This window comes from Quercus robur, chromosome 5, assembly GCF_932294415.1.
Source record: "Quercus robur chromosome 5, dhQueRobu3.1, whole genome shotgun sequence".
NCBI lineage: Eukaryota > Viridiplantae > Streptophyta > Magnoliopsida > Fagales > Fagaceae > Quercus > Quercus robur.
In genome coordinates, this window is record NC_065538.1 from 35,705,106 (window position 1) to 35,777,194 (window position 72,089).

The 72,089-nt window shown below is 35.3% G+C and overlaps 1 protein-coding gene across 4 annotated transcripts; it reads right to left on the reverse strand.

The window, feature by feature from the left end:
• Nucleotides 1-27,173: 27,173 nt before the first annotated feature.
• Nucleotides 27,174-43,331, reverse strand: LOC126725861 (metal transporter Nramp6-like). Of its 4 annotated transcripts, XM_050430850.1 has the most exons (15): nt 43,052-43,330; nt 42,726-42,763; nt 42,432-42,574; nt 40,983-41,061; nt 40,834-40,874; nt 40,289-40,367; nt 40,079-40,183; nt 38,190-38,299; nt 37,782-37,963; nt 37,633-37,702; nt 37,248-37,421; nt 36,984-37,088; nt 30,646-30,777; nt 28,258-28,353; nt 27,174-27,643 (listed from the first exon to the last, which is right to left on the reverse strand). In XM_050430850.1, exons 3-15 carry the CDS (start codon nt 42,549-42,551, stop codon nt 27,317-27,319), a joined length of 1,620 nt encoding a protein of 539 aa, XP_050286807.1. In that variant the 5' UTR covers nt 42,552-42,574; nt 42,726-42,763; nt 43,052-43,330; the 3' UTR covers nt 27,174-27,316. The 4 variants fall into 4 exon arrangements, with proteins under 4 accessions (XP_050286807.1, XP_050286808.1, XP_050286806.1 ...); XM_050430851.1 differs by lacking the exon at nt 42,726-42,763 and having other exon boundaries at nt 37,248-37,418; nt 43,052-43,331; XM_050430849.1 differs by lacking the exon at nt 42,726-42,763.
• Nucleotides 43,332-72,089: the final 28,758 nt, after the last annotated feature.

Below are 72,089 nucleotides of genomic sequence, written 5' to 3' on the forward strand. Positions count from 1 at the left end.
CAAGTATACATTTTAAGGCGTTATCAAGACCACATCTTTAAATAAAAAGTTTTTATTTTATTTTTTTAAAATGACATGAAGATCAAAAGAAATTTCAATGTTGTGTGAATATAGTTATTAAATCCATACCAAACCACTAGTTGAACTGTGAAATCCGTGAAACAAAGTATTATCCAAAATGGTTTGGAGTAAAATACTGGATATGCAATGAACCATTCTTAAACCCTGTAAACTGACAAATTGTACAGGTTAATCTTTTTAACCCGCGAATGAATGAAAAAAAAAAAAAAACCATGTGTATCTATGAAAAAAGATTAAACTGAACTACTAAAGTCACTGAATAGTTTGAACTTTGAAGTTTGAAGATTGAAAAGATAAACTGATAAAGATTAAAGACTAAAGAGATGAATTAAGACTTGCTCCATGAGATAAGTGTTGAGAGTTGAGATTAAAGAGATAGTGATGAGACAGAAAGAGATAAAGAGATGGCGGTTTGCATGGAAGACAAGCGACCAATATCACAACGATAACACCTGATTGATTTTAATCATCAATTGTATTTGGAGATTTAAATAATTTTGTTATGGTCTAGGGTATGATTAAGCAAACAAATTATTTTGAATTTCTATGAGATATGTTGTTTCAAGACTTTTAGACTATATAACTTGGTTATTGGATGATTTACATCAATGATGTGTTTATTTATTTATTTATTTATTTTTTTATATTCTCCAACTTTATGTCATATGATATAGTTTTTATTATTATCATTACTAGATGCTAACCCGTGCAATGCACGAAAAAGCTATTGACACTGGGGAAAAAAAAAAAAAAAATCCAACAATGAGTAAATAGAAATTTTGCTAGTTAGTATTTTTTTTTTTTTTAAATGAAGAAATATTTAACTTCTATACTTTTCCATAGTTTAGAAATATTCTCTAATATTGAACGTTATTGAGTTGCAAGTGAATAGTTATTGAAATCTACAAAGCATTTTACAATTCTTATATTAATAAAGAAAAACTCCCAATAGTTATATATACATACACACTCAAAAATAATATAAATTGCAAATATATAAACAAAAACCATGATATGAGGAAGACACACCAAGTTTCAAATTTGAGTAGCAATATGACTTTCTCGTAGTAATAACATTATAGACAATTCAAAACATGGAATAATATCAAAATTATAATACTTAATTCCGGCACACAAACATGGCATGGAGCACACAAGCACATGGAAGATAGTAGAAAGCATGTAGAGAACATAGATCCAAGCGCATAGGCATGTGAAAACATAGATCAAGACAAGTAGGCATAGAAACATACACATCAACATGTACAAGCCTAGCACATAAACATGGAAGAACATGAATCCAAGCATATATGCATGTGAAAACAAGGATCTAACCATATAGCATGGAAATACATACATCAACACAGATCCGAGCAAGGCATAGCTAACAACATCATGCAAGCATGTGAGCATGTAACTCTAACATCAACATAGAACAAAAAAAGGAACAAAGAATAGGAAAACATGGCATAAAGCATAAAGCATGTAGATCAAGACAAATAACATGTAAACAAGCATGGAAGAACATGGATCTAAACTGAGAACACACTAGGAGCAAGATAAAGCAAGAAACATGCTAAGGAAAGCAATAAATCATGTTATTAAGGCATAAAAGAGCAAGATAAATGTTAAAAATAGATTTAGAAAGTTAGGTGTGTGGATAGTAGCTAAAAAGCTACATCCACACCCTTAAACCCCAAATCCAAGGTGTAGAACCAAGGAGAAGAAGATTGGGTATAAGAACAATTTTTGGTGAAGAAGGAAGAACCAAGAGGTTTTGATGTGTTTTTTGTGTGCTTTTTGAGAGAGGGGAAAAATTTGTAGAAAACATTCAGGCAGAAAGCAAGACCCAGAAAAGTCCTTTTTTTTTTTTTGGTTTAGGGGTGCCCTTCAAGGGCCGCCACTTGTGAAGCTTCACGAATGGGGGTTGATCTTGACACCCCTAGAAAGATCTTGACTTCCAATTTCTAAAAAGGTAAATTGAAAATCCAATGGTCGGATCAAAAGTTATGGCTCCCGGAAGTTAGCGATGCATCGACCAATGCATTAACTCAATTTTCATGATATCTTGGTCATTCTAACTCCGATTTTGACCCATGAATAGTCATTGGACTGAGAATTTAATAATCTTCGCAATGGCGTTGGTTTCAACCTGTTCTGACAGTCGGATCAAAATTAGGGTTTTTAGGCCCACCGAGTGTCAACTCTAGGTCAAATTTGGTCAAAGTTGCCAAAAATCTCCGAGAAGCTCAGGTTTGATATAAAACCATGAAAAATGTTGTTTTGTGAGGATTTTGACCTTGTTTGACCTTTGGTCATTTTGATTGAAAAAAGCACTTTGGGTGCTCTGGTGTTTGAACAGGCTACGCCACATCATTCTGGATGTTCTAGCAGCCCCATGGAGAGGAAATGATCTTTTTGGATTTTTTGGGGTCCGGCACGCAAATCGAAGGTAGACAAAATACAGTATCAACACATGGTCACTAGCGTTTCGAATTCCTTTTCCTTTTCAGAGTTTGTTTTCTACACCAAGATCCTTCTCATGATTCCTATTACCTAAGGGATTGCTCAAGACAGATTTGAACTTAGAATTTCATTCAAAAAAAAAAAAAAAGAAAAAAAAGAAGAAGAAAAGCAAGATAATATAAAATGCATACATATCTAAATCTCCCATAAGTTGTAAATAAGTACATATCCTAAAATAAAAGTAGAAATATAAAGATGTTCTTAATACAACCCAATGTCTCAAATAAAGTAAAAAGGTAGCAGATATATGCTAAAAAAAGAAGAGAAAGAAAGAAACTAGAAATTGTATGACTATCTGTCTGTCTGTCTGTCTGTGTATGTCTATTTTTCTGCAGGGATCACCTCCGGTAGTGCCTCTTCCTTGCTTGAAGTTCCTAGCAATCCAGACTAGCTCCTCATGCTCCGCTACAGTGGGCTAGATTTGAAAATGGACAATAATTATGACAAGCCTAAGGAATGCAAAGAAGAAAGTGCAAAGAATAAGGACAAGAAGAACTCACCATTCGTGTGCCCTAAGAAAAAAGGCAACCCATGACATTAGGGTTACGCCCCACAGGATGCTCCCGAGCAAACCCATCAGGACCATAGGTGTAGACCGACCAAGGTAAACGAGGAGGGTTAACAGGACCACTAGCAGCTAGACCAGTTACAGCCTAAAATGTTCACCACATTTGAGTATCACCACGTATATGATATGCAAGATAAAGAGAAAAAAGAGATGGAAAAGAGAAGATACATACCCCGATGGGAAAATGAGACATAAGGTGACCCTCATTGAACTCATCATAGTCCAGATCACCTAGGAGGCGTTGGGCATAGGCAATGCCACCCTTCCCCAACTGGTACTCAGTATCAAACATCAAAAGTGGGGCAAGCATGAATGCAGGAGGATCCATGGGTACCTAAGGCGTGTCATCACCCACCAACTTGCAAGAAGCTCGTTTAGCTAAGTATAGGACTCTCAAGCCAGCACTCTCCTAGAGCTAAAAGGTCTCAGAAGAGATGATGGCAGCTGCCTTTAGATTTGAGTCAACAATAGAAGGAACACTCGCCCAAGGTCCCCAAACAATCTATAAAGACACCGTGATTAGAAAGAGACTTTGAAACATGCAATGATGACTAAACAAGAGGATTTCTTTTTGCTCATTGAGTAGGAGGAAAGGTCGTTGAGATGAGCCTAGACTGAAAGGAAGACCTTTAGGTCCACATCCGCACCATAGGAGATAAGGCCATAGGACAAGGGCCAATGTTACAAGAAAAGAACATATATACAGTTTGCAAGATAGAGCACATAGATACAATTTGCAGGATGGTATTTTGCAAGAAAAGAGTATAGGTATAGTTTACAAGATGATAGTTTGCAAGAAAAAGACATGGGTACAGTTTGCAAGATGACAGTTTGCAAGACAAAGCATACAAATACAGTTTGCAAGATGATAGTTTGCAAGATAGAGGACACAAGTACAGTTTGTAAGAGAAATAGATACAGTTTGCAAACCTAGATGACATATGAAACAGATATAATTTGTAGGAGTACAAAGTATAATTTGTGGAACTATATGAGAAAAAGAAAGAGTCTAACCTCAAGGAGCTTCCAAGGCCCTGCTAGTTCGCATAGAGTCCCCCGACTCAATGTGTCCATGACTAAGTAGAGGTAAGCAAGGCAAGCATGGCCCCAATTCACATCCTAAGCCTGCTCAAAGTCACGAAAGAGATCTAGCCCACCTTAGAGATACCGTCTGACCACCATTGGCAAAGAGATATGCCCTTAGCAAATATAGTAGAAATGCCCTAGCCATCTGGGCGTGATCATCTAGAATCTCTTAAGAAAGAGAACTATAGTCCCTTTCCAAATCAAAGTAACGAATGCACTCACTGGTGTAGGTACGCCCTAGCAGGTCAACACCCAGTTAAATGCCGACTCACTCTCCAAGTTGATGATGGGCCCATCAGATCTCAAGCCGATCATCTAGTGGAAGTCGTGAAGAGTCACGGTTATCTCCCTCCCAGCAATATGGAAAGTGTGGGTAGTGTCCCACTACCTCTTAGCAAGTGCCTACACCAGTATGCTACTGGCTGCACCCTGAGGAAGTAAACTCATGAGTGGCTCGAAGCCTGCCACGTTCACTAAGGCCCTTGGTCTTGATCATCAAAGTCTAATACCATGCAAATAGGTGACTGGCACTATCCTTACTCGAATAAGGCTGTAAAGCCTGTAGAAGACAAAAACATGAGCATAAGAATCATTTTGGACAAAAAATAAGTGAAAAAAAAAAATCAAAGTAGAGAAAAATTTGTGATTCTAAGCCTCAACATGCATATGCACGACCTACTTATGCGTACCCAAGGCTGGTGTATGCATACACATGTTGAGGCATGCATCCATGTGAACTTATAAACATGAACACGTATGCATATAGCTTGGCTACATACACATACAGCCTGGCCACGCACGCATACACAACGCATGCATATGCATGGGTGCAGACAGAACGGGTTCTTCGACAGTTTAGGCCTACCATGGATCAAAACTCATCCTAAACATTTTCTTACTCCTCCTAGGACATCAAGTTTTCATCTAAACCATGCCACAACAAAACCCAAGAATTTTCAAGTCTAAAAACAGATTAAAATGAAAGATCAAAGCAAAACTTGAAAATGAGAAAAGTTTGAAAAACTTACCAATTCGGTCTATGCATTGTCTGAAAGATGATTTTGTGGCCTGTAGAGTAGTGAAGGGGACTTGGTTAGCCTTATGGCTCCAACCCAGCGGTTGAGGTTGAGCACTTTGTCGAAGATCAAGTCTTCTTGGTCTTGGGTGCCATTAAAGAAGATGAGAAAGTTTGAGAGAGAAGGAGATTTTCAAATTGTGAAAAGACAAAAAATAAGGGAGAGGAAGAGGTTTTTATAGGGAAGGAGAGGAAGTTGGAGAGTTGTAGGGAAAATGAAAAGATGAAAAGAATAAAGAGAAAAAAAAATGGTTGGTAACCGTTGAGGAAAAATGAAGAGGCGGGAAAGACACCCAATGGCTAAACTACATGTAGTTTAGGCCACCCACTAAACTATGTGTAGTTTAATAAATAAAATAAAATTTTAATGTATCCTCAGTGGACTCTCAGAAGGTCGAAAGTGCAAGAAAAAAAAATTCAAAATCATCCCAATGAGTCATGAAACACTAGAAGTTACAAAGATGCACCGAAATGACAGAAATACCCCTTAGATCGTTGAAAGGTATAAAAATCACCAAGGAAACTCCCTCGTGAGTTAGAAATACCAAGATTTTTCCCTAGTAGATTAGAAATCACCAAGAAAGATCCCTCGTGAGTTAGAACCACCAACAAGCTCCCCAATGAGTCACCCAAAAAAAAAAAAAAAAAAATCTTTCCCCAGCAGATTGTACATCATCAAGGGCTTCCTCGTAAGTCAAAAGTTACCAAGATTTTTCCCTAATGGGTCAGCATCATCAAGGACATCCCCATAAGTCAAAAGTTACCAAGATAACTCCCTCATGAGTCATGAAAAAAAGATTTTCCCCAACAGATCATACATCATTAGAGACTTCCTCATAAGTTGAAAGCTACCCAGAAAAACTCCTTTGTGAGTCAAACTCACCAACCCATGCATGTTAGGAACCCCCATGAAGGCATAAACCCCTATGATAAGTCAGAAGAGAAGAATACGGAATTTGAGTACATATCCTTCTTGGAATTGAACATGTACACTAGAACTGAGGCGTAAGCCACCTGGAATGGAAGAGTTTGAGGCAGACAAAAGAGCCATCCATAATTGAAAAGATTGAGATAGAGACAGAAATCACCCAGAGGCAAGAGCTACCCGGAGAAGTTTAAGGTAAGAGCCCCAAATGGACACCACAAATATGTATCCTTTTAGCTCGTAAGAGAACCTTGTTTGTTTGGTTGATGGTTGAGGCTATTGGCCATGTTTGTTTTTCTTTTTAGTGACTCTAGGATAGTGAGTCACTGATGAGAATGCAAATTGTCATATTTTTCTCCCTTAATGTATAGTCTTTTATACTTATTTGGTGCCTAAATATACTCATTATTCTTATATTTTGATTTAGGATGCAAATGGAGGCATTAAGTGCAAAACGTAGCTAATTGAACAATTTTGGATAGTTTTGACATCGCTTTGTAATCTTGGCATAACTCTCTCATTAGAGCTTCAATTGAGATGATTCAAGATGCTATGGAACGCCAAGAAAAATATCTACAACTTTCAAGTTTTGAGAGATACTAGATGCATCAAGGTAGAAATTGGGCTTGAATTTACTACACCTGCACTGCTGACGTTTTGGAATGTTCCTTTGCCTGAAATTCTAATACCTTATGCGGTTTATTTTTATAAGCTTCCAAATCTGGTGCATGAAAATTCCAACTGAAAAAACACCACTTTCCTAGTTATATTAGGACTTTGTTTTACTTTTTATTTTTTCCTTAATTAGTCAGATTTGGATATTATTATTTAGAATATTTTTAGGAGATTTTGTAGGCTTGGGAAAGGGGAAATTAACGTGTAAAAGAGAGGAGGAGAAATCAGATTGGACACACACGTCTCTCTCTCCCCTCTGCTCTAACTTCTCGTTTGAGTTTTCATCATGGCCCTACTTGGCTAAACTTTTATACTTGGTCGAAGGAAACTAAAGCCTTGGAATCAATAAAACTGTGAAAACTAATTTGTTTTTATTGTTCAATTTATGCTTTGAATATCGGATGTTCTTCTATGCCTATTTTCATGATTGTCTAGTTTAATTACTAGGAGGCCTACTAGTTTATTATTCGTTGCAATCTACTGCTAGGTTAGATATCAAATCCGTAATTGTTTGATATTTCTAATTTGTGAAGCAACCAAGAGTTAAAGATTTGCTACGTCAGAAATTATTAGATCTTGGGAAGAACGCTCGACTAAATTAAATGCAACCGCTTGTGCTTGTATTGTTTAGCTTCATCGATCTCTCTAATTCTTAAGGTTGCTGCTAGATTAAACCTTTAGTGCTTGTCTTAGGTTGTTTAGTAGTTAGGGTTAATTAGATCACTTGTTTTCTAATTAACTGCGACTAAGGAGAAATAGGAAAATAGTTCCAACAGTGAATATTCAAAGTGTGAATTGATATATGCTTGCATCGGTGATCAATTATAATATTCTAATGGTGGATGTTGACTTAGACCAATGTTTGTTCTTTTGATTGATTTCGATATTTTAATTTGAATTGTTCCTTAGTTATTTTTTTTAAAATTGTTTTTATTATACTCAACCCCTCCCCCCCCCCCCCCCCAAAATCCTTGTTCACATAGCACAAAACTAGGCTAGATACTCTTTGTGGGAACGATCCTTACTCACACCACTATATGTATTTTTAGGAGTACAGATTTTATTTTTGGTTGCTTGTGACAGCACACTAGTCATTCGCCTTTTTCTTGCAATTGGCAAACCAGGTTCTTGGATAGTGAACCTGTCAGTACTCATGTCCCTAGTAACACCCGTGGAACTTCAGATATACGAATCCCATGTAACTCTATGGAGTTGCACACACCCATGTATGCGAGTTGTTTGTCATGTGCTTAGGTTGGGCCCAAGCTGTACATCGAAACAAAATGTTTTGTCTCTTATTCTTTTCATTTCATTAGTGGAGCTCACGAATCAAAGGAGGGGCATTTGTAGATGAAAGCTCGAAATGTGTGAAAACACAAGAGCTTGTTTAGACCCCCAATTCAAATTACGGCTTGGTTGATTTTACATTAACTTAATACTAAGTGCGGAATAGTGTAAACACAAGCAAGTAAACACGAGAGCTACTCTAATCCATATTTAAATCAACACAGCAGTAAAATAAAATGAACAAGAGTAGGGAAAAGAGATGCAAAAACAGATAACACCGAGATGTGTTATCGAAGAGGAAACCAAAGACCTCGGCAAAAAACCTCTCCGCCGCCCTCCAAGCGGTAATCGATCCACTAGACAATCAGTTAGGATACATGGGTAAGTAAGAGACCCTCCAAGCCTAATCTACCCTTTGTACCTAAGCCCTCCAAGCTCTTACTCCAACAAGGCTTCTTGGAACCGTGTCTTGTCTAGCTCTTCGGATCCCGCAACAAGCTCCATGTTGCATTTGCCATCCTTGGCTTCTTCCAATGTTTCCCAGTAGCACCAAAACCTCACTAGAAACTCTCAAAAGGTGTGGTAAGTGTTTGGGCTATTGACTTCTCAATGGTATGGAAATGGAGAGGTAGGAGATGAGGAAATCCCACAAACAAAGGTGTAGAGAATTGTTGGTATAACAATTTCTAACTCTCAAGTGTTTTAGCTAGGGTTTTCTCTCGGAAGCTCTCTCTCACATTTGTGGGTAATATAGGTATATATAATGAGGGTACAGAAAGTGTGTATCAGGCAGTACAGACTGGCAGAATAGAATGTCTCGCGGGTGTCTCGTGGGAAGGCCTTACCCGCGAGATACTCGCGAGACACTTTGCATTCCAGTCATATGCAAGGCATATGCTTCACTTTGTGGGAAGCTTAGTCGCGAGACACCCGTGAGAATTCTTCTGGCTTCACTTGCTTGAGTTTTCACACTCTCTTTCTCTAACACAAAACCCTTACAATCACATCCCACAATAAATACAGGGTACACAAAATTGAATAAAATTACAATCAAATTTGGTACGGAATAAAAGCCAACAAAATACATATTTGTAAATCACAACTTTACAGTAGACACCATATTTTGTAACCCTTACAACTCAGGCCCCCATAATAGTAGTACTTTAAAGCCCAAAATTGGTTTAGGGCCCAATCTCATGAAAATTGACTTAAGGAAAGTGTGTGTAGAAAATATAACTTATTTTTGGAAGAATAAAACTATTTTTGGAAAAGAAAGGCTGCTGGAAACCCTAAAGTGTGCACATGCATACATACACTAAAGCCATGCGTACGCAACTAGGGCTCAAGAAACTATGTGAGGAAAACTTTTTGCACTTAATTATGGTTTGGAATGAATCCCACATCGTCTGGGAGCCGCCCCAAACCCCTATTTTTCGACTATATAAAGCCATAAAAGGTACTTTTTCAAAGGAAGACTGTTGACTCTCAATTTTGCACCCATAATTTAACCTTGGAAGACGACCAAAATAATCATTCTAAGTACCCAAAAATCATGATTGCATTTTATGCATTAAATCATTCATCACATATCCTAAAAATGATCTTGAGATTCTAATGATCACAACAATACACATCTGGTTTCCAAATCGGACCATTAAATTGAAAAATATCACAAGATCAAGTTTTAATGGTATGCATGCGTTTAGTTGGGTAAAATTGATCACTTGTGATTAATTGAAATTAATTTTTATTGGATAATAATTAAAATTAATTAAATGAATTTTTGTGATTGTTTTTTTTTTTTTTTTTTTTTTAAGTGAGATTTGTTGCATGGGATTAAAACAATAAAGTTGATAATATTTAAAGACTGTAGATAATTAGGCTTTTGAGATAATTATATTCAAAATAGTTATTTTAAAAATCCTAATTATCACTTTGGGATGAAGTTTATCATGAAAATAACTCTGAAATTCGTCCAAATACAGTTTTATACTTGAAAAACACTTCAAAAACGTGCTAATTAAGTAGCAGGTTTCAAATTCACATTATAGGGCACTTTTGGCATTGTAGAACTTGAAATTCGGACTAGGCTATTTCTGGAAAAGTTGTAGAGAATCGAATTTCCCTTCATCTATCCAAATTTCAGATTAATCAAAATTTATAGTAAAATGATATGATCAAAATACTGAAACATGTTCAAATCTGAAAAATCAGCCTACTCTTATCCAAATCACCTTTTTTAGGATTTTCTCCATGCATTTTTTTGCTCATTTTTTAAGCTGATCTGACTTAATTTTTAAGCAACCCTAACTTATTTTCTAAGCAACTAAGAGCATCTCCAGTAACTTCTCCAAATTTTTGTACTAATTGGAGTGTGAACAGTTGTTTTTATCTTTTACCTACCTACTTTTTAAAATATATTTTCCAACAAATTCTCTATTCTTTATCTATCTCATTTAAATATTATTTTTTCATTAATTCTTTATTATTTTTTTTAATATTTCTTTATTCTTTCTATATTCATTCCCAGTGACTATATTTTTCAAATTCCCAACAGCTATATTTTTAAATCTCACAACAATAATATTTTCTAAATTTCTAATAGTCATATTTTCCAACAGGCTATTTTTTTTTATAGTCACACACACACACACACACACACACATATATTAGGAAACCATTTTTCCCTATATATGGGAAGCATGGAATCTGAACAAAAGAACAAAAGCTTTAATGCAATCAGATCAACCTTTTTAGCAAGGCCACCGCCTGTTTCATTGTACTAATACAAAAGAAATTTGACATTTTAAAAACTAATGTGAATCAGCAGTATAGCAATAATGGAAATTAGTACAAAGCTTAAGAACTAGTACAAAGCTAATGAGAATTAGTAGTATAGGAGTAATGACATTTTAAAAGCTTAAAAAGTAGTACAAAGCTAATGGGAATTAGCAATAAGGTTGATCACCTTGCATATACATATATACTGCAATAGGATCACATTGTAGCAAAACAAAATAAATAGTGCAATAGGATCATATTGCAGCAAAACAAAAATGAGTGACCCAACATACATTTTTAGTTAGTAGGATCACATTGCAACAAAAAAAGTTTAAAGCGCTCTCTTAATTATATACAAAATAATTGCATTGATGATGATAATAGTCTAAGAACGAGACCTTCGTTTTTCAAGGATTTTCATTTGGCATTGACGAATATATTCTTGCTACACTGAAGACAACGTACTTACATCCATCATTATAATCTTTTTTTCTTCCTTCATTTGATTCATTCTCAATTTCTCTATTTCATTGTCCTCCTCCAGCTTTTCCATTTCATATTCCTCTTTCAATCTTTTCATATCCAGTTCCATTTTCATTCTTGCCATTTCAAGTTTTTTATCCTTAAGTTGAATTCACGCCATCTCATGCCCATGGTTTGCAAGACATCCTTTCTCAATACAAGCCATTTTCATCTCACTCATTTTTCTTCTTTCTTCCATCATGACATTCAATATGACTTCCATATGTGAAGTCGTACCTTCTTTACACTTTTGTTTCTTCAATCTTTCTTTTTCAGTCTTCACCCCTGGTGGTCTCTCCAAGTTTACTATTGGAACTTGTGGAATATCATCATCCTCTAAACTTATTGAATCTAGATTAGAAGGTGAAGATGCCTCAAATCTCCGTCTTTTTTTTGGTTGCTGATTGTTAACAATAACCAACCATTTTGGTGAGTGCTTTAACAAATTCCAGCAATGTTCATATTGAAATTTGGTACCCTGCAATACTTGATAGAGCTATTTTTCCGCATTAAGCTAAAAAATTAACAAATAGTTTATAGTTACTATCTTGAAAACAATTGGAACAAATTAGCAAATTAACACAAATTTCTTTATAAGATGTACGTTGTCTTCATTCTTACCACTTTCATTCTTTGATTCAATTTGTGCCAAAAACCCACAAAACTTACTGGTGCAAAGTTGAATCATTGACCATCGGTTCGTTAAAGAACCCACTGTATGCTTAAAAGTGAAGGTCTTCCCTTGGTGGTAATACTCCCAAGTTCTTGACTAGTATGTTATGCGTTTTTGGTTAGTACTTTGCACTACATCTTGGTTGACATTGAGAAATGCGGATACAAGAAGCATGTCTTCTTGTATGGAGAAGTTGTTGCCACGTTGTAATTTCTTAGCTGTGGATTCAACTTGGGGTGGAGACATTTGGCTGAATGCTTGAGATTGTGGAACACTATCTTCACCACTTATATGTGAAGATCCTGACATATATTCATTATAACTATCTTCTATAAGATTAGTGAAAGATGTGTCTCTTGGAAAGGTGGCGCTGGTTGCGACAATTGCATGGGCAACGTGGGGAAATAGAAATGAAGTGCGGAATGGAGGAAAAAAGAAATCGGGGTGTGAACTAGTGCAATGGACTTCACGGTATCTTAAGGAGTATTATGCAGCTCTGTTTCGACCAGCCACGGACACAGAGGTGAAGGTAGCGAGGTGGGCACCCCCAACGCCGGATGGATATAAAATTAATGTGGACGGAGCGGTCTTCAAAGCACAGAAAGCAGCAGGGATTGGAGTTTTAATTCGAGACTGCCATGGTCAGGTAATAGCAGCGTTGAGCAAGAAGATTAAGGCACCATTGGGGCCTTTGGAAATTGAGGCAAAGGCTGTAGAAGCATGACTTCAATTTGCCAGAGATATAGGTATATAGGATTGTATCTTTGAAGGAGATTCCTTGACTGTGTTTAATGCCATTTGTGGCAACAGCTCACCTCCTTCTTCAGTGGCAGCAGTGGTATCCGGTATTAAGACGTTGAGTAGTCAGTTAAGAAGAGTGGATTTTTCACATGTCCGTAGACAATGTAATACACCAGCGCATTTGCTAGCAAAACATGCGAAGGGTATTGTCGATTTTATAGCTTGGTTGGAGGAGAATCCTTGCTTTATTGAGCAATCTCTTCACCATGACGTATTGTGTTTGAACTGATTTGTTAAATGAAAGTGCAAAGTTCCTATCAAAAAAAAATAATAATAATAATAAATTATCACCATTTCAATCATATAATTCATTACACAAGCTACATTAACACACCCCCTGCCTTTTATTTTCATACCAACAAGACAATTGTAATTAAGAACAAGAAGGAATATATAATTATTAATGAAAGAATATCTATTGATGATAGTGCAGATTCTGTAGGTATGACAATAATGACAGCAAACTCTCTTCTATATATACACCCAACAACTACAGGAGAAAGCAAGTCAACTAGGACCTCTAGTATGGAAATTCTAAATTAGCACCTCTAAATATGGAAAGATTAAATGATAGCAACTCCTTTCTATGTGTAAACCCAATAGCTACTGCAGAAAGAAGTCAACTAGCACCTCTAATATGGAAGCATTAAATTAGCACCTCTAATATGGAAAGATTAAATTAGCATCTCTAATATGGAAAAATTAAATGACAGCAAATAATAAAAAAATAAAAAATAAATAAATGACAACAACTCATTTCTATGTTTGGACCCAACGGCTACTGTAGAAACCAAGTCAACCAACACCTCTACTATGGAAAGATTAAATAGAGCAAATCACTCAAAGAAGCATACCCCACATGTAAGCAGATATCTCAAGATATCATAATTCAAAGCTACAACCACTTTGAATTAAAACCATCAACAAATGCCAAAGTTAAACATAGGATGTCCAGATTATCAACCTAATCTATCAATGCATCCAATAGTCCAATACTAAAACATAAACATTTCAAAGACAATTCTATATCTCAAATTTTATGACCAGTATTCAATAAAAAATAAAAAGGTCCTCTGATAAGCAATGCAAATGTACAAATATAAGCCTCTATATAAGTAATGCAAATATACAAATACAATTGAAATGAAAAGCAATGAAATTTAATAAAAATAGAGCATTAGAAAAATACTTAACTGCCCATGCTCCACTTATTAAGTACATCAGAAAAAAAAAAAAAAAAAAAAGCCTTCCATATCAGTTCTTAAACATACCCATGTCTTCTCTATCAAACAGTTGGTGTGCAGTAGAGATGAGACCAAAATTTTTATTAGAAAATAAGAAACTCTAAGGGAATCAAATTAGTTTATTGACTCTAATAAGATTAATTAAATAGAAAAAATAGAGATAAGATCGAGAAATAGAGTGAAAGAGAGACAGAGAGAAAAGAAGCAAAAACCCAAAACCTAAACCCAAATAGTGATGAAGAACAATAGAAAATCATTCAAAACCACTAAATCATTAACTCGTATAATAAACTAATAAATTCAAACATGACAAAAACCCTATGAAATCAAAATTTTGGGTACCAATATTCAAGGTTGAGCCAATGTTTTCAAAACTCCATTCTTCATCACAATAGCAATAGCAAATCATGTAAAACCACCAAATTTAGTATAAGCCAATAAATTCAAACATTACGCAAAAAAACCATGAAATCAAATTTTGGGTACCATTTTCCATTGTTGACCGATATTCTCAAATTTCCATTGTTGATCGATGTTCTCAGATTTCTATTCTTCCTCACAGGTGGTTGAGCCATGGTTTGGGGTTCAAAAAACCTGGGTAGATCGTTTTGTGAGAGAGAGACTTGCTTCCCCTTTTTTTCTAGTGAGAAGCAAAGAAAGAGTTTTTTTTTTTTTTTTTCTAAAGAGAAACAAGAGAGAGAGAGAGAGAGAGAGAGAGAGAGAGAGAGAGAGAGAGAGAGAGAGAGAGAGAGAGAGTGCAGAAGAAAGAGAAATATAAGAAAGAGAAAAAATTATTTTTTATTCAAGCAGCTGATTATTTAAATAGATAAAAATATTTGAAGGAGCTACAGTAACGCTACAGTATTATCTACTTTCAGATAAATGCTTAAGCAATTCTAAAAAAAATATATAGAGATAAAGAAGCTGTTGGAGTGAGTTTTTGGTATGTTTGCTCTCCAAAATTGGGTTTTAGATAACCTATTGGAGATGCTCTAACACCTCTATAAATAGAGAAGACCACCCATCATTCAGCACCCGCTTCCCCTTATGTTAAAGAAATTCTGGAAGCTTTGCTTTAGGAATTTCTTTTTTGTTAAGCAACCATACTTTAGAACTCAAAGAGATTCACTTTCTCTGATTCTAAAGAAATTCTAAAGCAATCCCCTCCTGTAGAATTTATTCGTGCATTGATGAAAGCATCGAGTTTATGTCTTTAATAGCAAGTAGGTTTGAATGTTTATTTCTTTATTAGCATGTATGATTAATTGTGCATTCCACCACCGTGCACCCTTGGCACAATGGCCATTCCATAAGTATAAGTGCTTATGGGGTGTGGGGGGTAAGGGCCGGGGTTCAAGTCTCTAAGAGGGAGCTTCACACACATATACACTTAGATTAGACTAGTATAGAATTTCTAACTTGTATATAATTAAAAAAAAATTGTGCATTCCATATTAACATGTACATATCAATCTCTAGCGTGATTTTTCTTTTAAATCTTGATTCCATGATTAGAATATAATGATTGTTTGATTCACATGCTTGAACATATAGATTTAGGGTTGTCATGACATAATCTTAGGTCTATAATAATTTGTTATTATTTTTTTGCTGAATTATAATAATTCAGCAAAAAATCATTCCTAAAAAATGTTATTAAGGAATAATTTTTTATTCCTTAATAATTTGTTATTAAATGCTTTAGATTTGAAATTCATTCCTTAAAAATCATTTTTTTTCATATATAAAAATCAGATCTGAAATTTTCTTCAAACTCATTCTTTTTCATATGCAAGAATTAGATCTAAAATTCTTTCTTTAAAAAACATTCTTTTTTCTATACAAAAATAAGATCTGAAATTCTTTCTTTAAAAATAGTTCGTTTTCATATACAAAAATCATATCTGAAATTCTTTCTTTAAAACTTATTCTTTTTCATATATAAAAATCAGATCTGAAATTTTCTCAATAAAAATCATTCTTTTTCATATATAAAAATCAGATCTAAAATTTTCTCATTAAAACTCATTCTTTTTACATATAAAAATCAGATCTGAAATTTTCTCTTTAAAAATAATTTTCTATCATATCCAAAATTAGATTTGAAGTTTTCTCATTAAAAATCTACTCTTTCACATAACTAAATTAGATCTAAATTTTTCTCACCAAAATTCATTAGAATCCAAATCTTCATTTTGTCAATAAAACTCTTTTTTTTTTTTTAATTAACATCTGGTTTGCATATTATTCTACTCAAAACCTTGTTTTCACATTAAAAAATCAGATTTGATTCTTTACATAGAAAATTGTATAGATCTGAGGTCTTTGAATAACATTTAGCCATAGATCTAGATAAACCAACATAACATGTTGTATTTCATAATTTGTTGCATATCATTGGTTTTGGGTACTTGAATGATCATTAGAGTCTAGAAGACCAGATTTTATCTGGGAAGAATGGGTGCCTAACACCTTCCCATTCAGTAACCTAGCCCTCAAACCATAGTTTTTGGTTCGTAGAATAGTGTTTTATCTTTGTTTTGGTAGATTGTATTTAGGACCAAAGGTTTATATTTTTTTACATAGATTGCGTTTAGTGTTTGGGACATAAGGTTTATATTTTTTTACATAGATTGCATTTAGTGTTAGGGATATATTTAATGTAATTGACTAATCCTTTGACAAAAAGCACTTTACTTCAAGAAACAGGTGTTCAAGTTTAGTATTGAAGCCATGCAAATCTAACCAAGAAACAAGTGAAGAATGTGCTGCCCATTAAATCTCAACAAAAGTCTCGATAGAATCCTTTTTATTGAGAATTATTTGCTGAAGTTCGACAGAAGCTCAACACAAGCTGTATCTGTTGAGAATTACGAAATCAGGTTTTCTAGATCTGATTACACACATATCCTTGAGTATTTGTGTAGGGTTTCTTTTCTCACAACCCTAGACATATGTAAGGATTTATTTTAAGAGCTGTCATAAGGTGATGCAAAAGAATAATCCATGCATATTGTGACCAGAAGCAGAAATTTCTCTAGTTCATCATATTCTCTATAGAAGCTACTACGTCTTTACGCCAAGGGTTTTGTGACCAAGGAGCTTCCTGATCTTCACTATTGATGAACTGAAGAAATTTGTAGCCAACAATCTTCCTCAAGTTGGTGTGTTAGTTATGTATTGGAATCTGTGCATCATTGGTTAGTCACATACAAGGATTCGTGCATTGAATGGAGAGATTGCCACTACAATACAAGTCCAATTGGACATTGGGGTAAGGGTTCAACTGTAGGTTAGTATTGGGTACTGAGATTCCTTTTACTTGTAACTGCTTGTGATTGATAATAGTGGATTCTTGGGAGTGGTGACCTTAAATTCACCCAATGGGGTTTTTGCCTTGGTGGTTTTCCCAATTCATAAATAAATAACCGTATCAAATTTAATTTTTGCTGCATTTAGTTATTTGGTGATTTGTTTGTACTACCATGCTATTGCATGTAATTTGACTAATTAATTAACTTAAGTAATTGATTAATTTACCAAAGGGGTCAGTCCATTTTTGCCCTATCATTTAGGACCAAAGCCTTGTAATGTTCTTCTACCAAATTGTCTTTACATATTCAATCAATGAAAATTGAGGTATTTTAGATATGTATTTTGTATCTTATAGTTTTTCTTATTTTTTATAATATAAAAAATAAGTGGCGACTCCACAAAACCCCAAATAAATGCTGGTCTCTCACATGGACGAAAACGATGGCAAAACACACAAGATTCTCTAGAAAATAGTGAATCAAAGGGGGAGTTTTTCACAAAACATCCTCAAGTTACATTTTACTTGATTGAGACCTTTTCTAGTCTTGATCTTTGAGTTCTGAAGTTTACTAACCTATTTTGATTTGGTTGTGAATAGACTGACTGAGGGGAACGGTCGAAATCAAGCTCTAAAGAGTTCTAGTGTTTAGGTAAAGGTTCTAACTTTGGCTCTTCACTTTTCATTGTTTTTTTTTTTATTTTTTTTTATATACATGTTTTAATGTCTTAACATGTTTGTTTAGTCTAGGTTTACTTCGTGTTTATGTTTGAAGCATACTAGGTTGTTAGATTTATTGTTTTTCTTATTTATTTATTATTTATTATTTATTATTTTTTTGTTCTGAGTTTTTGGGTTAGGGTTTTGGGTGTGTATGTGTGCGCATGCTTCATGCATGCGTATGCATACTCGAAGTGTGCGTATGCATACAATTCGGATACGCGTGTATACCCTATGTATGCATATGCACACTCATGCCCAAAAACCCTAATTCATTTCTTTTTGTTTTTCCTTGCTTTCTTTCATTTGTTTAGCCTTAGTTTAAGTCAGTTCTTCATATCTCTAAGTATCTGTCTATCTGTTTTGTCTTGTTTTATCTTTTTGATGTTTATTAGGGTTTTAGTTTGTTTGAATACCATGAACATGAACATGCATTGATGCATAGGTGCTATAATGTAGTGAGGTAAGTCATTCATGATTAGATGGAAATGCATTTAATTTGGATGATGAGCATGATATGTTTGTTGAACATGAATATGCTTGGTTGAATACCATGGTTTTGATGCTTGAATGTTTAGATGTCTTGTCCAGATCTGCCTTGAAATATCTCTGCCTTCGATAATATATGCTTAATGCCATGATAGATGAATGCTAGGTTTGGGGATGATTATGCCATGTTGTTTTCCTTTAGATGTATGTTAGAGTATGTGTGAGTTAGAATATCATGTTAAATGTGTTTTTAACAAGATTAAGACTTGGAACACAATGAGTGAAAGCCGACCCATGGGTCGTGTGGGGTTGGGTGCCTAACACCTTCCCGTCCCTATACCTAAACTCCGGACATGTGCTCTAGTAAGATCAACCCTTCCACAAGGGTACTATATTTATGGTTCCTAAACCTAATTTAGGTAGCGACTCCATTTACACCCTCTGTCATGGTCCACCTTAGGCCAAGGCATACTTCCCACGACGATCATTGTGGGTGCTTACACCCACAAAGCTATTTTTGGTGATGTGTATAAAGGAAGTTTTAGGATTGATTTTCTAGGTTTTCAAGGCTGTTTTCTAGTTTTTTTTTTTTTTTTTTTTTTTTTTTTTTTTTTTTAAATTAAATTTTCTAGGTATTTTCAATGAGGTTTTGGGTATTTTTCTAGGCTGATTTTCTGGTTTTTTTGTTTGGGTTTCTGTGTGATTGCAGTGGGGTTCTTTCTAGGTTTTGGGTATGATTTACACAGGGTAATGTGAGCGTCTCTGCAAGGTTTTTGCCTATAGAGTTTTTGGGTAATTTGTTTGGATGTTTGGATGTTTGGGTGTTTCTTGTGAGCTTTTAGGGAAGAAGATGGTGGAAGAGTAGGGAAAATGAGAAGTAAGGAAAGGGGGGAATTCGATTGTGCTTAGGAACCAATTTGGCTATAAGCTTGTAGAGCAACAAGGGCATCCATTTGTTGCATGAGAAGACTCTAGAATTAGGACACTTGTATCAAATGTGAGTTCCCATTTGGCTATGATAAAACAAACAATACCAAATTTTTAAATGTGTATTCTTTAATGTAATTAGTTTGGAGCCTAGCACAATAAAATTGTAATAGGCCTCAGTTTAATTGAACTCAGAGTTTAGACATGCTCATTAACATGGAAAACTAATTGAATTTTCAAAGAACACGCATTTCTCCACAAATTATAAATTTTCAAAGTACACGCATTTCTCCAATTAAATTTGTGGGACAATTCAATTAAATGTGTCTATTTAATTATAAATAATTGGACCCAAGAAATTCTATGAAAAATCAAGTAATTTGGAAATTAAAATTTGACTTTAGAGCATATATCCAAATCAACTAAAAGGCAAATTATGACCATTCAAGGGAAAATAACTTCTCATGACTAATGAGTGCTCTCTCTCGCATTTTGGTGAGGTTTTCTTCTTCTCACTATAGGTGATATTGGCTTCTTCTACTACCTTAAATCTTAATTAATTATTTTCTCTCTTTCTTCTGTTTTTCTGGACAACCAAAACTCTTCCTTAGTAGTATGGATTCAAACTTTATTGAGAGGGTGTAGAATATAACCTTGACCGAGGAAGAGGGAGGTGGTTAAGGTTGGAAGTACACAGGGAAAAAAAAATACTTGAAGCCTATTCACTTAGCTTGCTTTGATGTTTCCTTACAACCCAGGCATACAATCTAAGTGCTGCCAAATCACTAATTCACTTGGTGTGGAAGTTGGGGGCCGATCTAAAGATTGTGGAAGTGGGTGATAGCTTGTTGCAATTCAAGTTTGCACTAGAAAGTCAGCTGAAGTGGGTCATCCACAATGGTTCGTGGAGCTTCGAAAATCAGCCTCTAGTATTATGGAGATGGGAGAGGGGGATGACGGCTAGGACGGTTGCCTTCAATTCTATCCCAATGTGGGTTCAAGTCTGGGGTTTACCCTTTGACTTAATATCTAAGGAAGCGAGTAAGGATATTGAGAGTGGACTAGGGAAGGTAATAGAGATTGACAACAAGGCCTTTTCATCGGAACAAGCCCATTTTATTTGGGTGAGGGTTGAAATACCTCTTGACAAACCTTTACGGTAGTGTGGAGTGGTAGCTAATCTCGAAGGTGATAAGGTCCGCATAGGTTTCAAATATGAAAGATTGGTTGGACTGTGCTATCAGTGTGGGATTTTGGGCCATGAAGCTAGGGAATGCTCACGCCTAAGAGACAAAAGCCAACGTGAGCTCCCATATAGGGAGTGGCTGAAGGCGGGCTTCAGGGGACTTGCGAACAATTTGAAGGGATAAAGTAGATGACCACCACATAGAGACAATGGAGAAGAAGGGTTTAACGGCGGTAGGGTTCCATCTAGCATCACACGAACGCCATGCTCTGACGCCATTACTAATCTAGCTGGCACCGAATCTGTTAATGGACACGTTACAAATCTCTCATATCTGCATGGGGCGAATTTAATGTGTAAGAATAATCATGAGGCCACTAATGTAGGAATGAATACTTCAATCTCGAGATTTACTACTACCCAAAAGGAAACCGACGCCCCAAATCATGGAGGAGACGTGAGCATGACCATATTTACTCCAAAAACGGATGTGGTGTTGATGGTACATCCATGTGAAATGGAAAATTTGATTAGTGTCCCTGTTGATTACGTTGCCGTGGAAGTGGAACAGCACCCGATTCTTGAGCAAGCACGTGGGGCAGCATGTGAAACACTAAACGCACAGATGGTAAAATGTGGAAAAGATTGGCACGTGACCCACATATCTCTACACATGCTGCCAACATGAGTTCAGATGTCATGGGTCCAAAGAGGTCTTTCTAGGAGACAATAACAGAAAAGGATGAAGTTTTGGTGGATGGTTTCAACAAGAATAGAAAACAGGGCAAGCTTGTGGAAGACAAACATGACAATGAATTTACAACGGTGGAGGCTGATGACCAGCCCCGCCGAGCCCAATGAATCTTTTAAGCTGGAACTGTCATGGGCTTGGGAACCAAATGGCAGTTGAAGTACTCTCTCATTTAGTGAGGGAGAAAGTTCCCAATGTTTTGTTTCTGATGGAGACAAAGCAATCCGTGGAAGAGATGAAAAGGATACAAGCAGACTTACCCTACCGCTGCATGGTAGTTATTCCTAGTGTTCGTAGAAGAGGCAGTTTGGCTCTCTTATGGATGGCTGATGTTGATTTGCATGTACAAACATATTCACCTAATCATATTGATGCTTTGATTAAAAAAGGCAATTCTTTTTGGAGGTTTACAGGTTTCTACGGGTGGCCTGAGGAGCAACAGAAACGTGAATCATGGCAATTGCTTAAGCACCTTCACTCTAGGAGTTCGTATCCGTGGCTATGTTGCGGGGATTTTAACAAAATATTGTGTATGGAAGAAAAACAAGGCCGAATTCCTAGGCCTTTGAGGCTGATGCAGGGCTTCAGGGAGGCGCTCTTATTTTGTGGACTAGCTGACTTGGGTTTTAAAAGGAATATCTTCACTTGGGACAGTGGTAGGTTGGGCGAGGATTTAGTGCAAGAGAGGTTAGACAGGGCCTGTGGCAATTGTGAGTGGAGAGCCATTTTTCCTTCTGCAAAAGTCAGTCACCTCCAGGTATCATATTCGGATCATGTGCCTCTTCTAATATCTACAACAGAACCGATCAACATTAGGAGGAGAAAGAGGTTGCCAAGGCATTTTGAAGAAAAATGGGCTACTCATCCAGATTGTGAAAGAGTGATCTGTGAGGCTTGGGAAGGGCAGATCCGAAATGGGAGTCCAATGTTTGTATTATTTGAAAAAATCAAGCAATGCCAACATGCCTTGGTGGACTGGAGCAGAAATAATTTTGGGAACTTCAAAACAAAGCTACATAAGAAACAAAAGGCACTTAAAGAGTTATCAAGGGAGATTAAGGCTGAGCACTTTCAAAGAATTAGAACACTAAAAGCCAAAATTAACACTATTCTACACCAGGATGAACTCTTTTGGCAACAAAGGTCTCACTCCATTTGGCTACCTACAGGTGATAAAAACACAAAATTTTTCCACCAACGGGCTAGCCAACGACATCGCAAAAATAATATATTTGGTATTCAAGATGTGGATGGTAGCTAGAAAACATCTGAGGACCAGATTTCACAGGTTGCAGAAAACTATTTCCACGATCTCTTCACTTTAGAAAATCCCACAGATATGGAGAGTGTTCTAGATGTGGTGGAGAAGTGGTTTACAACGGAGATGAACAATTCTTTACTACAATCGTACACAACTGAAGAAGTCAGATAGGCTCTTTTCCAAATGCACCCATCAAAATCTCCAAGCCTCGATGGTATGTCTTCTTTTTTCTTTCAGAAATTTTGGAATATTGTGGGAGTTGATGTAACTGAGGCTATCCTTTCAGTCTTAAATTCTGGACATATGTTGCGTAAAATGAATTATTCTCATATAGTGCTTATTCCAAAAAAGAATGATCCATCACTGATGTTTGATTATAGACCTATAAACTTGGCTAATGTTGTTTCAAGAATTTTATCAAAGGTGACTGCAAATAGATTAAAGCTTGTGTTGCCAAATGTGATATCTGACACCCAAAGTGGTTTTGTGCCAAATCGGTTGATCACTGACAATACCACTATAGCATATGAACTACTACACAAGATGAGGAATAAAAGAAAAGGCAAGGTGGGACAGATGGCGGTGAAGTTGGACATTAGCAAGGCATATGATCAGGTTGAGTGCGGATTCTTACGGAATATAATGCTAAAGCTTGGCTTAGATTGCAGATGGATAGATATGACCATGGAGACAATTACTCCCACAAGAGGCATAAAACAAGGAGATCCGCTTTCACCATACTTGTATCTATTATGTGCTGAAGGTTTGTCTGCGTTATTGAGGAAAGCTGAAGAGCCTCGATCACTTAAGGGTGTTTTGTCCAGCCAACAGGGGGTATGTATTTCCCATCTTTTGTTTGCTAGTGATAGTATGTTATTTTGTCAAGCCACAGTTGAGGAGTGCCAAAGAGTGCTAGATATTTTGGGCAAATATGAAGCTGCATCGGGTCAGGTAATAAATAGACAAAAAACAACATTATTGTTCAGCAAGAATACAAGGCAGGAAGTGAGGAATGCTATTCAGCAACTTTTGGGAGCTCAGGTCATGTCAGAATGTGAGAAGTATTTGGGTCTCCCAATGCCAAATGGGAAGTCAAAGGTGGGAACATTTAAAGAGCTCCAAGAAAAGATATCCAAAAGAGTGATGAAGGAGAAATATATTTCTAAGGTGGGGTGAGAAGTTCTTATCAAAACTGTGGCACAGGCCATCCCTACATATTCTATGAGCTTATTTAAGCTCCCAAGGTCAATATGTGATAATATCAATTTCTTGGTAGCTAGATATTGGTGGGGCCAAAACCAAGAGGGTAGGAAAATCTCTTGGATAAAGTGGAGCAAAATGTGTAATTCAAAGAAAAAGGAGGGATTGGGTTTTAGAGACCTTCATGCTTTTAACCTTGCAATGCTCGCTAAGCAAGCATGGTGTCTAATTCATAACAATGGGTCGCTTTTCTATAAAGTTTATAAAGCAAGGTACTTCCCGAATACTTCCTTTTTGGATGCTGAGTTGGGCAATAATCCCTCATTTGTGTGGCGTTCATTACTAGCAGCTAGGGATATTATCCATGCAGGGTCAAGATGGACAATTGGAGATGGCAGAAATTTATCCATGGCATCCCACTCTTGGCTACCTCACTCATCCGTTTTCTTGAATACAACCTCACAAAGATATGAAGGTTATTGATCTGATCGACAAGGACACTTGGCAATGGGATAGGGGGAAGCTGTTTGCTACGTTTGATAGGCGAACATGTGAGTCCATTCTAGCGCTGCCCCTAACTCATCAGAATTCCCAAAATAAGCTGATTTGGAAGGAAAATAGATCACGATGGTTTACGGTCCGCTCGGCGTATCAAGTAGCTCTCCGCTTAAAATATCCGAACCAGGCTGAACACTCATCGGTGCAAGCTGATGGGTCCACTTGGAGGAAGATATGGAAGTTAAAAGTACCTCCAAAGGTCCGTACCTTCCTATGGAGGGCATGCTCAGGATGTCTACCCACAAGGGAGAATCTCCACAAAAAACGGATCAGAATTGAAGAAAGATGCGAGCTGTGCCATCACCATAGCGAGACAGTTGGTCATGTGTTGTAGGAATGCCCCCTTGCGAGAAACGTCTGGGCTCTGTTTAGAGGTACAATCCAGAAGTGCAGCAATGAAACGGACGACTTTTTTCTCGTTCAAAATGTTGCAGCAGAAGCTGGGTTCATCTGACTTGGAGAAATGGGCAATCACGGCTTGGTCGATATGGAACGCCAGAAATCGGTTCTACTTAGAGAGAAGGTACAGGCACTCCCGAAGTACATTTTTGACAGCGCAATGGGTCTACTGGAGGAATATCAACGCCTAAATGCAGCGCAAGTTGTGTTGGCTTGACTCCTACCTAACGTGTTTTTTTTTGTCAGTTTTGCTTTTCTTGGGACATCTTAGTGTTTGTCTAGCTTGTTGTACTGTTGTCCCCCAACACTACGGTAATCTAGTTATACCTGTACACGTTTACTTTTCTTTTAATAAAACTTTCTACCGCTTTTCGCTCAAAAAAAAGGGAAAATAACACAGATTTTATGCAACAATGTACGTCTTCCATGAAAAAAATGTCAACGGGACAATTTTCATATTCCCATCATAAGTTGCCTTATTCAAGTATGATTTTTATTCAATGACGGTCATATAAAAGGAATTTTACAGTCTTTGATTTAAAACTTGGTTAATCCCGTAAAATTGATTGGAATCAATCAAGCAAGATTTAACCATTGAATATACAAAGTTCCTTGATTTATGAGCTCAAATCACGTAAGGTAATTTAACATGGTATCAAGATAGGAGGTTCTGAATTCGATCCATATCTCCTCTTCTTTACCTCTCATTTAAATTCTTCATTTTGGGTCTCTCACTTATTAAAAGGGAGTTTGAGTTCACATATGAGGGAGAATGTTAGATGTATGTGGTTAAATGATTATACTTAGAAAAATACTATGTTTACAACACTTTCACAACAAATAATAAGTGACAAGCTGTTATAGGTCGTTATTGGTGGATAAAAAAATAATTTTAGTGGTAAGTTTAAATTAGAATCAACAACTACCTAGCACCTATTATTTGTTATTAAAGTATTGTGAAAATATTATGAACATAGTACTTCTCTTAAATTTATCATATCCCAAAACTTAAAACTTTTTGAAAAATTGGTAATTTAACATCTCAGATTTTATACACTCTCATTCTGTCCCTTTTAAGATATGTATATATACACTCTCATTCCGTCCCTTTTAAGATATGTATACACATGATTCTCATATCTGCAGAGCTTAAGAAGCTGTATCGATGTCCCTAAAACACGAAAAGCAACCAACAGTTATTAATGATGTTTTAAAGAGAACTTATTGTTGAAAACACTGTAGCAAAATAATTTTTAAATATGTGAATAGTATCGTGGGACCCAAATTTACCTAAAAATTTACATTTTGTTGAGCTTGACTGTGTCATGAATAATGCCATGGGACCTAACCAAAAACACAAGCGCACACTTGCTGCTACGCGAACGCACACGAAGTGTTAACATTAATTGGGTTGGCAGGGAATTTTTTTTTTTTTTTTTTAAATTTATTTAAAGCCATACAACCTCTTTTCTTTCTTTGTGTGTGTGTGTGTGTGTCAGGTGTGCAATGTGATTTGGTACCAATCAACCATCTGCTTGCTTGGTTTCACGATCCTTAAAAACTTGGTTATTTTCAAGTGGTTCTTTCTACTTTCAGTCTCGACTTAATTGGATCGTAACCAATCTCAAGTAGTTGCGATCAAGTACGTTCCACCATGTTGATCTTTTTCGACTCGTCGGTGGAGAAGGGAGTTGTTTTGGAAGTCCATCCACCTATCAGTATTCAGTAGCCTCTCTCAGCGCTCGCCTTCACTTGCTGTGTCACCATCTCTACTTGGATCAAGTAGATGTTCTGTTTGTTCTTTTACTTGGATTACAATCTCTACATGCATGCTTTTCCTTGAGATTGTAGTATAGATCTATGGGTATTTTTACTCATCAAATGGATCATGAGCATCACTTTCCAAATCACATCCAACTAGCATGCTCTTTCAACTTTTTTTTTTTTTTGGGCTTTCAACAATTTTTTTAAGCTTTAACCCTACTCAGTTTATACTCGTGTGTACCTAGGAGTGATTTCATTTTTTGTATATGGGTGATTCAACTTGGTGAGAATAACAAGCAGTCTATGTAACCAATTTAAGCCCTAAAAAGCCGAAAATCCCATTTTTAAACATGAAAAAAAATGAAGAAAAGTCAAATTTATTACAAACTTTATTTGAACATATATAGCTTCCATCTCTAGATGTTAGTAACATTGTATACCTTGAACTATAAACTACGTGTCCTAGACTTTCTGCCTTCTTAATTGAGCTTACCCAACTAATCATCAGTCAAGATCGACTGTATCTCTTCTCGGAGGTAACTGCATGCTCACTATATCTTCTCTTGGTAGACTTTCCGATTCGTTAGTCATTTGCCTACTTCCAGGTGTTGTTAATGCCAAAAAGTGTGTAGCCTCCTTGTTTTTGCGGAAAACCAAATATAGGATTCCAGACAAATATACTGCCATACTGGAAAACCCAAATATTCCAAGAAACACAGCCGCCACAAGTTTCAAGTGGCTATGAAGAATCAACTTGATGAAACCAGTTATCAGATAGTATATATTTATTGTCATAATCAGGGAACCAATGATCCATGTGGCAACTGAAATCTGTAATAGAAGATAGAACAAATTAATGAACAATTACAGATAAGGTGCAAAAACATCAGCACTGCCCTTGTGATTATATTCTAGTATTGGAGCAGTGTCACACTTTCTCATTATTGAACATATTTTATGGCTAAAAAATGAGTGGAAAAATTTAATTAGTAGAATTTTTTTTCCATGTTGGCTAAAAGAAGACTTTTTTTCCTTGTAAAGACACTTTGGTCAGAAATCAATGCATGCATTATCTATGGTAAAGGATATACTACACCCAGTTTCTAATACTGGCCAGCAAGAGAACTACTTGAAAGATTCTCAAAAGGGTTGAGTTTCCACTAGCAATTGCAGATTATTAGTTGCAGACCGGCTAACATACTATTTTATTTGATAAGTAAATATAAGAAAAATCTTAGAATTAAAAATAAACAAAATTATGTGCAGATTTATTGTCTAACATGTGAATTCATTTGCTTGTATACCTTCAGGATCAGAAAATCCAATGCAAGGATACACTTAATAGTCTTGCCAGTTTAAGAAACAAATCAAATATCTACAACCTTATGTTTGATCAAATGTGTAAGGGTTTTGCAACATACGTTGCCACTCATACAAAATCTTACCAGGGTAGAGTTTGCATGTTCCCCCATCTTGATCTTACTGCTGGTGAACTTGAGAAGTGGAATAAGAGCAAAAGGGAGCTCAAATGACAAAATCATCTGACAACATAACATCAGAGTAAGCTTGCAGCAGAAACTAGATATGGAAACAAAAACATAAATCAACTTGTGAATGACTAAGCATGATGAATTGCAAAATCACAATCTCATTTTTAACCAGAAATGTAGGACTATCAGTGAAATATGTGAAAGAAGAAAAACTTGAAAGCATAAAGTTGAGAGTAAGGAATTCCACTGTGTAAATAAAGGTTCAAATAAATGTAATGTTGGGGTGCCGAACTTGATGCAGGGAGCACCAAATTCATTTAAGAATTTGATTCTAAATTTGAATTTTGAATTTAGTTTTTAATGTTGAGGGTTTTAAAGGGATTTGATTAGGCAATTTCCATATTAGTGTTGTTACTAAAGCCTATTAAACTAGTGTTCTTGTAATTGTGAAAGCAGGTAATTTTGAATAAGAATTATTATGACAAGTTCAGAATATGTCTCCTCTTTTGTTCTCTTTGTTTGGTGGTGATGCCAAATGCCCTTAGGTTGTGATGCCTAGGGCTTGCAGGCAGATTCTAGGTGATGAAACCTAGGGTTTGTTCTGTTGTTCCCTTTTGTTTCTCTTTTATCACTATTCTCCTATCGTGTCCTTTATCAGAACTGCCCTGGGTATACCCAAGGGACCATAAGATAAAACTAAAACACAGTAAAATAAACAAGTAATTCAAAATTTTAGAGATGTGAAAGTACAACTTGGAAATAGACTAAATCAATTATGGCACAAGAATCAACAATAGTATAACCATCATTAACTAGAAATATATAGAAATATGCAGTACCAGTTAGAAGCACAACTTTTGCATTTAAAACTAACAAGAAAGAAATCTAAGCAAATCAACTCTAGTAATTTAGAAATCTATTTTATTACAAACACACATTTTAGTCTTTCTAATACTCAATATACTATATGAACAAAAAGGTCAATAATTTCTATGTGAAAATACAGGAAAATTGCACTAACCTCTCTTGAGGTTTGCTCAAATTACACTGACCTTCCTCCTAATATTTGATTGAAGATAAACCTCTCTTATCTTTCAAAAAAACTACAGTCACCTCCCCTACATCTTAACTCCATTAAATCCACTAATGGAAATTGATATATTTATGCTTTTACCCTCACTTTCCAATTGAAATTCTCATTTTATATTCACTTAAAAATTGAAAATTTTCCATTTTACCCTCCACTCAAACCCTTTTTTCTCTATTCCGGATTTTTTTTTTTAATTTTTTTTTATAAGTATTCTATTTTGCTTTTTTGGTCTCTTTGGTTTTTATTTTTACTTTTCTTCTCTCTTTTATTTATTTTTTTTTGGTTGCTGTTTGTTTCTACTATTCACCTCTCTCTCTCTTTTTGCTGTTCCTTCTATTCTGTATGGATTTTTCTATTTCTATTTTACTCTCTAGAATGCAAACTCTACTTCTATCTAGCAAGAAGACACTAATGATACAACACAATTAAAATTTTAGCTATTGCTATCCAACAGTTCAAGCAGCCCTCTGCTGCATCAGCAACAGGAATGCTATCAGTAGCCCAGTTTGATCATGAAGAATGAAATCAAATCCAGCAACTATTGAAACTGCAATGATCTCAGCACAATCACCCAGTTGATGTCTTCATCCAACTGAGTCTCCAGAATTTTTATTTACAAATGATTTATAAATAAATTAAAAAAAAAAAAAAATTCTTTTTCTTTTCATCAAGTGAGAAATGGACCTAGCTAGAGAGAGAGAGAGCCACACTAGTAGTGGAGGCTTGTGGTGGCGACAGTGTGTTTGGGTGGAAGAGGGTTTTGGTGTGTTACAGATAGAGATTTAGGGTTTGGAATTTTGTTATAGTGCATTTGGTTTAGGTTTAATCCAAGGACGCTGAAATGGGAATTTAACTTGGTTCACAATTATTTGTTTAGGTATCAATGCAATTTTTTAGTGAAAATAATTCATCAACGCACTACGACATAGAGGGTTGCAACACTCTTCATATGGTCATTTGATTAAGGTCATTTTGTCTAATGCTAGTTCTTTACAGCATTTTTCTCTCTCATACACATAGGCAAAGTAATGCTTTGGCACATGCTTTAGCCAAGAGAACAAGACATTCTTTTCCATTGTTGGTCTAGATGGAGTATGTTCCCCCAGATCTTTATAATTGTTGTTCTTCATACTTTAAAGATTTTGAATAATACAGCCTTACCAGCCTTCTTCTCAAAAACAAAAATTCAGTTTAGAATGATTGATCCCAGAACTTTGGAAGTAAAAGAGAAATGATGGGAAAAAGTATCTTACCGAAGCAATGATGATTAATTTTCCAGCCCCAGCAGAGCCACCAATAAGAGCAACAATTAAACTAGGGACTATAGCCAAGGAACGTGTCAAAAGGTTCCGAATCCATGGCTGAAGCCTTAAATCAAGAAATCCCTACAAGAATAAAAACATGAACCAGGCATAATAATCAGTATAACGATAATGTAACTCAACCAAGGTAGGGAAGGGAAAAGTGTATACTGTATACATGCGCTCTATAAAGACATGAAATAATTGCTAGCATCACACTAGTAGATTCCTTAGTAAAAGAAAGTATCGCGTTTCTAGGGTTTGAGAGGAACACAAAAGCCAACCATCAAAAATTTTTACTGAACGCCAATGATAATAAGACTCCCAATACAAAGCTTATATAAGCTTGTCAAAAGTCCCAGCAACACGTAATCTTGACAAATAAACTAAACTAAAAATTAAACTGAATAAAAACCACAAGTCCCTACTAATTGGACCCACAGATTATTAAAATTCTAAATTTCAGCACTGTGGTACTGAGGCAGCAGAGTGTGTGAATACGTCGGATATCTCTAACTGGGTGAAGTACAGACTTCCTGGTTTCAGTAAACTGGTAGGGCTTCCTCTAAGTTGACATGAGAAGTTATGTATTGCTTTGTTACGAAAGATCAAGAGGGAGACGGAGGCTGCCAAAGTGTCGAACAGGAAAGTTACAGTTCCTAGAAAAGCTGTTATCTATAAGGATAAAGGGAAGAGAAAGCTGAGGAATTTGCAATCTTCAGTTAATTATGATGGTAGGTAGAGTGTTGGCTGTTGAGCAAAGATAGTAGTTGGGAGATACAGGTCTTTATGAATTTAAAAATTCTTTCTTGGAATGTTAGGGGTTTGAATGATTTTCGGAAACGTTTGATAGTGAAAAATTTATTACGTGAGTGGAAGTGTGATGTTGTCTGTCTTCAAGAAACTAAGCTTTCTACCTTGGACAAACAGATGGTTTGCAGCTTGTGGAGTTGTCCTTATGTGGATTGGGTGGCTTTAGATGTTGTCCAAACGGCCGGTGGGGTTTTGATGATGTGGGATAGGAGGGTTTTAGAAAGGTTGGAGTTTATGGTGGGTTCCTTTTTTGTGTTAGTTCGGTGGCATGGGGTGGGAGATGGTTTTAGCTGGGCGTGTTCAGGGGTTTATGGCCCAAATGATAATAATTCGAGGGGGCAAATGTGGGACGAGTTGGTAGGTATTTAGCAATACTAGAACATTCCTTGGTGTTGCATTGGGGATTTTAATATTGTTCGTTTTCCGAGTGAACGGTTGGGTAATTCTTGCCTTACTCCGGCTATGGAACAATTTTCGAAGTTCATTGAGGATCTTAATTTGATTGATTTGCCTTTGGAGGGAGGGAGCTATACTTGGTCTAGCGGTTCAGATCAGCCTTTGATGTCTAGGATAGATAGAGCTTTGGTGTCTCATGATTGGGAGGAGCACTATCCGGATGTGATCCAGCGGATTTTACCTCGCCTTGTTTCAGACCATTTCCCAATTCTAGTGGAGGTAGGGGGAATGGCAAGGGGGAAAAGTCCATTTAGGTTTGAGAATATGTGATTAAAGACGGACGGGTTCACAAATAGAGTTCATTCTTGGTGGAATTGACATTCTTTCTCTGGTACATCTAGTTTTGTGTTTGCCAAAAAATTGAAGGCTTTGAAAGAAGATATCATTCAGTGGAACCGTATTGAGTTTGGTCATGTCAGATACAAAAAGACTCAATTATTGGAGGCTTTGAATTTTTTAGATGCTAAGGAAGGGGAGTTTGGCCTCTCTGATACAGAGACATGTGAGAGAGTTGTGGTGAGATCTAAAGTAGAGAATCTTCTCTCATTGGAAGAAATCTCATGGAGACAGAAATCGAGGATGTTATGGATTAAGGAAGGAGATAATAATACTAAATTCTTCCATAAGGTGACTAATTCCCGTAGAAGGTATAATCATCTAAGTATTTTGGAGGTGGATGGGGTGATCTATGAGGAGAAATCCGAGGTGGTTGCTCAGGTAGTTCAATTTTATAAAAATTTGTATCGGAGACAGAGGAGTGGAGGCCTTTTGTGGAAGGTTTGGAGTTTGATCAGATAGATGGGTTGGAGAGGGACTGGCTTGAAAGAAGGTTTGAAAAGGAGGAGATTCTTCTAGCTGTTAAAGAGTTGGAAGGAGATAAGGCTCCAGGTCCAGATGGTTTCTCTATGGCCTTTTTTTACCATTGTTGGAGAGTGGTGGAAAGAGATGTTCTAGATGTTTTTGAGGAGTTCTATCAACATAGTAAGTTTGAGAGATCTTTGAATGCTACTTTCATAGCAATAATTCCAAAGAAGAATGGTGCTTCCAATATTCGAGACTTTAGGCCTATTAGACTGGTGGGGAGCTTGTACAAGATCTTGTCTAAGGTTTTGGCAGATCGATTGAAAGTGGTTTTAGATCAATTGATATTTGAATCTCAGAATAGTTTTGTGGGTGGTAGATAGATTCTTGACTTAAGTCTTATTGCCAATGAGTGTGCTGATAGTCGAGTAAAGAGCAAGATTCCGGGGGTTATTTGTAAGCTAGACATTGAGAAAGCTTATGATCACGTGAATTGGGGGCTTTACTGGATCTATTGAAGAGAATGGGCGTTGGGGAGAAGTGGTGTAGATGGATTCGCACTTGTATTTCTACTGTCCAGTTCTTTATTTTGGTTAATGGGGCTCCAGTTGACTTTTTTGGGAGCACAAGGGGATTGAGACAAGGGGACCCACTATCCCCTTTGTTGTTTTTGGTTATGATGGAGGTTTTAAGCAGGATGTTGAAAAGAGTTGAAGGTGCTGGCTTGATCAGTGGTTTTAAGGCTAATGGTAGACGGGGTGAAGGGGAATGTGTCTCGCATCTTTTGTTTGCAGATGACACTATTCTATTTTGTGATGCGGATGTGGAGCAGATCCGTCATGTTTGGATGCTACTTCTTTGTTTTCAGGCTGTGACAAGTCTGAAGGTTAATGTCTTGAAGAGTGAGATGGTTGCAATAGGGGAGGTTAATAATGTGCATGCCTTGGCAGAGATTCTGGATTGTAGGATTGGGACTTTGCCTATGACCTATCTTGGTATGCCGTTGGGGGCTTCCCATAAGTCCCCTACTAGTTGGAATCCTATCTTGGAGAAAATTGAGCGGAAATTGGCTGGGTGGAAGAAGTTGTATTTGTCAAAAGGTAGAAGGTTGACGTTGCTTAAGAGTACGCTATCTAGCCTTCCTACTTACTATTTATCTCTTTTTACCATCCCTTCGCATGTGGCTAATAAGATTGAGAAGTTGCGAAGGGATTTCTTGTGGGGGGGACTCGAAGGCACATTAGGTGGGGTGGGATAAGGTGTGTCCTCCTAAGGTGAATGGTGGTTTGGGAGTAAGGAAATTAACTACTTTTAATAAAGCCTTACTAGGAAAATGGTTATTGCGGTTTGGAGTTGAGGAGACTCAACTTTGGAGAAGGATTGTAGCTTTGAAGTTTGGAGAAGAGTGGGGGGGGATGGTCTTCCAAGCTGGGTAGGGGTGTTCACGGGTGTGGTTTATGGAGAAGTATCTGGAAAGGTTGGGAGGTTTTCAGCAAATATATTCGGTTTGAGGTAGGGGTGGGGGATAGAGTGAAGTTTTGGACAGATTAGTGGTGTGGGGATTTACCACTCCAACTGTCCTTCCCGGTAGTGTATGGGATTGCTACTAATAGAGAGGCATCTATGGCCTCGTCGCTCGAATGACTAGGGATTGAGGCACAGAGAAGCTGGAATGTCTGTTTTTTTAGGGGTCCAAATGATTGGGAGTTGGGTGAGGTGGAGGATCTCCTTCGTACCCTGGGTTCTAATTTACCTCAATCTGAGAACGGAGACCGTTTGAGATGGAATTTGTCGAAGAATGGGGATTTTGACATCCACTCGTTGTATAATAGGCTTCGAGATCCCTTGCCTATTATCTTTCCTTGGAAAGGTATTTGGAAGGTTAAGGCTCCTTAGCGCATCTCTTTCTTTGTTTGGACTGCAACTTGGGATAAGATTCTTACAAGCGACAATTTGCGGGGAAGAGGCTTTGATTTTATTGATTGGTACATTATGTGTCGTTGTAATGGGGAGACGGTGGATCATTTGCTACTCCATTGTGAAAAAACTTATCATTTATAGAGTTTGGTCTTTAGATCTTTTGGGATTTCATGGGTCTTGCCAAGATTGGTTGCAGATACTCTTTTTGGTTGGTGGAATTCGTTTGGAAAGCACTCTTCTAGCATTTGGAATGTAGCTCCGTTGTGCCTAATGTGGTGTATTTGGAGAGAGCGAAATTGGTGAACTTTTGAGGATATGGACAAATCCGATGACCAGTTGCTTGCTTCTTTTAGCGGTTCTCTTTTTGATTGGTCTAGGGCTTGAGGACTCACCTCTAGTGATTCTCTCCTTTTGTTCCTTAGTTCTCTCCTTTGTAATTAGCTTTTTCTATCTATTTGTTTCTGTTTGTTTCTTTTTCTGTACTCTTTGTTCTGCCTTGTGTTTTTTCATGAGGTAGCTTTTTGAATATACATCTTTCTTACTTATAAAAAAAAAGGCTAATGGTGGCTTGGGAATAAGGAAGCTAACTACATTCAATAAAGTCTTATTAGGGAAATGACTATGGAGTTTTGGGTTTGAGGAGACGAGACTTTGGAGGAGGGTTGTGAAGTTTGGAGAAGCATGGGGGGATGGACCTCTAAATTGGGTAGGGGTGTACATGGTTGCGGTTTGTGGAGAGATAGTTGTATGGGTTGGGAGGCATTTTGCCAAAATACTTGGCTTGAGATTGGGGTGGAGAATACAGTGAGATTTTGGCAAGATAGTTGGTGTGGGGATCAACCTCTTCAAGTGACTTCACCGGTTTCATATGAAATTTCCATTAATAAAGAGGCTTATGTAGAGGCTTCATTGACAAGACAAAGGGTGGGGGAGAAGACGACTTGGAATGTTTGTTTCATTCAAGATCTAAATGACTGGGAATTGGATTAGTGGTGGATTTCCTTCATATTTTGGAATCCAATATATACTTTCAACTTAAATTGGGGATCACATGAGATGGAAATTGAAAAAGAATGGAGAATTTGATATCCATTTGCATTTTAATAAGTTGCAAGGCTCCCTCTCCAATGTCTTCCCTTGGAAAGGTATTTGGAGAGTTAAGGCCCCTCAACAAGTTTTTCCTTGTTTAGACCGCCAGTTGGGATAAAATTCTCACAAGTGACAATTTATGAGGTAAGGGTCTTGCTTTCGTTGACTAGTGTGTCATGTGTCGCTATTGTAGGGAGATTGCAGATCATTTAGCGCTTCATTGTGAGAAGGCTCATTAGTTGTGGGGTTTTGTCCTTTACATCTTTTGCGGTTTCCTGGGTCTTTCCAAGAATGGTACTAGATATTCTTTTTGGCTAGTGGAATTGGTTTGGGAAACATTCGTTTGACATTTGAAATTTAGTTCTGTTGTGCTTGATGTGGTGTATATGGAGGAAGCGTAATAGGCAGGCATTTGAAGATGTGGATAATTCGGGAGACCATATGCTTGCTTGTTCTAGTGGTTCTCTGTTTGATCACATCTAGTGAATCCCTCCCTTTGTTTATTAGTTCTCTTTTCCTTTGTATTTAACTTTCTTTTCTGTTTCTTCTTTTTTTTTTCTTTGTACTTTGTGTCCCCTTGAGTTTTTTTGCACAGTGGCTTCATCTATACAGACTTTTCTTACTTATCAAAAAAAAAAAAAAACAATTCAAGCATTAATTCTTAATTTATAACTTGATAAGTTTATCGTATAAGAATATAAATTATCAATTACAAATCAGGATGTCATCTACAAAGAATAAATCCATAGCCTAAAGTAACTAAATCATGCAAGAGGATCATTAGCTATAGAACTAACTTGTCAACTTGTTCAATCTAATGACAGGAAACCAATGGCACTTATTAAGAATTGATTTAGGGAAAGATTTTGCTGCATATTTGTATTCAGCAATTGCTGCATAATGGGTTATGTGGCAACAAAAAGAAAGCAACATGTGTCCAATGGTCATGTGCAATGCACATGATCAAGTGGACCATTAGACACTTGTTACTTTCTTACCTTTCCCATTAATTTATATCCTTAACGCTAAGAAATAAGGCTAGATAAGACAATAACATTATATTTTAACTTCAAATTTTCAACTATGAGAAAGTAAGTGTTTTATTTTTTTATTTTTTTAATGGTAGAAAATTGATAATGTTCTTTGGAAAAAAGAAATACTAAAAAAATGCTCAGACCTGCAGAAACACATAAAATCAGTTAGCAGGATACCTGCATAACATATTGCCCTGCATATGTCCCTGTTATAGTAGAACTCTGACCCGATGCCAGCAAAGCAATTGCAAAAAGTTTCGAACTCCAACTACCTAAGACATTCTGTAAAAAATAATAAAACCACAACCAGAAAGCATTTGGATGATTAGCACATTCAGTATACAATGTGAAATAAACTATGAACTGCATAAAATATTAGCATTTGTTTTGCCAGAACAGAAAACAACGATTGGAACATTTGTAAATTTGGCAACCACGTACTTCTAATAAAAAAGAGGCCTTGTTCAAGTCCAAGTTCAAGCAGTTGTTTTGATCTTCAGCACTCAAATGTGAGGAATTACAAACTGCGCCACTTACAGAAATAACGGATATATTAATGAGGAAAGCCACCATTAGTGCAAAGGCACTTTCTATTAGATAGAATCTGCAAGCCTGCTGTGAAATATTATGCCATCAGTTTCTGCTTGACCGTATTTCCAGAATACTCTTTTCTGGAAACAAATGATGCATACACTGAAGAGTTTGGGGGAAAACAAGATTAAATACCAAAATCTTCAAGATTTGTCGTCTAGTTTTGATGGGAATAGACACAAAGAGAGAAGAAGAATAAAGTTCAAAACTGGTCTGCTAAAGAGAGAATTTTTACTTTGATGCCTTGAACAGATTGTGGTATCTTCCTAGAAAGCACCAATGCTGAATGGAGGAAGAGATTGTGCCTGCAGCAAAGTAAACAAAATCAAAAAGGGGTGGGGAGCAAGAAATAATGTATAACTTTGGATGGCATAAGAAACCTACGGCATAACCATCGCACCAAGGAGTGAAATTGCAAGGCCAGTAGCACCATTTCCTTTGAGATTAGGAACAAAGAGACCATTTACAACTTCAGTAGCATCAGGCTTTGCATATCCGAGCTCCACAAAAAAGCATGCAGCAATTGTTAATACAAGAAATGCAATCAAGAATTCAAGTTTCCTAACCTGTAAACAATGAAAAAAATGAAAAATATTATCACAGGGCATGAGTTTTTTATATTTAAAAGTTATTTGTATCAACGTATTGTTGTTAACATATATCTCTTTGGGTCATAAGCATAAGAGATATAGTTATTACTCTTCTTAAATATGATCCAAAAAAAAAATAAAAAAAAAATCCCTTTATAGATAGCAGGAAGCATATAGACTATTGAAAAGCATGTCAAGATACCCCGTACTGCTGTAACGCTAGAAGAACCAATGTACTAAGCCCCGTCAGAAGAACACCACACCATACAGGAATACTGAAGAGCATATTCAATGCAAAAGCTGTTCCAATCACTGCAACATAAAGGAGAGAGTATGAATCAAATAAATTTGAACAGTGAAAATGAAGTATTAATTAGATTAAAGCAGAAACTTTCACACAAAAATTAGATTAGTAGTCCGTTTGGAATCCGCTTATTTTGCTGAAGCTGAAAACTTTTTGTTGAAAATACTGTAAATAAAAGTAAAAGTTAACTGAAATAGTACAGTGGGACCCATGAATAGTACCAAAAAGTGCAATGTAACCCATGAATAGTAGCACAAATAAATTGAATAGTAAAATAAGTTGGCAAAAATAATTCATGCTAGATGCACAATAGGAATAAAGAATAAATCATCATGACATAAATAAGCAAATCAAGTGAGAGCTTGTATACAAATGGAAAAGACTCCATATCAGACTTACTTGAGTTGTGTTTCAATGGTCAACAAGGCAAAAGGACTATCCCAAGAGCCATACATGAAAGTATGCTTTAGTGTGTGTTTGGCAAAAGTTATTTTTGTCAACTTATTTTACTATTCAACTTATTTTTGTTATTATTCATGAATCCCAATGTACTATTTCAGTTAGTTTTTACCTTTATTTAAAGTACTTTCAACAAAAAGTTTTCAGTTTCAGCAAAATAAGCAGAACTCAAGCAGACCCTTAAGGGAAATTTGCATGAACTTCAACCAACTCTTTAGGGTCAATGTCATATATCTTATTTCTCTATTCTACGGTATCAGAAGTCAAGACTCCAATTTAAATCATAAGCTATTCCATCTTCCAATCTCTCTAGCTCAACCCATTTTCTTTTTGTCCATTTTAAAGATTTATCAACTTTGACAAAACCTCATTTTGAACATATTTTTTCTTTGATAAGCCAATTTGAACAAAATTGCACTCATCTTGTGAAACAAATGATCTTTGTTGCGACAACACTACCCACCTTAGTCCCACTGAAACTTACCACCAATATATTTCCCATGCATTCATCCCAAAATTCTATTCCCATCTCCCTACTCATCTTATCAACCTACTGAATAAAATGAGGCTAGTACTTGTGGTCTCATGACAAAGCTAACCCTTTAATCTGACCATCCAGAGTTAAAAGAGTGCTCCAACTAAGATTCAGGCAAGTGAATGTTTAATGTTAGGAATAATTATTAGGTAATCTTAGAACTTCCCATCAAATGTTTTACCCTCTTCAATCATTCAACAAAACTGTAATAACTTTATTCTTTATTGAGCTTCACGAGTCACATCACCATAAATACCTAAGAGAAAATAAGAAAAAAAAATGGACCTATTCTTGTGGCCTAGTCAATTAGCTGTACATTAAAATTGTTAAAGTATTAACTAAAGAAAGTTGAGCATGTTCATTTGTCACAAGTTTATATAAAGATGCCAAGGTGATGGTCTTAAGGTGGCATCTGGTTCAAAGAATCTTGTTGATGGTCTTAAGGTGGCATCTGGTTCAACGAATCTTGTTGATGGTCTTAAGGTGGCATCTGGTTCAAAGAATCTCAACAAGATTCTCATGGGTATCACATTCTCATTTTTCATGGGAACATGATTACCACTTTGAATTATTATAATCTGACATTCAGTGGGAATGCACAGGGGGGCGGGTGTTTACATAATGCACACAGACACACACACAGGTATGTGGAGATTCTTGAATTAGTGGAAGTTTTAAATTAGTTAGCTAAAGCTGTAGAACATTCAGAATTAGCCGTTTAAAACAATATAAATTAATAGCATTATATATTCCATATACTGTAGCAATTTTCAAGCAATAAGAAGTACCTTACCTTCAGGAATGTCACATGCAACAATAGCAACTTCGGCAAGAACCCATAGTATGAAGTTTGGGACCTTATTATATTCATTTCTACAATGCTCCGCTAAATGCTTCCCTAAAATTGCAAAACAGCATTGAGAGAAAGAGAGCAGATTTGCAGTTAAGTACGAATAGATTGGGATAATACATATAATAAAGTGTAGCTTCACAAATCACATGCCTGTGGCAACCCCCAGATTGGCTGCTAGGGATTGAATAATGAGAGCAGCACAAGAAGCCACTAATATGATCCAAAGTAACTGAAAAAAAAAATAGCATTGTAATAGTAAATAAATAATTAATTGAAAATAGAGAGAGCTCCCGAATGAAAAGCATATGCTATGGATTTTACCCCAAAAAAAAAATTGCAAGTAAAGCTCTAAGAGTGTATTCTATAAAACAGGCAGGCCAAGACCCAATGAGATACTATGATTTGCACAAGGGTGCATGTAGAGAAACTCTAGATGCATGGAACCAATTATACACAGGTCCATCTAAATGAAAATTAGTTAAAGATGTAGAAAAAATTTCCTATAACAAGATAGCTGTCATACTTGTCACTGTTAATGTATGACATTGCCAAGGTTGCAAATTTTGAAAGATTCGTATGTAGTTGGCATTTGACTTCTAACAAATGTCATTGTGTAAGACTACTTTCTTCTTTGAGAATGCTATCTTCTATTGAATACCAAAGAAAAAGCTTGTATTAAAAAATGAAATACGCACCCCATACTTGTATTGTGCTCCTGCCTGTAGATCCGTTTCAACTGTGAGTTAAGAGTAAGATAAAAAGATGGTATATATGTTAGTAAACTCATGATTTATGTGGGCACAAAAGGAAATATATATATATATATATATATACACAATCTTACAATTTCCAGGATCAATATATGCAATAGAAACTAGAAATCCTGGGCCCATGTATGCAAATAAGTTTTTCCAACTTTTCCTCTACAAAAAATAAAAAAGATAACATAAATGGTCTTGAACCAATCAATCTTCTATCAAATTTAATACCATCTACAAGAGTTCACGTCTTATCATTAAGCAGGAGAAGCACAAAAACAGACCTTCAAAAAGAGAGGAAAAAGTAGAAAAGTATGTCAGCTGGCACAATTCATGTAAATCTGAGAGTCAATGGCACTTGAGGCAGATTTTGCTCAAACCAAGAGTTAATGCCACTTAATGTTGTCTTACAATCAACATTTACAAAAGAACAACAACGTTTTGGGGAAGCAAATTCCATTTATAGAATAACAAAGTCATTAACCCATTTAAGTATATTTTTAAACATGCCATTTGTGCATTAATTACCACATGGTCCACATACAAAAGGAACTCTAATAAAATACTACGTCATCTGTTTGTTCACTACAGCATTTCAACTCCTGTACATTGGTATCTTCTGCTTGCTATTGCGTCTTGAACAGCCTAAAATAAGCAATCATCACAATCATTGAACCAACCTAAGTGATGCAACAAACTTAAGAATTGAAATATGCCCCCTGCTGATGTCACCAATCTATATTATATTACAAGAAAAATAAAATAACCTCTTTTTTTGTTTTTACGAAAGAAAGTCCCTATCCTTTTTCCATCAAGACCATCACCATGATCTCAGATTTTTTAAGCAGTGAGATTAATTCAAGTAGTAATATCAGATGGAACTTTGAATTCCATCCCTACCATTTGAACCAAAAAGACAAAATTGATAATTGACTAAGGGTGTCATAATCAACTCCTAGCTGTATTAAGTCTAATCTTTGACATAATTTTAAGTTTTATCCCACCCTTTCCCAAAACCATTCTCATCTTAGAAGTGACAGCATATCTTTCAAAGTTAACTTATTGCCCTCCAGTGCCTCTACCCAACCCCTTTTCTCCTTTCATGCAATTAGTCATCTAAATGACACCAAAATTCATAGTAGACCAAAATTAATTTTGGACTAGAAGGATTGACTAGGTAAACTGCTATTTTTTCAAATAGAAGATATCCATCCTGGTCACTATGGACGCATTTGTCCATAAAGACGTCTAACAGAAGAGTAACTTCAAACACTTAACCATATTCATTCATCTCGGTTTCTCTCATAAGGATTTGTTCAAAAACTTCCAACAAAACCATGTGCTTAAGATATCTTTCTAGATTCTATGCAATCTTATAATATAAATTCACCCAACAAAAAACATAATTAAACAGAAAAAAAGAAACAGAAAGTAGAGTATTAATCAATATTTAGCTAGCAATACTTTATCCAAATAAATTATGCAGAAAACAAACATATAACTAAATATTTGACAAGGAACATAATTAAACTCACATCAGGAACAACAATCCTATCAGCATCTGGGTTCTCAATCAGCGGCGCATTTGAAAAACTCCTATTTCCAGTGCTGGCAATGAACTGTGGCTGCCCAGATGTTGAACCAGTCGCAGCCATTTCTCTCTTCCTCTATACTAATACTATATTATACCACACCGTTAGAACCAAAAATAAATAAATAAAGGCAAGCTTGAGTTAGTAATTGATATTCACGTAAAAACTCAATATGTGCACAAATTTAGTACTGAATAAAGGGTAAAAATAAAGAATAAAAACAGTTTTATTGGTTACCGAAAAGTGAGACACACGGGATGGGAGTGTATGATGAACTGTAGGAGTTTGACAGAATGTTAGAGTAAAGCAATCTTGTATTTTTTTATTTTTTAATGTTGGACAATCACTTGTTACAGATATACATAATCAGATCATACAAGTAATTGAATTTCGAATTGCTACGATGTATATATGAAACAACGTAACTTTCTCTGCACCAAAAATACAAAGAAACAAAACGAAGGGACCCGACTTCGGCGGATTTTCTACTATTGCGTGGTGGTTGGATACAAGTTTATAATAATAAGTAGATATAAAAAAAAAAGGTTCAGAAGGACAGAAACCTTAAGATTTTGCAGAACCTCCTCCCTCAAGTAGAAGAAGTTCACGGCACGAATTCAGAGGGACAATAAAATGTCCTTTTTATATAATACTTCTCTAACACGGCGCACCCCACCTATGATGCTACAGCTGAGTAGTATAGTTAACTTGTGTTGTGAATCCACTTGTGACGATCTTACAACAAAAAATATTTGACGCTGTGTGAGTGCGACTCTCTTTGTCCACCTTTTCTGAAACTGTCAGCTCATACCTTGATTGTGAATGATACGACTCGTTAATTTCAATCTCTCTCTCTCTCTCTCTCTCTTTTGAATGAATAAACGAAGATAACTATTTATAAACGTCACGCGTCCACTTAAGATGCCTGCAAAAATAAGTGGCTGATTGGTGCATGCATTTAAACACATATTTTTAATTTTTAAATAATATTACACATATTTTTACATATTTTTTTATTACACGAATTTCTAAAAAATATAAATAATTTTATTAGAACGACATTACCAAATGGCCCCTAAAATACTCTCCTACTAGTTCTTGTCTTCAAAATAAACTAGTCGCTAATCCGTGCGATGCACGGGAAAACTATTAAAAAATAATAAAACATGCATATATTAAAAGACAATTTAAGTTCATGTGTGCTTGCAAGGGATACATACCTAAATAGTTCTTGCGGTAGAAATAAAAGTCTTATCTTTGAGATAAAGAACTGATGTAAACAAACTAACCTTACATAAAACAAATTAAAAAAAAAAAAAAAACATAAAACTGATGTCACGAGAAATTCAGCCACATAGTAGTAATATATATATCTCTTAAAACCTAAACCTAAACCTAAACTTAAACGTAAGGACTAAATATTTATGCGCCTTCTCTTGCTTTCCTGATGTATTTGTTTAAAAACATAAAACCGATGTCACGGGAAATTTAGCCACATAGTAGTAATATATAAATATCTTAAAACCTAAACCTAAACCTAAACCTAAACCTAAACGTAAGGACTAAATATATAAACAAACTAAACTTACAAAAGCTAAACTTTATAAGCTAAAATCTATACCGTGAGTTGTAGATTTTGAATGCTATACCGTGCGTTTAGGGCTTCTTACATCTGGAGAGAGAGAGAGAGTTTGCAGAAACCAAAGAAAATCTCTTTATAGCTTAAGAAACACAATATAATAAAATCAAAGAGATAAAATTTTCAGAGGACAAAATATTATAGATAATTAAAAGAATTTTGGTTTAATTCTTGAACACCGCAACTCCATAAAATTCATACTAATAATAATATTTTATGATAGCGCAGTTAGAATTTTGGTGGAAAATTGTGGTGCTAGCAAAGGTTTCGGTTTTATATATATATAGATGAGTATTCAATGGTGAACAAAGTACTATGTATTAATTAATATATAAACAAAACTAACCTTATAAAAGCTGAACTTTATAAGCTAAAATCTATACCGTGTATTGCAGATCTTGAATGCTTTAGGGCTTTCTACGTCTGGAGAGAGAGAGTTTGCAGAAACCGTGACTTTATATTTCTTAACTTGAGAGAGGGGTAAGGTTGCTAGGGTTTTGTAGATCTTGAATGCTTTAGGGCTTCCTACGTTTGGAGAGAGAGAGAGTTTGCAGAAACCGTGACTTTATATTTCTTAACTTGAGAGAGGGGTAAGATTGCTAGGGTTTTGAGGAGTTATAATTTTTATTTATTTTTTATTTTTTAAATATTGTGCTGACGTGGAAAATTGTGGTGCCAGCAAAGGCTTCGGTTTTATATATATTTTAAATATTGTGCTGACGTGGAAAATTGTGGTGCCAGCAAAGGCTTCGGTTTTATATATATATATAGATTTATCGAAAGCGCATGTAATGAGGTTAATATTAATACTTCCATTTGGGACCACTTCTTCTATCTATTGTTCTAGCACTATGCTTTTTTCTTCTCACTACATTCCCACAATTTTGGTGCGGAATAAAAAATATTGTGGTACTATATTTTCTCATTCCTCTATAAATTCATACTTGAACATAATTTGCACATTTTTCAGATGTATGATTGGATTACAATTACATTACTTACACGTTGAGCCTACACTAGAACTTAGTAAAATGTAATTCAATCACTATTTACCATGTGTTTAAGTTGGGTTTAATTGTATTCTCTCTCTCTCTCTCTCTCTCTCTCTCTCTCTCTCTCTCTCTCTCTCTCTCTCTCTCTCTCTCTGGGTTTTGAATGAATAAACGACAAAATCTATTTATGATGGATGCTAGACATGACAAACAGATCAGATTAATCGAGTTTGAATTAATAGAAATGTCATCTTAAATGGGTTTTAAAAATTAGTCAAGTCAATCAGGTTATAGGCCAAATCAGGTTCAGGTTGACCCGTTTTCTCAAATGAAAAAAAAAAAAAAACATGCGTTTGTCACTTCTTAACATATAAATATAACAGTATTAGTGTAGTGATCATAAGCTTCTTTCCTTAAAGAAGCCAATTTGGCCTCAGATGCCCCAAGATTTTTGTTGTTCACTTGTGTTTTATTTGCTATCATATATATAGACACAATAAGTGATTGTGATGATAATTAAATTTAACTATATGGTTGTGTTTATAAATGCAATAAAAAGTAATTTTTTAAAATAATAATTAAATTCAACTATAGTTCATTGGTCAATACAATCACATAGATGAATATATATATATATATATATATATATATAAAGCTAAAACCAAGAGAAAATCTAATTAAATTCCAAAATTGAAGCCTAATTTGTGTCATGTGTCAAATTATTATTATTTTTTTAAATTTTGGTACAAGTAATTATTATTCAATGCAACAATCAAGAGTTTTGTTAGTTTTTATATTGAATGTGACACCACTTTCAACAAGAAGTATTTCTTTTAAAAAAAAAAATTCTATAGCATATTAAAATTTTAGTTTCAACTAGACAACTCTTTTTTTTTTTTTTTTTTTTTTTTTTTTTTAAGAACCTTATCATTTGAAAGAGAAAATATTATTTTGAATCTAAATTGAGTAAGATAATGTAACTATAAAATCTTTCTAAAACTATAATTAAAAAACTTAAATCATAATTTATTTCATCACAATAATAAAAATAAAATTAAGAAGTAAAATAATATTTTCTTTCCTAGAATAAAATACAAAAGCATAAACAATTGGCATTTTCTATTAAAGAATATTCTTAATTATAGGGCTTTTTTAAGGATTAACAATTTGTATTTCATAATTCCCTCATTTATCTTTGAAACTAATCAATTTCCCCTTTTATGTTTGAAAAATGTGCAAATACTCATAATCCATTATTTTTATATCTAAATCCAATGGAATGACAATAATTACAAATACAATCCAATAAAGGCAAAAACACCATTTCGGTCCCTACATTTTGGAGTCACAATCAATTTGGTCTCTATATTTTGATATCGGTCAATTTGGTCCCTACTGTTGTAAACTTACAGTCAATTTGGTCCCTACTCAACTCACTAACAGAAAATGCTTATGTGGCAAATGGTTTGTACATGTCGGGGGTGAAAAAGTTTCCTTTCCGCCAAATGAGATTTATGTTGGGTTAGGGGGTCTAAACCGAAACTCGACGATGGGCTTGATGCACGGCCCAAAGGCTTTCAGTGAAGGTCCAAGGAATCCACTATATTTTATGCCTTAGGCCTAGATTGGGACTGACAAGAGTGGCCCATATACAATCCCTACAGCAAACATGTCAGCACGGTTAAAAAGCATACTGTAAGAAATAACCTAGCAATAAATTGTTTCTGCAGAAAATGACTCAACGGTAAGGTGTTTCTGCTGAAAATAGCCCAGCGGTAAAGTAAGATAAAATAGGATAAACCTCTAACTGTTAGCTACTTCACAAATTAAGGAAAATATCTACACTTTCAGACTCATCATCTGTTAGCTCTAGAGAGGCGTCTTTTAATACAACAATATGAGGGAAAAATTATATAGTAACAGTTATATCATAACTATTAATAGTAAATGAATAAGTAAATATCATGGTTTCCATTATGACAAATAATGAGGAAAACTTAGTGTAAGATGAAGGGAGAGAGAGAGATCCCAACTAGCGCACAAGATCATTATGGTGCCAAAACATGCTCGTGAATATAGTGAGTAGTGAGTAGAGAGAGTCATTTGTGAGTAGTATGAGTAATGAATGAGAGTGTATAGTAAGGTTGCTGGAGCTTTCTGCTGGGGGTAGATAAGTGTTTATAAGTAGAGCTATGAGAAGTGTTTTTGAGCTAAGAGTTGGGGACTTAGTTTCTAGGCTTGAAACTAAGAACTCAATGCTTTTTTCAGAGCTTAGAGAAGGTTTAAACAGAGAGGTTAAGGAAAAATTTTTCCTGGTGTATGTCTTAGTGTATCTTGGTCTCCTCTAGTGTGTTGGTTGAGCAATAATGGAGAGTTGCATTTATATCTGGGTTTTTAGGGGGTGATTAGCAAATAATCTCTGCTAAATCTTTCCCAATCCTCAGAAAATCCTTAGAGAATCTTTCTTGGGATTTTAGCTAATAATGGTAAGCTCAACTTTTAGAAGGTTGTTGCTGTTTTGGGTAATAACAGCTGGGGTTCTGACTTAGCATTGAATGCTGATTGGCCTTAGCTGATGGGATTAAAGCATGCTTTAGGCTAATGAGCTTGGTTATGCTACAGCTAGAATCAGAGCTCCCTAGGGCAAATTGCATCACTCCAAGCCAGGTGTCAATCTTGGAGCTCTTGCTAGGAACTTTGCTAGGATATCCTTGGTGCCCTCCAAACCACATTTTCCTAAGTTTCCCCATTTGGGGTACATGTGCTTGGTCCATGAACCAAAGAATACACGTTTTTAGTATGAAAATAAACTGATTTCAAGTGGTTTCAAGAGCTTTAATGGCCTGGGCATGGCTGCTCTTGGTTCTTGACCAGATGGGTGGAGAAGAAAGAGGTGACAGCTGGCTGAAACTTACCAGCTTTCTGTCACATCACTTTCAGTTTTATGTCACTTGAGAAATGATGGGAATTCAGCTTGGGAAGGAAGGGTTTAACCCCTGATGGACACATGTCCTCTTCTGATCTGATTGGACAAGTTGGGACTTGATGGGAAGGGGCTCCAGTTGTTTAGTTGTGTTGAGATTTGGCTTGTCACCTCATGTGAGCTTCAGCTGTTGGAATTTGTGTGTGAGCTGGGCTGGCCTAGCTGGGCTTTGTAGTTAAGCTTCTTTGGGTTTAGTCATTCTTACAAAATGAATAGTTTTGCCATGGGTGATATACATGGGCTTTCATAAATCTTGTAAGAGAAGTATTTTTTGAGGGATTAGTAATTATATTTCCCATGAGTGAGGGATTTAGCATATGTAAAACAAGTGTCAAAAATAGTATTTAAGCTTTGTAAGTATGTGCCAAAATAGCATTTAGGCTTTGAGCATAAAGTAATTGTTTTTGCCAAAATAGTGTTTTGGTCTTTGTAAAATCGTTGCCGAAATATTATTTGGGCTTTATAAAATAGTGCCAAATTATTATTTGGACTTTATGAAAATAGTGCCAAATTATTATTTGAGCTTTTAGAGATAGTTGCCAAATTAGTATTTGGACTTTGTAAAATAAGTGCCAAATTAACATTTGGGCTTTGTAAAATAAGTGCCAAATTAACATTTAGACTTTGTAAAATAGTGCCAAATTAGTATTTGGGTTTTATGAAAATAGTGCCAAATTATTATTTGGGCTTTTAGAGATAGTTGCCAAATTAGTATTTGGGCTTTGTAAAATAAGTGTCAAATTAACATTTGGGTTTTATGAAAATAGTGCCAAATTATTATTTGGGCTTTTAGAGATAGTTGTTAAATTAGTATTTGGGCTTTGTAAAATAGGAGCCAAATTAGCATTTAGGCTTTATGAAAATAGTGCCAAATTAGCATTTGGGCTTTGTAGGATTTTGCAAAAATATTGCCGTGTGGCAACGGACTTAGTAAAAGTGTCGTATCATAATGGACTTTAGAGGTGCCGCATCGTAGCGGGCTTTAGAGGTGCCGCATCGTAGCGGGCTTTAGAGATGCCGCATCATAGCGGGCCTTGAAGATGCCGCATTGTAGCGGGCTTTAGAGGTGCCATGTAGCAACGAGCTTTAGAGGTGCCGCATCGTAGCGGGCTTTAGAGGTGCCTTGTAGCAACGGGCTTTGTAAAAATGCCATGTAGCAACAGGTTTTAGGGTGTCGTGTAGCAATGGGCTTTGTAAGAGTGTCGTGTAGTAACAGGCTTTATAAGAGTACCGTGTAGCAACGGGCTTTGTAAGAGTACCGTGTAGCAACGGGCTTTAGGATGCCATGTAGCAACGGGCTTTGTAAGGGTTTTGTTGGGCTTTTTGGATTTTCCCACAAGGTAAGTGCTTTTGGGCTTTTTATAGTGATGGTATAATTTTGTGGCTCAATAGGGTAGTAATATGGTGAGTATTTTTGTGAAAACCCAAGTTGGATAATATGAGGGCTATAATGGGTAATATCTGTGAGAGGGCCCAAGGCAATTTATGGGCTTTTGTATGGAATATTTGTGAGAGGGCCCAAGGCAATTTATGGGCTTGTGTATGGAATATTTGTGAGAGCCCAATAACATGGAGAATATTTGGATAATATATATATATATATATATATATATGGGGAATATTTATGTGAGTTTAAAATAATGTGTGGGCTCATGTTGGTATTTTGTGAGTGGGCTAATGAAATTAAAGCCCGAAAATTTGTACCTCAACAATATATTTGGCATATTTAATATTAAAAAATTGGGTCAGATACTGATGTGTCTAAGTTTAAGTGGCGATGTTAGTGCTTAGGTGGCAAAAAAATCCACATCAACTTTAAAAAATAATTTTCTTTTCTTTACTAATTTTTTCCGTTTTGTATTTTTTTTTTCTAAGTTTCTCGCAATTTTCTTAACCTGGCAGAATTTCATTTTTATTTTATTGATATTGGTTTTTTTTTTCCTTTCTTGCAATTTCTTCGTAACGAAACAATAATTTAGTCCGAAAAATTTAAATCAATATAGGCCATGTTGTTTCTAAAAGACTAAATCCTCACCTAAAAGAAAACTCAGATGTAGATCCACCAAACCCAGTTTCAAACTAATTCCAGAAATTTCAAACAAAAGCCCTAAATTCAAAGATTCAAACTAATCCTAAAATCCTTGGCTACAAACCCAAATCCACCAATACCCCAGTCGTCCAATACCATCCTAAACCTAGATCCACAATAGAGCTTGATCCGTGGCCAACAACCCCAAAGAAAACTAGATCCAATCGATCCTGACCCACCTGACTCAGATATCCTCATCCCAAGCTCGGCCGGCATGGATCTAGCCTCGGATTGTCGCCGCCTTGTGCAGCAACAGCATCCTGCGAGCTCCTCATCGCACATGGACGTTGGTCAGAATGGTGAAGTTTGAGTCGAAGGATTGTCTATGGCGTTGGAGTGATAGTGATTGTTGTTGGCTTTGGCTTTGGCTCCTCATCGCGTTCACATATATATATATAGAGAGAGAGAGAGATATGAAATATTATTGTAACGACCCAAGGAAAAGCGCTAGCCACATCTATGTTATACCTCAAAAAGACTAGTTACAATTGAGACTCCTTGTAGTTGTTAATAATGCCCAGTTTAACCCAGTAAATACCTGATGTGAGACTCATGACACACCTACATAACTACACACATCACACACACAATCAATCAAATTGGGGTATCACAATCTCCCCCACTTAAATCCCTAACGTCCTTATTAGGGTCCACTTTGTGGGGTAGTGTCTCTGAGCCCACACAGGATTACCAGGCCAGCTCGATACCATATGTAACGACCAAAGGAAAAGCGCTAGCCACATCTGCGCTATACCTCAAAAGGACTAGTCACAATTGAGGCTCCTTGCAGTTGTTAATAAAGCCCAGTTCAATCGAGTAAATACCCGATGTGAGACTCATCATACACCGACACACATCACACAATCAATCAAATTGGGGCATCACAATCTCCTCCACTTAAATCCCTAACATCCTTGTTATGGCCCACTTTGTGGAGTAATGTCTCCGAGCTCACATGGGGTTACTGGGCCAGCTCTGATACCATATGTAACGACCCAAGGAAAAACGTTAGCCATATTTGCACTATACCTCAAAAGAACTAGTCACAATTGCGGCTCCTTGCAATTGTTAATAAAGCTTAATTTAACCGAGTAAATACCCGATGTGGAACTCATCACACACTCACACACATCACACAATCAATCAAATTGGGGCATCACAATCTCCTCCATTTAAATCCCTAACGTCTTCGTTAGGGCCTACTTTATGGAGTAATGTCTTCGAGTCCACACGAGGTTACCGGGTCGGCTTTGATACCATATGTAACGACCCAAGGAAAAGCGCTAGCCACATCTGCGCTATATCTCAAAAGGACTAGTTACAATTGAGACTCTTTATAGTTGTTAATAAAACCCAATTTAACCCAGTAAATATCCAATGTGAGACTCATTACACACCCACACACATCACACACACAATCAATCAAATTGGGATATCACAATCTCCCCCACTTAAATCCCTAACGTCCTCGTCAGGGCTCACTTTATGAAGTAGTGTCTTTGAGCCCACTAGGGATTACCAACCTAGCTCTGATACCATATGTAACGACCCAAGGAAAAGCGCTAGTCACATCTGCGCTATACCTCAAAAGGACTAGTCACAATTGAGGCTCCTTGCAGTTGTTAATAAAGCTTAATTCAACCCAGTAAATACCCGAGGACTAGTCACAATTGAGGCTCCTTGCAATTGTTAATAAAACCCAGTTCAACCTAGTAAATACCTGATGTGGGATTCATCACACACCCACACACATCACACAATCAATCAAATTGAGGTATCACAATCTCCCCCACTTAAATCCCTAACATCCTTGTTAGGGCCCACTTTGTAGGGTAGTGTCTCTGAGCTCACATGGGATTACCAGGCTGGCTCTGATATCATATGTAACGACCCAAGGAAAAGAGCTAGCCACATCTACGCTATACCTCAAAAGGATTAGTCACAATTGAGGTTCCTTGTAGTTGTTAATAAAATCTAGTTTAACCCAGTAAATATCCGATGTGAGACTCATCACACACCCACACACATCACACACACAATCAATCAAATTGGGTTATCACAATTACTATTTGAGAGATTTGGTTTTATTTTTGTGAGATTGCAAGTTTATAAAAAAAAAAAACAAAAAACAAAAAATATATATATAAAAGCTTATGTGGCTTTTTTTGCCACATAAGTGCTGACATGGCCACTTAAACTTAGACACATCATCATCTAATCTAATTTTTAAATAATAAATATGCCAAATGTACAAATTGTTTGCCACATAAGCATTTTCCTGTTAGTGAATTAACGACAATGAGTAAATTGAATGTAAGTTTAAAATAGTAGGGACCAAATTGACCGATACTAAAATATAGGGACGAAATTGACAGTGATCCCAAAATATAGGGATCAAAATGGTGTTTTTGCCTCCAATAAAACAACAATACAATCCTTAACTTTTTCTATTCCTTTATGATATATGATTAATAACATCATTAAAATATTTCGTTGTATTTAACTGGGAAAATAACGAATTAGGGATATTTATACATTCCCTAATAAGGGGAAAGTTGGTTGTTTTCAAAAATAATGGTAGAATTGTGAACTACTCCAAATATAGAGGGAGAAAAATATTTTTCCCTGCCATGTCTTGCAATTATATATATATCTTAAAAGGAGAAGCAAATACGCGTACCACACGTAGGGTAAAACATTCCTACAAGGAAGCAAATAAATGTGCTAAAGCTTTAGCAAGGAAAGGATCCAGCCAAGTTGATGAATTTGTTATATTGTACGGTCCCCTTTGGACATATGTATTTTATTTTAATCTCAAAAAGGGATATGGCTTATAGACATATATTTTTTGTTTAATATATGATCTATCCTTTACCACAATTTAAAAAAAAAAAAAACAAAAAAATGTGCACCACCTCAAGAATAAAAATTGTTGTAGCATCCATAAAAATGTCACTTTCACATGAACTCTCATGTTTTTTTTCACTACTCATAGTGTGCTATATAGATAGTTATGATTTTTATATAGTCCTAAAATTTTTCTGAAAAAAAAAAAAAAAAGTCTAGAGAAACAAGATTTGATATTTTTTAATATGGCAGATTGTTAGTGGTTTGTAAAAAAAAAATAAAATCAATAATTGGTTCAGAAAAAAACTTGTGAAAGCTTGCTATTTCAACATATTTAAAAATAATTTCCAATTTTTTTCTTTTGTGCATGTAGCATTATTTGTTAAAAAAATAATAATAATAAAATTAAAAAAAAAAAAAAAAACTACGCATACATAGGAACCACTGACTGGGTCCAGGGTAAAATAAAGGAAGGTGTGAGGAGGGGTCCAGGCATTTGTATTTTGATAGGATGTTGAGAATTTTGTGACGTGGCTGCTCAGGGCACAAAATGGATGGCTGAGAATTCGTGGCATCTATATGCTAGGAATGCTGTTGTTTGTGTTTGTGTTTGTGTAGCGTATGTTAGTTTTTTCATAAAAAATGAAAATTATTAATCGTAAGAAAGGAAAAGGAAGAAATAAAATTAAGAAATGCATATTTTCATAAGACTTTTTAAGTGACATATACGGATAAGCAAAAAAGTGATTTTAGTAGTTAAATTTTTTTATTCAATAAAACAAAAATAATAGGGGAAAAAAATATTTTTCTCCCTCTTTGTTTAGGGTCTTGCCCCCTTATGTTTGGAGCCAATCAAATTTCTCATTTATGTTTGGGAAATGAGTTTAAATTGGATTCGGTCCTGGCATAAAATGCTAGTTTTGATTACGCCATCCAATGAAAACTCACCATGTCATATTAAATATAAATATAAATATAAATATAAATATATATATATATTAAAAGTCAAAGCTCAAAGGAAATCAAATTAAAATCCAAATTGGAGTCCAATTGTGCGCCATGTGTCCTATCAAATTTTTAATTATGGTGCCAAGTGAATTATTGAGTGTAAAAAAAAAAAAAAAAAAAATCCAAATCTAATTAGATTTTAAATTGGATTTCAATTACGCTCTGTTTGTTTCAGTAATGATATTTTCTAGAAAATGAGTCATTTTTCAAAAATCATTTTCTATAAAACTATCTCATTTTCCAATGTTTGGTAGCAACTTTAAATAAGTTGAAAAACAATCTCATAACTTCCCTTATTTAGCTTGCTGTGAGATAGAGTTGTTTTCCAAAAAAATTTAATGGAAAACAATGTTTAAAAATAAGTCATACTTTTTATGGTAGCAACTTTAAATAAGTTGAAAAACAATCTCATAACTTCCCTTATTTAGCTTGCTGTGAGATAGAGTTGTTTTCCAAAAAAATTTAATGGAAAACAATGTTTAAAAATAAGTCATACTTTTTATGTTGACTAAAGATAGTTTTCCTTTGACTCATCTTTTTTTTATGCTACCAAACACTGGAAAACACGGAAAACTATCTTTATACAAGGTTTTCCATCGAAACAAACGGAGCGTTAGAGTCCAATTTTGTGCCATGTGTCCATTTAAGTTTTAAATTTTTTTGCCAAGTGAATTATTAGGTGCAAAAACTGAAGAGTCTAAATCCAATTAAACTCAAGATAACTTGGCAATCCGATGTAAAGTGATGTTACACCCTACCTCTACTGAGTTTTGTCATTATGGAGAAATTGGCAACTCCAAGTGAGGATGAAACTTTGGCAACTTAATTGTCTTAATTAAGTAACAATCATAAACATTGTCCCTCACTAAGTTGGGCTGTGGAGATATTGTTCAAATCTCTTTTAATCTAAAGGTAAAAGTGTCACTTTTCTTCTCGCTAAGGGTGAGCTTTTCTTCTCACCAAGGGTGAGCTTTTCTTTCATCTAGTAGTGGTGTGCTCCTTTTGATTTTTCAAGTAAAGTGAGGGAATACTGTTCAAGACCAACACAGCTTTGGGGTATAGAATGGATGGGATTTCATTGAAAGGCTATAAAGAATCAACTTGACCGAGGAAGAGGGGGAAGTGTGTCAAGTCAGGGAAACCCAAAGAAAGGAAATACTAGAAGAATGCTCATTAATTCTCTTGGGATGCTTCCTAACAACTCAACCGTACAACCAAAGGGCGGCGAAATCACTACTCAGGGCGGTATGGAGAATGGGGTTTGATCTCAAGATTGTTGACGTTGGGGAGGGCCCGTTTCAATTTAAATTCACACTAGAGAGTCAGTTGAAATGGGTCATTAACAATGGACCATGGAGTTTCGAAGATCATCCTTTGGTGCTTCGAAGATGGGAATGAGGTATGACGGCAGCTTCGGTGATATTCCAAACGATTCCAATGTGGATTCAGATTTGGGGATTACCATTTGATTTACTTACGGAGGAGATTGGCAGAGATATTGGAAGGGGGCTGGGTGAAGTAGTGGAGATCGATACCACTGCTTTCACGTCGGAACAAGCTTGGTTTATACGTATTAGAATTGAGCTTCCTTTGGATAAGCTGATACGTAGGGGGGGATTGTAGCTAGTCCAGAGGGTGACAAGATACGAGTTGGTTTCAAATATGAACGTCTGGCTGGGCTATGCTTCTGGTGTGGCTGTTTCGGACATGAAGCAAAGGGTTGCTCAAAAGCCACTGACCAGGGGTTCGTTGACTTGCCATATGGTGAATGGCTGAAAGCTGGATATCGTCGAAAGGAAGAAAGCAACCCCAGGGACGGACCAAACCAAAGGAGGCCGACGAGGGCCGACGGTGAGCCAGGAACATACAGGGGCGCGAAGGAGGCACCTCATGCATCTCAACAATTGAAACCGCCAATCATTAATGCATTTAATGCTAACCAAGGTACTGTTGAAGACAGCTGCCAAACGGTTAATAGAGCTAGAATGGAAACCGAATCATTAAATGAGAAATTATTGGTAGCAAATATCTCGGGATTGGATACTTCCCAAACCGTAACAAATATTAAGGAGGGAATGAATTGCATGGCTGAAGTAACAGAACAAAAAGGACCTAATACCCTAATAAGTGTTCTAGTAGAATACGCCTTTGTGACTAGTGCTCCACATGCATCATCAAAAAAACCACGTAAGGCAGCACGTGACTTGGAGAAAGAAACCCAAAATCAAGACAGCAACAAGGGTTTTACATGGAAAAAAATAGAGAGAAAGCAAGGGTCTTCAACAACAAACCCTAGCTATGCTGTTACCATCGGCTCCAAGAAAAGATTATCCGAGGATGAAGCAGCAACTTTCAAGGAATCTAGATCGTGTGGCAAGCAGACTAAAATACAAGATGCCACCCATATCAAGCTATTGTCAACGGTGGAGGTTGAGGATCAGCCTCGCCGACACCAATGAATCTTTTAAGCTGGAACTGCCAGGGGCTTGGGAACCAACGTGCAGTCGATGTCCTCTCTCATCTTGTGAGGGAAAAAGCTCCCAAGGTCTTATTTTTGATGGAAACAAAACAATCAGTCGAGTAGGTGTGGCGGGTCCAGGCTGATTTACCCTACCGCTACATGTTAGCTATACCAAATGAACAAAGAAGAGGTGGCTTGGCTTTACTATGGAAGGAGGATGTGAAATTACATATACAAACCCACTCACCAAATCATATTGAAGCACTCATACTGAATGGATTAGACCCATCATGGAGGTTAACAGATTTTTACGGATGGCCAGAGGAACAAAAGAAGAGGGAGTTTTGGCAACTCTTAAAACACCTGCACACAAGGTTTTCAGTCCCATGGTTATGTTGTGGCGATTTCAATGAGATTTTACAATCTTCAGAAAAGCAGGGACGCCTACCAAAACAACAACAACCAATGATGGAATTTCGGGCAGCACTACTTCATTGTGGTTTGGTGGACCTGGGTTTCCAAGGAAATATTTTCACATGGAATAAGGGACACCCTGGTGATGCTTTTGTTCAAGAACAATTGGATAGAGCATGTGCAAATTCTGAATGGCGATCTCTTTTTCCCCATGCAGAGGTCTTTCACATCCAATCTTCCTATTCTAATCACAATCCAATTTTTATCAATATATTTGTGCCTAACCAAATATGCAGGAAGAAAAAAGTACCAAGAAGGTTTGAGGAAAAGTGGGCATATCATGAAGGTTGTGAAGCGATAATTCGGGCTACTTGGGAGGTCGAGAGTGGGGCAGGCAGCCCTATGTATCAGCTGTTTGAGAAGATTAGACGATGTAGGCAAGCCTTGATTGGGTGGAGTCGAAACACAATGGGGACTTTCAAAACAAGAATCCAAGAGAAGCAGTCGACTTTGGAGGAATTAGCTTTACAAAATAATCTAGCAGACTAGCCAACAATCAAAGCACTGAAAAACGAGATTAATGCACTCCTCCACCAGGATGAAGTTTATTGGCGACAGAGGTCAAGATCTATTTGGTTACCGGTGGGTGACAAAAGCACAAAGTTCTTCCACCAAAGAGCCAGCCAACGACGAAGGAAAAACCATATTTCTAGAATCCCATCCCAAACTGGGGTATGGTGCCAGAATGATGACCAGTTTGCTGAGACAGCCATCAACTACTTCAAGGATTTATTCACCTCCTCCAACCCGACAGACTTTAGTGGGGTATTGAACGCAGTGGATCAAGTAGTCACTCCAGATATGAACACAGCCTTACTCCAAAGGTACAGACCTGAGGAGGTAAAGCAAGCGTTGTTTCAGATGCACCCCTCAAAATCCCCAAGACCGGATGGTATGCCCCCTTTCTTTTTTCAAAAGTATTGGCACATAGTTGGCCAAGATGTTACAACAGTAGTGCTGTCAGTCTTAAATTTTGGTCACATGTTGCATAAAATGAATTTTACACATATTGTTCTTATTTCAAAGAACAATGAATTGAAAAACATGTCTGACTATAGGCGAATAAGTTTGGGCAATGTAATATCCAAAATTGTCTCCAGGGTTGTAGCTAATCGTTTGAAATATGTCCTCCCTATGGTGATATCTGATGCACAAAGTGCGTTTGTACCTAATAGGCTTATAACTGATAATACTACTGTAGCATATGAGTTGTTACACAAGATGAGGAATCGAAGAAAAGGAAGGATGGGACAAATGGCAGTCAAGCTTGACATTAGCAAGGCCTATGACCGAGTGGAGTGGGGCTTTCTACGCCAGATAATGCTAAAGCTAGGTTTTGATCCCAAATGGGTTCAATTAGCCATAGAGACAATTACAATAGCCTCATATTCGGTCCTAATCAATGGGAAGTCACATGGATTCATCAAACTATCAAGAGGAATAAAGTAGGGGGACCTACTTTCCCCTTACTTGTTCCTTCTTTGTGCTGAAGGCTTGTCTGCCATGCTTAGAAAACCCGAAGAGAACCACACTTTGAGAGGTATAAAGTCTAGCCAACATGGGGTGTGTATCTCTCACCTTTTGTTTGCTGATGATAGCCTCTTATTTTGTCGAGCCACTGTGGAGGAGTGTCAAAGCTTACTGGATCTATTGGGGATTTATGAAGCTGCATTTGGCCAAGCAATCAACAGACAAAAAACATCCTTATTTTTCAGCACTAACACCAAACCAGAAGTGAGAAGGGCTATACAACAAATGATGGGGGCAAGGATAATGGCGAATTGTGAAAAATATTTGGGACTACCAATGGTGTGTGGAAAATCAAAGGTTAACACCTTTAAGGAGCTTCAAGAAAAAATCACTAAAAGGGTGATGGGGTGGAAGGAAAAGCTTTTATCTAAAACAGGGAGGGAGATCTTAATTAAGACGGTTGCCCAAGCTATACCCACCTACTCCATGAGTTTATTCAAACTGCCTAATGCCATTTGTAACAAAATCAACTTCCTTCTATCTAATTACTGGTGGGGCCAAACCAAGGATGAAAAGAAGATTCATTGGATCAATTGGAAAAAATTGTGTAAAGATAAGAAGAAGGGAGGCATGGGGTTCCGAGATATATCGGCTTTCCATTTGGCAATGTTGGCTAAGCAAGCATGTAGGCTTATCCATGATGAACAATCATTATTCTATAAGGTGTACAAGGCGAGGTATTTTCCTAACAGCAGCTTCTTGATGGCAGAATTGGGATCTAATCTGTCGGCTGTTTGGAGCTCATTGCTAGTTGCAAGAGAGGTGTTAAGGGAAGGGTCCACATGGCAGATCGGAGATGGCAACAGTATCGAGGTAACCACACATAAATGGCTCCCATGTGCTCCAGCATTCTTTCATGAGCCCAATGCGGAGATGAAAGTGTGCGAGTTGATAGACCAAAGTTCACAGTAGTGGGATAGGGGAAAACTAGCAGAAACATTTACCCCAATAACTTGCAAGCACATCTTGTCTCTTCCCCTCAACCGACTTGACTCCCAGGACACACTAGTTTGGATTGAGAATAAAGTGAAAACATTCACTGTGAAGACTGCATACAGAGTTGCTTTGAGACTGAAATCCGGTGCATTGGTTGAATACTCATCGGCTCAGGAACACGGCGTTACATGGAGGAAAATCTGGAAGCTCAACGTACCTCCAAAGGTGTGAACATTCCTGTGGAGGGCATGCTCAAACTGCCTACCAACAAGGGACAACTTGAACCATAGGAAAATCCAAGTAGAGGCAACGTGCGAGCTTTGTCGTCAGGAACCAGAAACTGTTGCTCATAGCCTATGGAAATGCCCATTCACAAGAAATGTATGGGCGTTGGGCTGTGGGCGTGTACATAAATGCAGCAATGAGGTGGTTGATTTTTTCCTGCTCTTCAAACATATGTAGGAAAGGTTGGAGTCACTAGAGCTGGATAGGTGGGCGATCACGGCGTGGAGTATTTGGAATGCACGAAATTGCTATTATTTCAAGCATGTTCAATCACAGCCACGGTGGATTATGGAAAATGCAGTAGGACTGTTAAATGAATACCAAAACCTCGTAAGTGTATCTGATTAGTATTGGACGGTCTTTGTATTTCAATCCATCAAGGGTCTGACTAAGATGTAGTTGCACCCCCTAAATGCCTTTCCTTTGGTTGGCCATACTTGTAAACAATAGTGTTTATTTTAATAAAATTCTAACCTTCTGCTCCAAAAAAAAAAAAAAAAAAAAATTTATATTTATATATTTATATTTAATGAGAAATCATTGCATATTTTAGAAATCTATGGTTTAAAAAATGTGTAAGCTAATAATACGATGTATAATTTCAACATCTTCTCAAAATAATGTATAATTTGAACCATGTAATTGTGATTGTTTTTAATTGTATGGGGTTACACATTAGTTTTAGTAAAAGCCAAATAGACCTTACCACATACAATAATAACATTCTTAAATCTCAAATCCACAAACGCCTGTCAGACCAAGTAAAAAACATCCTCTGCTTCCTCTTGCCTAGACCTCCACCCCTTTACCCACTGATGCACACCGCCACATAAGTCGCCGGATTCATTGCTAGAGCTTATAAACATGTTGGAGCCACCGTGAGCATGGTGTCTCAATCCCAAGGTTTATTCTTGTGAGTTGCCCTTTTTCCCAATTTGAATTTCTAATTATTGATGGGTTTGGGTTGGTTTTTTGGACATTAATAACTTGATTTGGGTTTTGATTACATTTCTAAGTGTTAGGGTACAACCCCTAAACGAATCTGATTGTGGTTCTTTAGTAATAGGAAGGAAGATTGGTATTTTTTGATAGAGGCATAGAGAAGGCCATTACCTAACTACCTTAAGAAAATTGAGAACAATGTTAATTCTTGTATGACAAAAGTTTTAACTATTGAGTAATGTGGGAAAAGAGAAATCAATATGAAATCTAAAAATAAAATTTTTTCCTAGGGTGCAATGTAAGAATTTTTCTTCATTTTTTGTTATAATTAAAAATCAAAATGGTTTCCAAAAAAAAAAAAAAAAAAGAGAAAGCAAAATGGTTGATTTATAAAGGAAAATCTTGTTTCTTTGTCTTGCAGCTATTTTAGGATTGTACTTACTCCACATTGAAGGAAAACCTTGAATTTTGAAGAAAGTAATTTTGCACTCTACTGAACATATAACAGGACTAACTTAGTCATTTGGAATGAGAACATAAGATGCACAATGAATTAATGAAAATGAAAAAAAAAAAAATATATATATATATATATATTTTTTTTTTTGCTATGAAAAATTTGGTAGTTAGAAATTAAGCAAAACAAACAAGCCAAATAGTCCTTGCTCTACATGATTGGGGGTCCTTTCCATTTACTATATTTTCTCCAAGCCTCAAGGATACTAGCTCGTGACTTGTGGATTTGATATGCTTTATCGTTTTTCATATATCTCATTTTGGTTCATCCATGTAAACTGAAATGATTACTAGCTTTGCATCTTTCGTTGTGGTTATGAAATCACATTCCGTAAGTAGAGTATGGAAGTTAATTTTTTTTCCTGCATAAATTTAAATTTAACTTTTGGTTAGCTGCTAGTTTTGTAGGTCATAATAGGCTTCCAACTATTGCATTTACATGTAAATAAAAAATTTATGCCTCAAGGGATATTTAGTATCGATGTTTGGCATCCTTATTTTACAACCCAATGAGATGGTATAAAATTTCTACACCAACATATGTAATGAACTTTTGGTCTTGGAAACAACTGGTAGCCACCTACTTTCATTAATCTCTAGACTCTTTTGTAGTATATAAAATATAAATTGTTAGAAAAATGAGCGTTTTATTTTCTTTCATTTGGTAATTTTCTTCTTGGGGAATTTTTGCGTTTTAAATTTCTAGTTTTGATGAAATGATACAAAATATAGGAATTTGTTGGTTTGTGAAACTTTTCTTTAGGGTCTATTATAATTTTAGTTTTGAAATGACCCATCATATAGTTTGGTTTTGTTTTTCTAATACTTATCTATACTATTAATAACATGATTCTCACCACCACATACCCTTAATGCGATGGTTATTCCATAAGTATAAGTGCTTATGGGGTGTGGGGGGTAAGAGTCGAGGTTCAAGTCTTCAGGAGGGAACTTCACACACATATATATATGCTTAGATTAAGTTAGAGTAGAATTTCTATCTTGTATATTAAAAAAGAAAATGATTCTTTGTTTGAGTTTTAACATTTTGCATACTAAAATACCCATATAAAAATTCTTAAATTTTCTAAAATGCCCATATCTTTTAGTTAAATAATTTTAAATTAATAAAATACAAACTGGTTAAAAGAGTAATTTACTCTTCCTAAATTTTAGACTTTTTCATTTATCTTTTTCATTCAGCCTAAAATTTATGACACTATTTCTACCTCATTTTTAAACATTATTCCATGTTACCATACCTCTTTCTTTAAAAAGATAAAAAATAAAAATACACACGGTTATTTATATATTACTTTTAAAAATTATAACACTAAACAAAAATAAAATAAAATAAAAAAGAGTATTATTGCACACGCAAAGGTGTTTGATGGGCCTAGTATTTTAATATGGACTTCCTACAGGTACCAAACTAGATGAAACCATGGTAGTAGGGGGCAACTTGACTTAACTTGGTAAAGTGGGTATGTATGAGAGCCACTGTAATGTATCAGATATAAGGTCGATGCAAAAATCTCATATGGCATACGCAAAGAGAATTATAGCTTTTCTGGATGCTAGGGAGGAGAAATCTAATCTTGTTATTATGTCAAATTTTTGTTTGTATGGTACAGGAGTATTCGTTGGCTTGTATTATTTGAAAATTCATTACTTGTCTTTGAATTTAAACAAGTATCCATGTAATTTTGATTCTATAAAAAGAATTGTTAAAATGTCTTTTATTTTGCTTATTTGACTAAAAGGTCTTTTAGTTATCCCATTTGGAAATTGTTTCAAGAAGCTTTAATCCTCGTATGTGATCATTGTTTTAACCATTACTTTTAACTAGTGTGTAGCTTCGTGCATATGCACGGATACAATTAAAAATAATCACAATTATACAGTTCAAATCATACATAGTATTAGTTTACACTTTTTTTAAACCATACATTTCTAAAATGTGTAATGGTTTCACATTATATATATATATATATATATATAATTTAGTATTTAATCGGTTTTAGGCTCTTAGATTTATGCATCCAATAATTCATTTGCCACAAAAATTAAAAACTTAGATGGACACGTGGCGGAAAATTAGATTTTAATTGAAATCCAATTTATAATCTAATTGGATTTGAACTCTTCGATTTTTACACTCAATAATTCATTTGATACAAAATTTAAAATTAAATAGGAAACATAGCGCAAAATTGTGAATCCAATTAAAATCTAATTGGATTTTCTCTAAATTTTGCCTATTAATATATACTAGCTTATAACTCCATGCATATACATGAATATACTTAAAAGATATACATTAAGATGTATAGTTTAATTCTTAAATATATAATTTAAATATTATTGATATTTATTCTTTTTTTTTTTTGTTAACTATTTAAAAAAATCTTGTAAGAATATTATTAGGTAGAAAATGTAAATTGTCCATTTTTTTATTCTTATTTTTAAATTTTTTTTTTAAATTTTTTAATTTTTTATGTTCATTAATTTTAGGCTTTTTGGTTTTTGTATGCAATAACTCACTTAGATGAATATTTATGATGTGGTCCTACACTTGACTCCAAAATTAAGAAATAAAACTCTTTAAAAATAAATAATTTATGACACATGGTACAAAATTGGACTTTAATTGTAGAATCTAATTGGATTTTCTCTAAATTATATATATATATATATATGGATTTGGAAAAGCATTTATATATATTAAAGATGGTAAGCGATTGGCAACATGGAAGCAATTCAAGGAATATCAAAATTTTGGTACAGAGATGGCCAACGTTAATCATTAAAATGTAATATGGCTACAAAGGCTGTGTTTGTTTCGGCTATAAAAGGAATATGGAAAATATTTTACACCATGGGGCATGTTTGGATTGGCTGAAAAATTCAGTCAAACGGAAAATGATTTCCGTTGACCATAAAATATCAACCCCTGAAGTGTAACAGTTTACAATTCTATTTTACCTTCAAACTAATTACACCCGTTTTCAGCCTACCTCAGAGAGAGAGAGAGAGAGAGAGAGAGAGAGCTTGAACCTGAAACCTGAACCCCGCTTCTGCCTGAAGCCCATCGCTACCGCTCTCTTGCTCGAACTCTCGTCATCTTGATCTTGTTGCTGCCTGAAGCCTGCTGTCGCTTGACCGATCTCGTCGTCTCGATCTCATCGCCCATGATCCATCTTGTCACCCATGACCACCCATGACCGATCTCTCTTTTTCCCTCAGTTTTCGATCACTCTCTCTTCCTCCCTCTCTTAGTTTGACCAAATTTTTTAGTTTAATGAATGGTTTTATTTTGATTTTTGTTCCTTTAAGTATATTTATTGAAATTTTCTATTATAAAATTTGTTTGGAAGTTGAGAAAATGTGAGAAACTAGTAGAAAAATAGCATTTTTAGAATGCAGCCAAACACTTGAAAATATTTTCCAAGTGTAAAATATTTTCACCTGAAAATATTTTACATGTTGCCAAACGCAGCCAAAATATAAAATCCAATTTTTAGTTAATAGAAAACCTAAAAGATGCGGGAGAGGAATCAAATTAGCAAGTTTTTAGCTAATAGAAAACCTAAAAGATGTGGGAGTGGAATCAAATTTGCAAGTTAGCAAGTCATAGTAAGGGGAACCAAAGTCTATTTGAGAGCACACATAAAAATACCCATCTCAATTGTCTACATGAGAGCACAATACACAAGAAATTTAAAATCGTTCACAAACATTCATACTTCAAAAGGAGTTGAAAGACTAGATCTCATTTACAATTATAACTTTACATATTTCCCACCACCATAAACTTAAATTCCCATAGGACATAGTACTATTAGAAGCAAGCAAAATTAGACGAAAATAAACTCTTTTATCCCAAATAACGGAATAAGAAAGAATCTTATTTGTGTTGAGCTGATGTTGAATCTCCTTTCCAATTTTGGGAGTTAATGAAGGGAGCCATCCCCCCCCCCCCCCCTCCAAAAAAAATTTTGAAGAAAAAAAAGTAGATATATTGAAATATGAGTTATCCCAACCAATTAAACAATTTTCAAGACTAGATATACTTTCTAGCCCCCCCAAATTCTGAAAAAATATTTAGACATTCTCCAATCACCAACATTTCAACAAATAAAAAAATAAAAATTCTAGTTGAAAAACAGTTTTAGAGCTTACTACAGTCGACTTCACAATCTGAGGCTGTGATTTACCTCTAAAATCTTCATAGGAAGGGTACCTATTTGCACCACTACGCAGTTGCAAACACCACCAAGTTCTTCTGGCATAGGTGACTCTTTGACATTTTATCTCATTTTGTCTCCTGTCTCAATTCAACTGATATGCTTTTTTACTATGTTTCTTCTTTGCTTCTTCCGTTATTTACAAAGCATGTGGTGTGTATCACTTGTAGTTTTAATCCAACCATCCAATTAGTTAATACCTTCAAGGCTCCACCATGTTTATGGTTAAGAGGAAATGTCTACAAAAGCAAGTGTATTGGTTTAGAATCCCAAGGTTTTTTTTTTTTTTTTTTTTTTTTTTTTTTTTTTTTTTTTTTTTTTTCTTTTTATTGGACTTTTTTTTCCTTTATATATATAAAATTATAATCGATTCAAATTATTAACTTTTAGCACGTGTTGAGAGGCTAGTATTTCATAATTATCATTCGTTTTTGGCAATTTTGCTTATGTAGTAATCAACATTTTATTGATTGGAAGATGATGCTATAATTTAGTATTAACCTTTAAGGGGAGGAAAGAAAAGATCATTTGAATAAATCTTATAAATTTACATATATTGAAAATGCATAATGAAAATTGTAACTATAAAACTACTTACAAAATACATGTGAAAATATTTACAAAAGCTATTATGAAGAAGTTGATGGATCAATGTAGAAAATTGAAATATTTACATCAAGTAAAATTGTAAAATAATTCACTACATCTAAAACATGGAATAGGTCAACTTATTAAAATTATGTCAGCTATGGTGGAGAAGTTAGTGGAGCAATGTTATTTGTTCCACATTCTAATTGTTTTCTAGCAGCATTTGCCATGAACCTATGATACAAAATGTGTTACTTTGTGTTATTAATAGACACTTTAAAACGTACACAATAATGATAAGTACAATACAAATCAAGCATTAACTTGTGAAATGTGTAATGTAATAGACAAATGTGTAAATCCCAAATTAATATGAAAGAAAAATGATGACACTAAACACTTCCCAAAAAAAAAAAAAAAGCTTCATTGCATGCACGAAACGAGTGTGATGAAGCTAGTATAAATTATATATAGATTATCTTTCAACATAAATTATAGATTAGCTTTCAATAATCAGTATACATTAATATTGTGCTTTCATCAAGGTAGAAAACTAAATGATGAAAAAGAAACTGGAATGTACCAATTTAGTTGGAGGATTGTTACTTGATTAGTCGATAAACTCAATGTTTGGTGCAGATTTATTTTATTTAAGGAAGCCAATTAAAGCATTCAAAAATTATTGAAAGCATCCAAAATCAAACTCAACAATTTATTTTGATACAATATCAAAATCATATAACCTTTTACATGACATTGAAAAACAACCTATGTACGATATCCATATACATATTTATCAACAAAAAATAAAATATCCATTTACATACAAAAATAATAAAGAGAAATGAACAAAATGTGTCAGCTACATTCTAAACCATCAAAAGAACATTTGTGTGTAGCCTTCTTTATTTTACACACTCCATGCACTTTTTTATAGGCTTTTTAGTTTTTTTTCCCCCTTTTCTTTCAAGTTTCCTAATAGTTTCTATTGGCATATAGGTTCAAATTAAAAGAAAGTGTTCTAAAAAAAACTCATATACTTGGGCACCTAGCATGCAGATGAAGAATTTAAACAGAAACTATGTTAATCTTGTGAGACACTTTGAAACAACATCATTTTAAACAGAAAGGAAGCTAAAAATAATGAAAAACTTTTATAGACAGCCATTAACAGAAGTCAAAATGAAGAAATATATATAAAGGGAACCAAAAGAAAGAATTTATTTGTCATATTAGATGCAAAATTATTGAATTTAGAAAAGAAAAAGAAAAAAGAAAGAACAGTTTGACATTAAATAAGAGAAATAAGTACCAAACAATTAGAAATTGTCATGTGGCAAGAGACAACCAAATACATATTGTGAAGTTAGGATTTCACCAAATAGGTGTTAATTCGTTGTTGGTGAGATATTGATGAAGTAGGAGGAGCCAGTGGCTTGAAACATAATCGTGGCTATGTTGTGCCCTTCTTGATCTAGTGGAAGCATGATGTCAAGAGTATGGCTGTGACAGTAACATCTCATTATCACAAATACACGTTTGAGAGGCATTTAATATAAGAAACCAAAACAAATATTTAAAAATGGTAATTGTATATATGAAATAGGAAAATTTAAGTAAAAAGAAGAAGAGAATAACCCGATAAGTAAAAGAAAATTATTTGCTCCTATATTTATTCGGTCAAGTAATCAAGTCTATTTTCCGTAAAGTAGTTTATACATATCTAGATTTGTTTTGTTTGATATTTCTAGAAGAAGAAGAAGGATATAGCTTCATACTAAAAAAATAAAAATCGGAAATGTAATAGAAGTTAATAAAATTTGTTCACAGGAAGTTAAAAGAGTAGTTTAAAAACCAACATGAGTGTACTGGGAGTGTGGTCTTATTTTGTAGATAGTGTTTTACGTGGAAGTTAAAAAAACATTTTTACCAAGTTTTACCCCTACTTAAACGTACACTGTAGGGGTATTTTGGAACAAAAAAAAATCTGGTCTAAACAGGGGAAGCCCCTTAAATAATGACTAGCCTTTGAGCGCGTGCTCAGAGGCTTTTCTATTTTTTTTTTTATTTTTTTTTTGGAGAAAAAGTTAATAATTTGCATCAATTATAATTTGGGATTACTACATTTTTCAATCACAAAAAAACCTAGGGGTGTGATGAAAAATTATTTCACCTGCAAACACATAATACTCATCACACCCTTAGGTTTTTTTTTCAAATTATAATAAATGCTCTAAATTAACCTTTACCCAAAAAATAGAAGATCCTCTGAGTACGTGCGTGAGTGCGTGCTTAGAGGCTAGTAAGAGGATTACTAAAGTGACTTAAAAATGAATTTTTTCAAAACTTTTAATAGAGATGAGCTATCAATTCGTGTAAAGCCACCTTAAAGTATTCTTTTAAAAACAATTTTATGTTAACTTGAACTAAACTTTGTACATTAAGTCAATGCAATGTGAAGTATCACTCAAAACAACAACTAAAAGAATAGATCTAAATTGATGGGGTGAATGCAAAATCCAAAGACAAACTAAAGCATAAATAGAAAAACTTGAAATGATACAAAGTAAATCAAAAGGTGAATAACAGCACAAAAAGATTAGGGGCATTAAGCAAATGAATGCCCAATTTTCCCACAATTATAGCCGATTCTCATCCATGCCATGGTCATATCCTTCTTATTAGGGCTATCTCATCATTCTCATTAGGGCGATTCTTGACTACCCTTGATGCCAATAAAGTAATCATATTTGCAAGTATCACATAACATAAAAAATCACCATTATAAGTTGACTTTATGCCATAATAGAACATTTGCCATTTCTAATAAAACTTCAATTCCAGATATATTCAATCGCTCACGTGCATGCTTAGAGGGTTTTTTTTTTTTTTTTCATCAATTATAATTTGAGATTAATACATTTTCTTATCACAAAAAAACTTAGGAGTATGACGAGTTATGCATTTATGGGTGAAATAATTTTTTTCATTACATGATATGTCCATGCAAAGCTAGAATTATTTTAAGAGTTCATTAAAGATATGGAAATAATCCGTTGGAAGAATATGGAAATAGATTAGCATGGAGTTCAATCTTCTTTTTTGTGGAGATAAATACCCTTTATTTTATCTCTCCTCCTTCTTTTGGCTTTTCTCTCCCCATTTCTTCATGCCTGTCAAAAAAGATCAGATTTAGGAAAGGATTATAGTTATCTAACTCTACCATGAAAGAATCAAATGACTATCATCCTATCTCATACTAATATTTTTCCTGTACACTACCCACATTAAAGAGTTCAAATCAAATACAAACAAATAATACCATAAATTTTTGTGTGGAAGATTTTTTTTTTTTTTTTTTATTGAAATGGATTTAAGATTGTTTACATCTGTGGCTAACACAACAACAAAATACAATGAACATTCATAGTAGTACATTAATCTTGAATTCGGCCAATTGATGAGAGATTCTAGAAAAAATTACTCTAGAAAAAATGTATGAAGTGAAGGCATAATGTGGTCAGGAACATCAAACACCCTTGAATAATAACAACAACAAAAAAGTTACAAATTATAATTACTGCAAATTGAATGGTGTATTGATACCCTTAATAATGCTTCTAGCAAACAAAGTATCATAATCTCCTAAACCCATAGCCGCAATCTATCTGTCCCCGACCTTCCTATTGAGGACCAACAATGACATCAAAACTCGTATCAGTTTATGAACAGGATTTGAAAAATCTGTGAAGAGTTAACAAAGTGAGAGTGAAAGATGGTGGAAGAAGATTGGGTGGATGATGGAAGAAACTAAAGGAGAAGGATAATATTGTGGTGGATGTGAGGATGTGATTTTTTTTTTTGGAGAACGAACATGGTTTTAATAGGTGTGGCAATCCGATTTTTACGACTACCTTCAGTTATCCTTTTTTTTGTTTTTTTTTTGAAACGTAAGATATATTTGAAAGTAGGGTTTTTTTTGGATAAATTTGAAAGTGGGGTTTTTTTTTAGGGGATTTTGTTTTTGATAGAAGTTGAACATGGGTTTGAATGTGGTATTTGAAAATTTTTGGATTTCTTTTGGATATGATTGATTTCTACTTTTTAGTATATTTTTTTCTTCCAAAAAAAAAAAAAAAAAAAACCAAACATGAGATGAGATTAAGGGAAACCGGGGTATTGAAAAAAAAAGTTAAGTTTTTATTTTTATTTTTTTTATTTAAATATTTATGCAAAGAAAAAGAAAAAAAAAAAACCCAGTTAAGTCTTGATAAAGGAAAAAAAAAAAAAAAAAAAAAAAAAAACCACTGAAGAAAGAAAAGTGAAAACGTGAAGTAATGCTTGGAGTTAAACGCGGGAGTTAAATATTGCCTATTTTGTAGGCAAGGTTATAAGTGAGAGTTAAAGATGTATTTTTACTATGTTATCCTCAAGCTTTATATCTACTTAAATTTAGGTTGTAGGGGTACTTTTTAGAAAAACAAAATCCAGTCCAAATAAGAGAAGCCCTTTAAATAGTAGTATAAATATAAATATAGAGCATTTATTATACTTTGGGATTACTACATTTTTCAATCATAAAAAAAACCTAGGGGTATGATGAAAAATTATTTCACCACACATAATACTTATCATATCCCTAGGTTTTTTTGTGATTAGAAAATGTAGTAATTTCAAAGTATAATAAATGCTCTAAATTAACCATTACCCACAAAATAGAAGAGCCTCACGCGCATGCTCAGAGGTAGGCCTCGTTAATGGGCCGGGCTGGGCCGGCCCGACCCGTTTTTACTTGGCCCATGGGTCTAATGGGCTGGGCTTAACGAGCTGTTGACTAGTCAATGGACTGGGTCGGGCTGGGCTGGATGGAAAAACCCTAGCTCATGGTCCTACCCATGGGCAATGCCTATTTGGGCTTTAGTGGGCTGGGCTAGTGAGGTGGGTTTAATGGGCTACCCATGGGCATTTTTAATAGGTCTTCAATGGGGTTACAAAAATTTAACCAAAAAAATTATAATTATGTATTATTACAAACTATCAAATTGAACAATTAAATCCACTAAAAAGATTCTATTAAAAAAAAAAATTATTAAGACATACCTCTTAAAAAGGTACTAAAATAAGATTAATTAACTTTTATTGATAAGAATAAATAAGTACATTGAATTAAATATCAACTCTTAAAGGAAATATTTGAAGAATAAAATATCAATTCTTAAAGGAAATATATGAAGAATCAAATATCAACTCATTAAGGAAAGAATTTCTTCCAACAAACGGTAAGGTTTTTTTTTTTTTTTTTTTTTTTTTTTTTTTTTTTTTTTTTTTAAGGAATTTCTTCTATAATTGTAACTTGTAAGGAAAGAATGAGAATTTATCAAAGGAAAGAATGACTTTCTTTCCAGAGGCACAAATGTAGGGCAATAGTCATCTTAGTAACTTTGTTTTAAAAATCAAAGCTACTAGACTAAAACCAAAATATATATTTATTATGCATATTATACAATCATTCCAAGTATTTAGTGGTTAGGTGTGTGGTCTTAAAGTTTTTATAATATCTAAAGTTCAATCCCTCACCCACCCAACCCCCAAATTATTTTGTTATAAATTTTGGGCAATGAGTTAGGCTAACGGGTCGAGCTACTGGGCTGGGCTAATGGGCCGGCCCACCGGGCGCCCATGGGTAAAGAAACTAACCCATAGCCTATCCCATTGGGCTACTGGGCTGCCCACGGGCTTCAATATTACCGGACTTTGGAGTATATTTATGAATTTTTATATAACTCTGTTTTTAGAATCTAATTTGTAATAACTATGTGAGCAGGTTTACTATACACTCTTCTGCGCTTTGGTTGACCTTAAATCATTCCAAATGTATTCCACTTTCTTTGTTGCACTTCAGGCTCTTCTTCCCTTATCTAGATTGATACCACTCCCAATAGCATGAGTATCTTGAATAGGGAATACACTAAAAGGATTGGTGCATGGAACATCAAACACGTCACCCTTATCTTTCAAACCCAACTTATTACTTAAATCTTAAATAAACTTGAACTAATATCTA

Excerpts from the sequence above, each read along its gene's own strand:
- LOC126725861 (XM_050430849.1), bottom strand. The coding sequence starts at position 42,551 with ATGGCTGCGACTGGTTCAACATCTGGGCAGCCACAGTTCATTGCCAGC. Across the intron at positions 40,368-40,833 it reads GAGCACAATACAAGTATGGG|TTACTTTGGATCATATTAGT; the intron begins GTGCGTATTTCA and ends TTTTTTTTTCAG. Across the intron at positions 37,703-37,781 it reads CTTGGTGCGATGGTTATGCC|GCACAATCTCTTCCTCCATT; the intron begins GTAGGTTTCTTA and ends ACTTTGCTGCAG.